Source organism: Camelina sativa, chromosome 4 (genome assembly GCF_030686135.1).
Source record: "Camelina sativa cultivar CO46 ecotype springtype chromosome 4, ASM3068613v1".
NCBI classification, from domain to species: Eukaryota; Viridiplantae; Streptophyta; class Magnoliopsida; order Brassicales; family Brassicaceae; genus Camelina; species Camelina sativa.
The window spans coordinates 20,540,849-20,610,222 of record NC_141883.1 but is presented as its reverse complement, the minus strand read 5'-3'; the positions used below and the strand labels follow the sequence as shown (position 1 = coordinate 20,610,222).

Genomic DNA, 69,374 nt, shown 5'->3' with positions numbered 1-69,374 from the left:
ACATTGCTAACTGGATGCCATTTATCAAATAAATCAGTCAAATATTTCATAAATATCGAAAGAAATCTAATCTGGGGTCGCTAGGACATTAAAATGGTAAAGGACACCAACAAGTCTAATCATACAAAAGTTCAAGAGGTATGGTGATTTTCACGGAATCATACATAACATAAAAGCGAGAAAGAGAAGAGTGCAAGGAAGATTTGAAAGCAAAGAAACAAGGAGGAGAAGAAGAAGTCAATTATCCAAAAACAGCAAAAACAACAATGTCACAGATTGGATCTTGACTTGAGAATTTAAGCAGTCTTTTTTCTTCTGGCCATTTTCCCCGCCTAATAAATCACTCACTGCCTTCACGAACCTGAGAAAAAAAAACAATTTATAAATCATGGTTTCTTTGGTCTTTAGCCTATAACTTGGCATATTTCCCGAAAACTATGCTAAAATGCAGCTTATTTTTTATACCTTGGGAGGAAATTTTGATGGGGACCTGGACCTTGACCTGGACTTAGATCTCGACTTTGCCCTAAATTGGAAAAAAAACCACACTTAATCACAGGAGAAATAAAAGAAAGAACAAAAAAAATACCAACACGGTGAAGGAGCAAACACCAAAAAACAAATGGAGAGAACTTGCCTGGGGGGACTCTTTTTCCTGTCAGGAGATGGTGATCTAGATTTTGATATCGACCTGGAATGGGATCGTCTTGGTGATTTACTGCGATAAAGATTCATAAACACAATTTTCCAGCTTTTAGTTGTTGAAAATGGGAGATATATATAAGGTTCAGTGATAACAAACATAGCACCTCAAATCCTTCCTTGGGCTCTTGCTACCGCTAAGGCTGCGGCTACCACCGCTGCCGCTACGGCTATGGCCACGGCCACGACTTCGGCTTCTGCTCCTGCTTCTACTTGGGCTTCTTGATTGGGAGCTTTCATATTTCCTAACCTGAATATGAGCAGAAAACACAGACATAACATGAATATTAACTTGTGAAATCATGTTCAAGTGAGTGAGCTAACATCGATTTTGCCTAAATTCACAAGATATTTCATAAATGGGATGGGAGAGAATGAAGCATCTACCATGATATACTGTTGAGAGACTTGCGATACCTAAAACCCTAAAAACATAAATTCTACTTTTCATCTTTTCCATCTAGTTAAAAGTATCTCTCCATTTTTCATTACTCATTTCAATATAGAAGCATATTTACTACCACACATCACTCTATGTCAAGTGTCGGATATAAGTAAAATGACAAAACAGAGCAAACTAAAAAAGACTGCAAAGAGAAATGGTACCCGGATATAAGCTTTAGCCCAGGGGTTTCTGAACTCTGTGTCATCAAGTTTCCTTATCTGAAATCACAACTTCGAATCTCAGAAACAACATAAATCATAGTGTGCTATTCAGCAAGAGAGAAGAACATAGTTCAACTTACAGCATACTTCATGTCATCATAATTGGTGTAGTCGACAACACCATAAGTTCCTGATCATATATAAAAAAAGACACAACTATAATATATCTCAAACAAAAATGCTGCTTCAAGCTGAAAAACGTAAGATATTGCTAAGAAAGTATGCCATTTATATATTTAATTGGGCATAAGAAACTGTAAACGCACCATTACTGTCTCGAGTGACCTCAGCACAGCACACATCACCAGCTTTCCGCATATGCTCCTGAAATAATGGGTTTATACGAAAACTAAGACTAGGGAGTAGAAGCCAATATGGTTCAGTAAAACATGAAGTGTCATCATACCTTCAAATCTTGCCATGAAGCAGATGATGGAAGCCCACGTACGATAACTGTATAATAAGACATCCAAGAATCAGAAAAAGCAAATATTAATTAAACCAAACTCTTAATCCATACCATCTTCTCATAGGAAATTACACAAACCTCCGAATTCTGAGTGTCGTGAGACGCCAAACCGAGCAGATCCACCACCACCCCCACCTCCACCACCATAGCCACCACGACGATCACTTGAAGACTGTCCTCGGCCACCATGGGCAAGCTCAACCTGCATAAGTTCTGATTATAAACTATGGACTAATGGATAAAAACACCAATCCACTCCTGTCAGCTGAAAGATAGCAAGGATGTAATGAATGTCTGATTACCCTCAAGCGACAGCCATCAAAGTTATAGCCATCACGGCCCTTGATTGCATCTTCAGCATCCCGAGAATGCTCAAACTACAAAACGTTCAACAAAGCTTGGTTTAGTGAAACTATATCTTGTAAATTTAGTTAGGAACATGTAAGTTAAGGGAATAAACTTACCTCAACAAAGCAATAACATGGAGGACGAGGTGGAACCTTCAGTTCAATATCCACTATGCGGCCATACTGCAAACACGAGCATTAAGGTAAACACAAAAGATGCTCCAGAATCTTCATTTTATCTTATAGGGATAATATAATATCCATAATTGAGTCAAACAAATAACTAAAAACTGACCTTGTAAAACAGATCGTCAATCTCATGTTCTCTAATGTCGCCAGGCAAGTTACCAACATAGATTGACCGAGAAAATCGCCCACTCATTGTTTGCAAAGGTTACTGCACATGTGAATAAAAAGGAAACAGATAAGTAAAGGACGAAAGTTATACTGCTATAGACAAAGAATCTCCACTCAGACAGCTTTCAATATAGCCTTAGCATCAAGATGAGATGATGATAAAAAAAAAAAAAAAAAAACGTGGTAAGACCAAAAAATATATGAAGCAAACCAAGTGAGAGCAATCCTTGGTCAGAGCAGTTGCTCCACAAGCTCCAAATGCTTATTTGCTCTCCAATGTGCTCCAAAAGCTATTATAAAATTTGAAATATATATTCTCTCCAGAACGTCCCATGATGACTAAAGTGGTTCCCAAAGAGAGCAAGAAGAATCTCCAATAACAATAAAAAAACAAAAAGAAACAACTCCACACTGATCTCCCCATCCCCTCTCTATATCCCTAGGAACCATTGCAATGCTCATGTTCCAAGCGCTTGCCATCTATCATAAAGAAAGCATGTGTCATGACATCATGTAACATAGACTCATGCATCTACCTTGTTCAGCTCCCTAACTCAAAACATTCATACCGCACAAACACACAGCACAAAATACTACTGTTTACTTTAACTTTAACAACGAAAGTTAAACTCTTTCCTCCTCAAGATATAGAAACACCAATGTAGAAGATAGAAAAACTCCCAATTCAAAGTTAATGCGGAGTTAACTAAGAACAATTTCGTAACTGAAACAATTCCAAAATCGTTCTAAGAATTATGATCAAAAGAATGTGCGAAGTAAGAAGATAAACATCTCTTGGCATAACGAAGACGCCTCAACTGAATCAAATCACTTTAAACAACTCAAGAACTTTAAAGAGATAAGCTTTAAATACAAGAGTGAAGAAGAACATGTACACAGACCAAACCAGAAATTCTCAACAAAATTGAACATCTACAAGTCCAAATCCCAGATTGTTCTGTATCCATACAAGTGCGACGAAAACAAGAAAGAGAAAAGCAGAACACACGGAAACGAAATTGAGATAGAGATAGAGACGAAGATAACGAGAGAGAGGAGAGAGAGGTGAATGACTTCGTACCGGAGAATCGTCGCTATAGCGCCGGAGAAGATTTTGGTCACAACTCTGAAGCCAACAAGACTCGGAGGTCGGCCGTGAAAGTTTAAACTAGGGTTTGTTCATTTTATCTTTTTATTGTCGTCTTTCAACATATATGAATTACCGAAAATACCCTTATGTCGATCCATTCAATTCTTTTGTTATTTATTTTTCGGTCCTTCTTTAAGCAATTTGTTTACCAATAGAACCTCTAAGTTTTTGTTTCTTTTTTTTTGGTCAAACAAATCACTAAATTATATACATAAAACAAATAACCTAAGTTATTTATTGAAAGTGAGTTGTTGCACAAAAATGTTATAAAAGAACTAAAAAAACGCCAACCGACCATTTTAAATATTTGATTGTAACAAATATTATAATAGTATTTTTGCAACAGTTTTTGCTCAAAAATCGATTTTAGAAAGTTTTTACATTTAATGCATTGACTTTAATATTAGTTACCAAAAATTTCAAAATTTATTATAAGTAAGATTTTAAAAAATAAGGAAATCTTTCTATCTCATTCAACATAAATATATTATTCATTTTCATTTTTATTTGAATTTATATTTAAATTATCTTGAATTATTCTATAATACATTTAGTTAATAAAAATTGTGATTTTTTCTTGCATATGATGTAACACAAATTTTTAAAAACGGACATATATTACTCAATTTACGGATACAATATCCCACATCGCCTAAAAAAATTGGGCAATGATTCAGAGTCATACTATAAAAGACACCAAAATGATTCAAAATACAAAAAGCTTGATTTATCAGGCATTCAAACTATCAAAAAAATTATTTGGTTTATACCAGTTCTTTATTAAAGATTTTTATAAAAAATATTATAAATATTAAAATTTTTAGAAAGTTATACTTTCTAAAATGTTAAATATTAATAATATTTAAACGTTTATGAAGTTCAAATTTATAAAGTTTAAATATTATAAATATCATAAAGTTTAAATATTATAAATATTTCAACTTTTAAAAAAGTTAGAAGACTTTTAAAATACTAATAATATATTTAAACTTTTACGAAACTTCAAATATGAGAAATACTCAACCGTTTTAAGAATTCTAAGTATTATAAATATTTAAACTTTTTACGAAGCGTCAATCTTATAAAATGTAAATGGTTACAATCTTAATAAATAACGTATCAACTCAAGCTTATATTTATAATACAAAACAATAAATATTAAAAATTAAGATGATATAGTGAGAGTTAAATATCTCGGGATGGAGTTATATAGCGGGACAGGTTTGTCGATATTTATATAAATTTAAAATATCATTAATTTGGTGTTACACATGTAAAACATCATTTCATTATTTTGTTAACACTATCGGTATAAGAGAATAGACATATCTAATTAAATTGATTAAATAAATATTATGTAAAAAACAAATTATATTGCGGTATTATATGGTTTAAACTTTAAACCATAAAGTTAACAATTATTATATAATTATAACATATTTAACCAACAAATACAATTTATAATTTAAATGTTTCAGTCATAAGTAATTTTTTCTGCGGTGTACCGCGGATTCTAATCTTGTTATTTTTAAATGGGCGGTGAATAGAAAAAAGTTGTCAAGTTTAAAAATCAGTAAAAATTGGATAATCGGATCGGATTTAGTAGTTTATTTTTTATTTTTGCGATGTTGTTAGTTTTTTAAATTAAAAATAACATCAGTTACTTTAAACAAACAACACAAAAAAATTAATAAGATATTTGTAGTACTACCGGATGAAAGTGGATGAAAGTACAACATGTGGATTCTATAAGACTCTAGAAGAACAAGTGGTCTAAAATGATAGTATCCACTCCCCTCTCCATCCTCAGCCGATTGAGAATTTCCAAACCCATAACTTTTGAGGGATTCACCAGCAAGGGACTCTACTTTGTGGAACCATGGTGACAAGTTTATTGTAAAACCCACATAATTGTCTATTGTTAGACAATTATGAACACATTTTGTACTTCTTTTGTGGATATATATTTTCCTACAAGTGTCTAAGTTATAGATGCATAGTTGACCGCTACATACAAACATTGACATTACCTACACACACACAATACATTTGAAATACAAAATCTCTGTATATTTATTTAAGCAATGTTGTTAAAGTTTAACTCTACTACCATGTGGCATATTACAAAAAAAAGCTATTACATTTTAATTAATTTAATAACTAACAAAAAACTTATATTTACAAAATTATTTAATAAAATTATTTAACATATCCTATTTATTATTTCCGAAATCTTAGGAAACAGAAACAAACGATTTAAAAACAATTATAAACTTCGTTTTCTAAAGTTTTATTTATAAAAATAAGATTGAATATTTGCATATCTTTTGAGGGATATATTTTAAATCGTTTAATAATGACAGATATATTTTAAAAATAAGATACAACATTGCTTATATTTTAAAAATATCTCAATATCCTTATTTAAGCAATGTTGTTAGAACTTTAACCAGCTTTGATGCTATTGCATTTTAATTAATCCAATAACTAACAAAAGAAAAGTTTATCTTTGTTTACAAAATAATAAAAAAATATTCTCAAAATTATTTAATGAAATTATTTAACATATTCTATTTATTTGTTTCAGAAATCTTAGTAAACAATAACAAACTATTTAATTTGTTAAAACTTATTTTTTATACATGATATTCACTATATAAACAATACTAACTGTATAATGTTGTCAATATACATATACATAATTAATTGTAATTTTCACATATAAATTTAATATAAACTAACATTTTATACCAATAACTCCAATGGTGTTAATATTAACATCAAACACTATTGTAAATTTGGTATATTAAGATATATAAACATGATCACATCGATTTGTAATACCAGATCATGGGTCAATACATGTTTTGTTGGTTTTTCTTAAAACTTTACCAAATTTATAATTAAAGAATTTGATATTGCACACAAACAAATTTAGTATTACCGACTACGGATCAAAATCGGAGTATGAAATTAAGTAAATTAAATATATAATTTTATAAAATGTATAAAACAAATAAAATTTCTACTATTATTTTGTAACAAACAAACCTAAATTTACGTAAATATTTTTCCACGCTGTACCGCGTGGGTCACTATCTAGTTAAAAGGCATTACAAGTAAAATCACAAAAAAAAAAAATATAAAAAAAATCAAAGATGGAGAAAACTCACTTTATTAACCTCCCATTATGTTTCCTTATTGTAGTATCATATAACAATTCTTTCATCATTCTCAATTCTTTGACATATCACATCACACAAGTTTATGTTATGTACATGTCAAGATCAACCTCTCCAACCTTGCTGTTTGTTTTTTGTTAAGTTGGATTTGTTATATATACAAAAATCGATAAGATAATATTTTTTACAATCTATGTGTAAAAATATGGTCGAGTTAATATTATAAATTGATAATCATATAAATTTACATACATATATAAATCAAATACTAACAAGACCATGAATAGTTATTGGTTTTAAATAGTTTTTAGATAAAGAATTTTGAAATTTAGATTTTGGGTTTTTGTTTTTAGATTTTGCAAAAATAAGAATTAATATATAAATAAAAAGTTTTACTTAAAAAATTTGTTGAAGAAGAGTGAAAAATGGTTTCTAGATTCTCGATTATAATTATTAAAATCTTCCAAAACCCAATTGTTTGTGGTGAATGAGTTTAAAAAATGATTTCTGAAAAACAAAAACCAAAAGTTCCATTATACAAAACTATTTATATTCAAGTAGAAAATATTTACATATTTTTGCTAAATATTATTTGGGACTAAATCTTGAGTTTAAAATATGAAGTCTTTAGTTTTATATTTTTTTATACTCTTAAATCATAACTAAGTGTGTCTAATAAGTCAACATATATGTATAAATATAAATAATAATATTTGTAAAATAATTACATAATTCGTTAACATGATTGAAAATAGGATAATCAAAGTTTTAAATATAAATCTGATGTGTGTTCAATTCTAATTGATTAATATGACATTTTTAAAAATACCATTTTTCTATGTCACTTTTCAAAAATACTTTTTTTCTCTATGTCATTTTTCTTGTGTTTGAAATATCACAGATACTATTAGCAAGATTAGAGAGGAAGCTTCTTTGTGGTTTCTAGCTCAGCAAGTGGAACAAGAGGAAGATTCGAGTGAGTTATCTGCTCCTAAGATTTCCAGAAACTCGTGGAGACCTCCGAATAAACCTTGGCTGAAATGTACTTTAGCAGCATCGTGGGATGGAGAGAAAAAAATGGGAGGTGCAGCCTGGGTGCTCAGAAATTCAGAAGGTATAGTGTTCTCCTTCATAGTAGGAGAGCCTTTTCCCTTGTGGTGTCAAAAAAGGATGAAGAGTTGAAATGTTGGCTTTGGGCCATTGAAAGCATGAAAAAGTCTCAAAATCAGAAGAGTCATTTTTGCTTTGGAATCAAAAGATCTCTTGGAGGCGGACAAGAGACGGACCTATGGCTTGGACAATCATACGTAGCCGTCGGTTACCCCTCGTGGTTGCATGAAGTGTTCACTGAAGAGATGTACGTTACTTAATATGTAATGTTTTTGTTTTCTCTTGAGGTGACTGTCTTTGATCCTTACTAATTTTTTGGTAGTCAGATTGTAAAAAACCCGATGGATATTTTGAATTATTCAGTCGAATAAAAAAAACACATGTAAAACAACAAGAATTATTGCTATTGGAGCTTTACATATATATGCAAACTATATATTGTAATGTTTTCTCATCTCGTGAGAATTATCCATTATGTAATGCGTAATGGTTGGTTTATACAATGAGTTTTTTCTACTGTAATTTTCTTTAGGGCCTGACTGGTTCAAACGCCGCGGTTGCGGTTGCGGTTGTGGGAGATTGCGGAAGCGGGCGATTGCGGTTTCAAGCGTTACTAAGCGTTTTGAACGATTGGTTTAACGGTTTAAAATTGGTGCGTTTGCGGGAGGTTTACGACTGGTTGACCAGCGGGTGCAATAGCGGTTGGAACATAATAAATGTGATATCTAATATATAAATGTTTAAAAACACCAAATTTTTTATTAAACTTTATTTATAACTAAAATTTATTAAAAGAATAATTATTCAAAAAAAATCATATTGAAATACATATTCCTTTATGCATTTGGCTTTTCACCAAAAATTTATTCAAGTAATTTGATAAATGACAAAACATATGCTTTAGATCGTAAATCTTTTCTCTTTTCTCTTAGATCGTAGGTCAGTAGTTGCATCGGTAGGAATGATCAAGTGAGAATTGAGAAGCGTCACTGGTGATTTGTTTTAATATTTTTCAAAAATAATCTTATTTTTTAAAATTTTAGATGAAATATTATATTTATTTAGATTTTTTTGAACTTATGTGCGATGTGCCATTAAATTATATCAAGTTTTCCGGGTTATTGTTAATTGAAATATTATTTTCTTCTAATTGTTTATTTTATATCTCTGCAATCGTATCCGTACTTCATTTTCTCCCATCCTTAATGAGTAAAATGGTTAGATAGAAAATATAACAAAAAAAAAATTCAAAATCATTGATTTGTTTTAAGTTTTTTTTACAAAAATAAATAAATAAAAAATTTTAACCGCAATCGCCCGCAACCGCAAACGCTTGCGGGAAGCAGCTTTTGAAATTCAGTAGTTTGGAGCGGTGGGAGCGATTAGGAGTGATTGGGAGCGGTTTGTGTGATTGGTTCCAATCGCTAGCAACCGCTACCACCCGCAAACGCTGCGTTTGCGGGAGAACCAGTCAACACCTTAATTAGTTTCAAAAATTTGATATGTAACCTACAACTAATTTTTTTCTGGGAAAACCAAAAAAAAAAAACAGAGTTCCATTTTAAACATTTAGCTGCAATTTGCAACCAATTGAATTGATGGAGCTGAGGCCTGGTGAGGTCTCAGTTCTGGACGAAGAAGATTCATAAGAACAATGCCTACTTCACCTGAAACATCACAAAAGAAACAACAACAAAAGTACTGTTAAAATTACCAATCCCACTAGATTACACCAAAATGCTCAAAGATGAGAATCCACAAGATTGCGTTTTTCGTTGTCAATTTTTTGATCAAGTTATGGATAAAGGACAAGAAACAGTACCTGTGGTGTGAACTGATGATCTTTCGTTTTTACTCATCAGTCGTCGTCATCATTGTCTTCTTCTTCTTCATCATTATTATCATCAATGGAATACATTCCTTCAGATTCTTCCTCGTATATCTGAAACTCTCCATCACTCCCATCATCAACTGCAAGGTCCCCATATAAACCAGGTTCACTGGTTGGGAAACTATCAAATAAACCTTGAAGGTACGTCCTGGAGCTGTTCTCACTATCAAGATCTTTTAATAGTTAAGGAAAATCTAAGGAAATAGAGAGTCAAAACGGTGTTAGAACCAAACACAGAGCTTTAATTGATTGGTCTTAATTCCCAAAACTCAAGAAAAGGATAAACTTTGAAGGATACATCCATGGGAATCAAAAGATTTCTCATTGTCTCCTGCAGCCTGCAAAAGAATAGGAACATAGAAACGGTGAATCCTACCGGATGAAGAAACAACAAAAAGTTCATTTACAGTAATATTACCATATCGAGTTCTTCTTCCTCTTCTTCGTCTTGCAGGTTTTCATCATATCCATCCTCATTAACATTAGCATCCACATCTTCGTTTACACTTTTACACTTTTCCATGTCTTCAGCACCTGCAAATTAAAATAATGTTCAGTAGCTGTTACTTCAGAGTCATCAAGGAAAACATGTTCCATGACTAAAGACAATAAGCATAACATGCGGAATGTGTCAAAACTAGTTTAGAACTTTAACTAATTACAGAATTCTTGTTACACAATATTCTGTTTGTGTAAGCACATACTCGTAGAGAAGTAGGATCAACCAGTTTTTGCTGTCAAATTTACTTTTTGAGGCCACTAAATTTCTATAAGATTTGATAGACTCCCAAAAAATAGTGTCTAGAAACGCGAAGGTAGAAGGGTCTAATACAGTAAGGAATCCGGTGAACGTACACCACACAAACTTCCTATAACGTTCAAAGAAATGAAACACATAATGTTACTGATGAGCTTACCTTTAGTAGCCTCCTGGTGCTTCACTAGAGATGGTTTAAGTGTCTCTTTCTGAATTTGTATCTTCTCTGACCTCTCAAACTCCTCTTGAATATATTTAAATACATCTTCGAACCCTGGCTCAGGAAACACAGACACAAACCTCACAGCTACGCGGAGTCTCAAAGTATCAAGCATGGCTTCAGAGAACCATCCTGTTTTATGCTGCAAACAAAAAACAAATCAGATCATAAACTTTAGAACTTGCCAAAGTTTATCTATTGGTGCAGATGCATCAGCTTGTGTGCGTTTAATCTTTCACCTAACGGGCAAAAGACCATGATTAATAATGGGTATTGACTTCATGAACAAAAGCTCAGCTGAGAACTCACGCTACAAGTAGTCTTCTTAGGAGGCTTTCTTATCTCTCGCTGGATGTACTCGTCGTCAAGTTCAAATAATTGCAGAAAGGTTTGACATTTAAAAGGAAATATCTTAAAAGCACAAATGTCGCTCCAGCTTGGCTTTGAGCTGTAGCAAAGAGAAAATAACATATAATCAAACTTTCCTCTTCATTAATCAAATGGTTCAGTTGCAAATTTCCCAACAAATCACGCTAAATCTAGGATACAATCCTACAACAATTATCTTAGAATGCTATGGAGAGTATTCAGGTGGAACCCTGAATAAAAAAAGACTTACTTGTTAGTTGCATTGGCATCGCAATAACTTCGTAATTCAGGTGGAACCCTGAATTCCATTCTCTGATATCTGATACACAATTGTTCAATGGAGATACATGTCAAAATTAATCATTACGCCCCCATTTGTGTGTATCACCATTTTACCTAACATGTCCCAAACCATGCAGCAAGAATACATTAATCAATTTCTTAAGATATTAACTCACACACGAGACTCAGGATCACTCCGTGGGTCATAGCCTCTTTTAATCCAGAACCTAAGAAACGGACCATTGGAGAAATAATAAGCAGCCCTGAGAAGAAACCTACAAGAGTTCACGCCAAGTTAATGAATGTAGTACTAAAAACACCCTGAGTATACGCAACCTGCATTAAAAAGCTGTCTCACCTGTTTAACATATGATGTGTACATTTCAGACCTTTATCAAGTAGTCGTTGAACTACGGAATCCCTTGTCCATATAGGCCGTTCGTCAAACAATGCAGACACACATATTTGCCATTGCCAGTGGAAGGAGCTGGGAGAAACAAAGTCTTCCCAATTTAGTTTCTTTGGAATCTGTATGAAGAAAGCTAAGGACAGACCAAGCAAACACGGCTCTACTACTCGCCTCATCCACAAGAGAAAGTGTCAAAAAAAGAATTGAAAGAAGTAGCATACAAAAAAAGGATATCTTTAACGCTGAAATCAATTGCAAATACTGGGCCAACATCAATCTGCATCATAAAAGAACATACCATGATAAAGATCAATTAGCTAATAGCAACACGAAATAAACTACAAGGAAATTTTCACGGCATTATCAATATCGAAAATGGAGCAGAACGAATCATGTATGCTTGATGGTTCATAAGAGTATTTTACATGCTTCAAATCTATAACTACTGCATTAGCAGGATTGAGGATTCAGATATATTTTTTTGTGAATTAACGACTATTATGACAATTCTTTAGTAGAAATTAATCCACCTATTTCTTCGCACCCGAAATCCAATTGTAAATTTGGTTTTAAAATGCCAACCCATCAAGGCAATCCCAGTACTTCCTCATCAGTAAATTAAGACTCTCAACTAGACAATTAGTTACAGCTAGACAACAGTGGTATGTCCCTATCGATGAAGATCAGATGATAGAAGTCGAATTTGTTCCCAAACAGTCTACTTTTTATTTTATGGTGCAACTAACAGCCAGCGTTTAGTTTATTTAGAAAATTCGGATTTTTCCATTTCCTCATCTTACCTCATAATAGTTCTGAGTCTCTGCATCATCTTTCTTTTTGGGACCATTTGTTGCCGGAGGTTTCAACCTGAAATCACACAGGAAAACTAAAATTAGCACAATAACTGAAGTCAGTTCAATCATTTATGTTTTTATTCATCTTTCAACCATAACTAACATATTCCAAAACTAAGTGAACGGCTTAAGCCACCTAATAAGAAAGGAGAAAATTGAAAGAATTAGAAAAAGGCAGTGGAATCTTACGCTACGTTGTCTGGTATATCTTTGGGTGCGAAGAACTGTGGCAATAACATCATTACATCTTCATCAGCCAAGCCCATCAAATCAGTATTGCCTGCATGAATGCAATATGATTGGGGAGTGATCACACCAGATATTTGGAATAAATAGAAAAGGAAAAACTAAAATGCAAGTGTCACCTGCAAGGGAATCCACCTCCATCCACTTTCTCTTTTTCTGCTGCGCAACATCCGCATGAACAGGAATAACATGCTGATAGTCAGCCATGCCTAGAAAATGAATAATAGGAGAAAATATTGAAACACTAAGATATCAAGTCAACTCTAATGTAGAAGAAAAATTTCAGATGCATAAGAACCAAAAAAAACAAGAGCAGGTAAGTTGTTACCATCAAAGTGAAACGATTCAGACACATGAGCTACAATATCTGCACACAAAGCTGGACTAGCTTCCTCTAAAGATCCATCACTAGTGGCAAGAACAGGTTGGCTTTCAGGTTTTTTAGTATCCTGCTTAGAAATTCTCAACAAAAAACCATTGCAAGGACGTTGTTCACCCAATGCAGGATGTGCATAAGGATCTTCAGGCCGGAAACGCAGCTCAAGTTTGTTTGTAATCGATTCCCTTGCCTACCAAATTATACAAAGACTCAAAAACTGAATAAATAGTGCAACATTTTAACAAAAGCTTGATACTAAACCAAGAAAAATATGAAATTTTGTGTTGATTAGAGCTATATGGATGCATATACCAAAGACTGTAACAGCATATAGACTCTAATAACTAGCAGATGGTAACAATTTCAGTAAAAAAAGGAAGAGTCTTTAAAGAAAAAGCTAAGAGATTTACTTGTGTAATTCCTTGGATTCCTCCAAGGGTTTCAATGGCTTTGGAAACAGAAGATGGGTAGCCAGGGAAGTGTACAACAAACGCCTCCTTGCTTGGCAAGGTACCTGAGATTGTTCCTTGTTCTATGATTCCCATTGTTTTTACCCCTATCTACTCTTTCCTAATACAAAAAAAAAAAAAAAAAAAAAAACAAACAAACAAACTCATAAATACGACGCCAATGCAATTGGAAGAGTACAAGTTTTATATATACTCCTATTAATCTTCACTAATGTGTGCTTCATTGTGCTGCCTTCACCGCCAGAGAATTTGGATAACGACTATTGAATCAAAAAGAAATTTGAAAACTTTATGATTCGGTAAGTTCAGACTCACCGGGAAAAGACTCGTCGAGTTGTACTAGATTGCTTCAGTTTCTTCTGTTTCCCGACATCGGCGACGGCGAATATTTTTCCCTGGCGGCTTCAAAACCCTTAATTTTTCTAAGTTTTTACATATTTGGGCCTATGTCGCTAAACGACACCGTATTAGTTTATTTTTTTCGTCGTCACTGCGGTTCGAACTGATGTCTCCGTTTTAGTTTAGTGGACTCAAATAATTTGGGCTAAGCCCAGATTGTTAACCGACGTCGTTTTAACATCTCTAGAGAACACGTTGACTTTTTAAAATAAAAATCTCTGAAAGAAATTATAAAAAAAAATATAGAGGGATCACATCTGCGTCACTGCGATTCGAACTAGGGTTTCCGTACTTGAATCCAGTTTTGTTGTCAAAGCTAAGCTATAAGCAAAGCTTTGTTTCCCTCCAAAATTCAGTTCCGTCGAATTTGAATGGCGTCGCGGTTCCAGGAAGCTTCATTGGTTACTTCACCATCGTATCCTAACGCCGTGGCTTGGTCATCGGAAAATCTGATCGCCGTCGCTGCTGGTCACCTCGTTATTATCATTGTACGTATCTTCTGCTTCGTTCTTTGAGGTTAAAGTTTGAGTCTTTTTTTTATAAGATAAGAGACTTGTTTAATTTTGTTCAGAATCCGGCTTTGCCTGCTGGACCTCGTGGATTGATCAATATCCCTGATGCTGAGCCTTATCAGATTGGCCGTGTTCGTTCTCAAGGTTTGTGTTTTTTTCAGTGCTCATTGTTACATAACAGAAGCTCAATTATGAAATGTCTAATTTACAGAATCAAGTGGTGACAGATTCTTTAAAATTGCAGAATTTTGATGTATTGTGTTATGAAAATTCAGATCAGATTCCAAAATCCTGCCTTTATTATGTGCCAAATCAGATTTGCAGATAAAAATTCAATATTTTGCAATTGTTCAGTGTTCAGGAAGCTGTGTTTTGCAGATCAAATCTCTATTTGTTTCTGTGTTTTCGATCAAAGCTGAGTTGACTTCGTATGTGCCAATTCAGATTTGCAGATAAAAAAAAATTCAATATTTTGCCTGTGTTCAGTGTTCAGGAAGACATTTGTTTTTTTGTGTTTTAGATCATTCAGAGTTTGGGATAAACAATTTAAGTGATAATGTGTTTGTAGATTTGCTGACTGGTGGACTCTTGCCTTCGAGTTTAAAACGGGAAAGACATCCCTGTGCTCGATCTCTCTCATGGTCTGATATAGGAATGTCTCCAAACTACGGGTATTATACTTAATCTTTATAGTTTCTTGTAACATGTTCAGTTTTTGTTTAGTCTCTATTCCCCTAAATTGTTGATTTTAAATAAATCTGCTCAGGTGTTTACTGGCTGTTTGTACAGCGGAAGGAAGGGTTAAGCTATACCGACCTCCATATTCTGACTTCTGTGCTGAGTGGATTGAGGTAGGTTGTAAAATTTCTTTTGCGTTTTATAATAACTTATGCATTACAGTTGCTTTCTTCTCTTTCGCAGATTGTTGATGTATCTAAAATGCTTTATGAGAATCTATCAAGCATGAGCTTTGGAGAGTCCAACAGTCATTCTACTTCATCATCTAAGGTAACGAGTATCTCCGAACTAACCACTTTTCAGTAAAAAAATTATCACCGCGAAGGACAGTTTACTACTCCCACGAACTATATTTGTCTATAAGGGATACGTAGATAGTTTTACTTCGTACTCTCACCTTTACATTTAGGTAAGGACTCATGTTAACATCGTTTGTTATCAGTTATTAATGGACAACTCTTTTATCACAGGATCAACATCACCATGAAGAGGATGAAAGGATTTCAAGTCTGAAGACACGTAAGCGGAGAAAAACAAGCGCAAACAACATGTAAAGAGCATTTTTTTTTTCACTCGTAAATTTCCTCAGATGCATACTAGGTTTGAGAAACAAAAAAAAAAAATAATCTTCTTTTTTTCTGTTTTGATCACTTTACTAACTTACTTTCATCTGTGACTTCGTTCTAGCAACTTGCAAGAAAAGAATTATACAGATCGTGCATCATGTTCCAAGCAAGACACTCAAGCACAGCATAATGTATATTGCTCATATCTCTTCACTAATTTCTTTCTGCTGTAGTGTATTTCTATGGAAATTTTTTTATCATTACTCCTCCAACTTATTTATGTTACCTTTTTGGTGTTTTCTGAAACAATTTTCAGATTCTTACTCTGTTCCTGCAGATTGTATCTTATCCTTGTCTCTTGTGGAAACTCGTTTTTGCTAGGATTAGTAATTAATAGGGAACAATGTCATTCCATCATGTAAATTATTATATTGTTTATATTTTGTAACTCCCTCCAATATTCTTTTAGAAGAACATGTGTGCGTGTTTTTCTATGCATTTCGAATCTTGTCATGCTTTTGAATACCACCTGAATCCTTTAAGGTTTCTTAGAAGTTTTGACACTCTTACTCCCAAGTGTCATCTAGTAAGAATCAAATTGTTGCATTGTACTCATATCTAACTCGATTCGTTATGTTCCCAGGTACTTGAGATTGAAGTATATAAACAGGCAAGCAATTGCCAAAATTGTCATTCTTTGCCTAAAGCTCCGAAAAATTTCAGTGAAGAGATAAGTCCAGAAACATATGTTTCTCGTGAGGCATTATTATCCTCCCTTTCCGTCGCCTGGTCATCTCTACTAAGATTTTCATCAGGAAGTTCTTGTGAGAATATGTTAAGATTCTCTCTTTTGGCAATTGGTTCAAAGTCCGGTAGCGTTTCCATATGGAAAGTTCATGCACCTGAATGCTATCACATTGAACGTAGCGATGTATCTCCCGTCGTGGAACTTACTGCTATAATTCAAGCCCATAGCTCATGGGTTTCAACTATGAGTTGGGGAATTTCTGGCTGTGATTCTTCGAATCCGCAAGTGGTGTTGGTTACTGGAAGTTGCGATGGTAGGTAAGTTAGTGTTATATTACAAGAAATAAAAGAATATTTGTAAACCATAACAAAACTTTGTCGTCAGTGATTGGATAAGTGTTAGAAATTCTTTGAGCTTCCCACTCTTGGAAATAAGCCATTTTAATGTCCATTCGTTTGCATATGCTTCTCAATGGAATCTTTTTTTTTATTTTAACACTTTTTAGTCCATTTGTTTCCACACTTTCTGCAGTGTAAAAATTTGGGTGAGCAACACAGAAGACTTGCAAAAATCTGGGGAGGTCTATGAATCTTCATTCTTTCTATTGAAACAGGTAATACTTTTTATTTCTTCCTTATGTGTTCTACTTTGTCTCTGATTAGAACAGATTTGAGTATAGCATCTGAGTTGATTGTGATTGAGACCATCCTGAATTTGATCCGTTTTGTAGTTTTTTTCTGTAAGTAAAGTTTGATTTATATAGCGTTTTGTGTCTGTAGATCCTTGTGTTTTTGACTCCATATGTATCTATTTCCTTGTTTGTGAAACTATGAGGTTCAGTCCGTTTTTTCGCTTTAACTGCATTCTATTCGAGTGTATAGGCTGTTTTCATCGAGCGAACACTAAAGGTTTTGTGTTTTGATATTTTCCGGCCTATTTATAGGTTGTAGCGGTGAATCCTGTTCAGGTTTCAACGCTTTCTTTTGTTCTAAGCAACCATTATAATGTAATGCACTTGGCAATCGGCAAAGGATCTGGTTCTTTCGAAGTATGGAAGTGTGAACTATCTACAAGAAAGATTAAACAAATTATTTCAACTAATGCTCATAACCATGTGGTAAGTCATTATTCTGTTACTATGACCTTTTTAATTTTTTATAAGATACAATAGAAGTGTTCCATTTTTTGATACATATGTCTCTCTTTTAGGTTACAGGTCTAGCTTGGTCATATGATGGACGTTGTTTGTACAGTTGCAGTCAGGTATTATATTTCTTCTCTGTAAACACAGCTTTTGTACTGCTTGTTTTATGAGAGACAAACAACCATGAGTTTTTGACCCAAAAAACCTAAGCTAGGAGCTACATTGTGATCTATCAATTACTCTCATATTCTTCTTAGCTATAACTTGCTACTCTTTTGTAATATGCAGGATAATTATGTCCGGAACTGGATATTATGTGAGAATACCATCTCTGAAGTGCCAATTCCTGCAAACACTCCTGGTCTCAGTAGCACGACTGATGTACGTCACTATGTAATTTTTTAAATATTGTCTCTTTGTTTATCTTTAGTTTATCTTGACAAACAATGAAAAAATACTTAGCAGTTTCCTGATGATTTCCTATCATGCCTTGGTGTGGCATTGTCCCCTGGAAACCTTGCTGTTGCTTTGGTATGATCTTCCCAGAAATCTGTTTATCTGTGACTATAGCTAGAACGGTTTTCAGAATTAGAAAACAACATTTCTCTTGAAATTTTGCAGGTCCGCAGCTTTAACGTTGAACTCTTGAATCCGATGTACCAAGCCAGGTGATTTTCATTCATTAAGTAGCGTTTCTGTGTCCTGCTCGTTACAAAACTTGAGTGTACATTCTTTCTTGACTTCAGGTCGCAGAAGGCTGCTGTAGAATTCCTCTGGAATGGTGCACAACAATCTGGTGAGTCCGAAGATTCTTCAGAGATGGTAACCGAAGCTATTCTGGGTTTCTCAAAGAATGAATTTGCTTATTGGGAGACTAATTTTCTCTGGTCATTGAAAGAATTCAAAGATTTAAATAAGCCTCTAGTTCTTTGGGATATGATAGCTGCAATGCTGGCGTTCAAACAATCAATGCCAGAGTTTGTTGAATTGGTATTAACCAAATGGCTCTCTGTGTCATACCTTGGATTCCATGCTGATATCCCCATGGAAGATCTGGTGCCAAAGATTTCCAAACGCTTCTCTGCTGTTCCTTCCAGGCTGTTACATATTCTCAATGTAATCTCCAGACGTGTAATGTTATCAGAGCTCAAAACGGAGGAAGTCAACAGAAAACTGCAAGGTCAGAGAACGAACAATGAAGAGGAGATTGACCTGTGGCTCAAACTGCTTGAAGAAAGCGAACGAGAACTCCGGGAAAGACTGATTGGTCTCAGTTTCTCGGCTTATCTAATAGCAAAGTCATCTCAGGGTACTGTTTCACCTTCCACTTGGAATTGGCGTCCAGCTGGATTGGCTCAGTTCCAACAATGGGTTGAGATCAATCATGATATTGTCCCTAGTCAGCTACAAACCCTTTCCTCAGAAGTGAAATCTAGCCTAATTAGGTAATTATCTTACATACCTTCTTCTTCTTCTAGTAATAATAGATACTAGAATGTTTCAAATTCATATCATCTATGTATCTAATTCATCACAGATCAAGCAATAGCAGAGAAACTAGATTAGAGGAAGAGAAATGTCCTTATTGCAAAGCGCCAGTCAATTTCCACTCACCAGAGGAAGCCTTTTGCGAATCTTCACACCAAAACAAGAAGAAGAGCAAAGACAAAGAGAGACATGATCAAAGCCACAAGCTTGAGAGGTGTTGTGTCTCAATGCAAGTATGTCCACCAGCACCTTTATGGTTCTGCAAATGCTGCAACCGAAAGACTTTAAACCTCGCTCCAGAGACCTTATTTGCATTGCCTTCGTTCCCGAGTGATCTTAAATCGCTTCCAGAATCTTCCTTTAGCAAAGTTGCCTCGAAACCGTTCTGCCTCCTCTGTGGAATTCTCTTGCAGAGAAAGCAGCCTGAGTTTCTGCTGTCTGCTTCACCTGTGTGATAATAACTTATAAGGAAAAATAGGATTAAGTAGATAAAACTGTATTTTATTATTAGAGAAATACTTAGGTTCACTCCTAGGGTGAACCTTCTTGTTCACTTCTTTCTTTTCAACCAATCAGAATCTTTTATACATTATCTTGTTTTAAAAAAAAATCAAAATCAAATTCAAAAGCAATACATATTAAGAAAACAAATTCTGTATAATTTTTTTAAGAAAAGTTAAATATTGGCTTGGTTTAGATTTTACAATTATAATAAAATGATGTATTGGTTTGGGTTTACAAATAATGTGATTAGGGTTTAGATTTTACAATTCAAACAAAATTATAAGTCGGTTTGGGTTTACAAATGAAGTGGTTAGGGTTTTTACAATTAAAACGAAATTATATGTCGGTTTGGGTTTACAAATGAAATGGTTAGGGTTTTAGATTTTACAATTAAAACAAAATTATATGTCGGTTTGGGTTTACAAATGAGATGGTTAGGGTTTAGATTTTATAAGTAGAACGAAATTATATGTCGGTTTGGGTTTACAAATGAGATGGTTAGGGTTTAAATTTTACAATTAGAAGGAAATTATATGTCGGTTTGGGTTTACAAATGAGATGGTTAGGGTTTAGATTTTACAATTAGAATGAAATTATATATCGGTTTGGGTTTATAAATAAGCGGTTTAAGTTTTAATTTTATAATAACGTATACAGATTTTGTTTCTTTATTTTATAAGGATGTGAATAAATAGGTTCTTAAATGTATTATTAGATGTCATATTCTTATTGGCTAAATTAAGGAGAAGTGAACAAAGGGGTTCACTTTAGGAGTGAACCCAAGAATTGTTCTTTTTACCACGATAACTAAAAAAAATTAAGGATTCAAACAAATTTTTACGAATAAATAAATTCAAACAATTGATTAATTCTTAGACCAAATTTATTGTAGCATTTTATTTACTTAATTTAATTAGTTTGACATTTACCCATATAATATAGTTATCATATTATAAGTTATTTTCTTTCATCGTCATGATTTTTCTAGGGTAGTGGTGGTCGTACAGGATGACCCCAACCATTTATTCTTTGTTCATCAGGGGTGGCGGTGTTCACACAAAACGACCCCAACCGCTTATTGTTTGCTTGTGGTTTGAGTTTGGTCTTGTTTCTAAATAGTCTATTATTTTTGAAATACCTACTTTACTTTATTGGTGTGGTGACAAATTTCATAATAATTATCATATATGTATTTTGAAATGAATGAAAAAATAGATTACCAATCAAAGATAATTAAAAATGCATTTTAGTTAATGATATTAATTAGCGTATTTACTAAATATTAGACGGTGTGAGGAACACCATCTCCATGGCACTCTCCAAACTCCAAAAGAGAAAAGGTGAATTCAATAAACAACCATATTAGTAGATTATAAGTGTAAAATATGTAAAAAGTAGACAAGATCTTTAATATTGAAAATGTAAACTATCTAACTAGATGATTAAAAAAATTCTCTTATTAGTTGAAGAACACAATGGAAGAATGAGCAAAAATGACATGAAAACCACCATCTTTGTGACCTCCCCTGGTCAGCTCTCGTAGTAGGCTAGCTCTATGTACACTCCAGGCCCAAGGGTCCACCCATATCCAACAGCCAATTTGTGACTTTAAAGTCTTGTCTACTAACCCTAAAAGTCAACATATGATCTTTTTTGGTGTGTTTTCCTCACCTGCACTATTCTAACAATCACTTTCTGGAAGGTCACCAGTCTTGAAATTACTCCAACATAAGCTAATTGTGGAGTTCTCTTAAGACATGTGACTAAAAAGATAAGTGCGTTTTGGCGACATAGGTGGTCAAATCAAATCTTTTAAACATCTCCGCAAACCAGAGTGTCAAAATTACCACTAATAACAGATCGTGACGTCCTTGTTGCGTACTAAGACTGTCACCCCGATGATGTAAGCCTTCTTGACTCCACTCGTCTGAGTTCGCCTCTGATACCACTTGTAACACCCATAATGTCAACTCACTTAGTAGGCTCAATGTCTACTCCCAATCTTAGGCCCACCTCTATTGGTGGACCCTACATCCACTCCTGGCCCGTGGACCCACCCATATCTGATGACGGGATTGTTACATCCAAGGCCCACCCATATATGATCCTATGAATCACCACATGATCTTCTCTGTGTGTTATCCTTACTTGCACAGTTTCGGCGGTCATTTTACAAAAAGCCACCCATCTTGAAACTACTTCAACGTACTTGCTTAACCGTGGAGTTCTCTCATGACTTTTGACAGAGAAGATAAGTGGACTTTGGTGACATATGTGGCCAAATCAAATATTTTAAAGTTCTCCGTAAACCGGGGTTTCAATCGCCATCTTTGTAAGCATTTTTTTTTGAAAATACAAGGTAACACATGCTTATATATTGAAATAAATTATATTATTTTAAAAAGTTTGTCAATTAAAGTAGTTCATTTATATATTGAAAATAAATGATCTTTTTTAAAAAGTTTATCCTCAAAAAGTATCATTTATATATTGAAAATAAAGGATCTAGATAAAGTATAGATGGACAACTTTTTCTAAAAAGATCAGTTATTTTTAATTTTCCCAATTAACATGTATTACATATTTATTACAATTTAAAGTAAATGTTTTGATCAAAGATTTTATTTTCAAACAATTAACATATTTACAATTAGCCATCAAAATGTTAATTAGACAGTGACCAATAGTGAATCATTAAGTTGTAATTTTTTTTTTGTCAACCATTGGGCCACAATTGGTCGGCCCATTAGCCAAATCCCTACATTTGTAGGGAGTGAGACTCGATCCCGGGTGTGATGTTGTCTTGTGCATTAAAGACTTACCATTGGCCACTGCACTAAGGTCACTTCACTGTAATTTTTTATTTGAACTCGAAATCATTAAGTTGTAAATATGTCAACATTTTAATGACTAATGGCATATTTTGCATAGCTAATCTAATGGCTTATGTAATCAATTTGCCAACATATTTTTCTTACCAATGGATAACTACGAAACTGTGTATATATATAGAGAAGCATGCATTACTCTTCCATAAAACAAAACAAAAAAATACTCAAAAGAAATATGCTTTCAAAGATGAAACTAGTAGTTCTCATACCGTTCTTGCTCTTTTCATTGTGTACTTCATATAATTTGAAAATATTTTAAATCATCTAATTAGATAGTTTTACATTTTTAATATCAAATATCTAGTTTGATTTTTACCGATTTTACACATCTAATGCAATAGTAGTGTTTTAATTGAAATCATCAAGTGCTACCACTGCCACCGAAAATAAACTATATGAATCATTATGTGCCACCACTGCCACCGCAGATGAACTCTAAAAATCATCAGGTACGACCACCGCCACCACAGATGAACTCTAAAAATCATCAGGTGCCACCACTCCCACTGAAGATCAACTCTAAAAATCATCAAGTGCCACCACTGCCACCGAATATCAACTCTAAGAATCATTAGGTGCCACTGCTGCCACCGAATATCAACTCTAAAAATCATCAAGTGCCACCACTACCACCAAAGATCAACTCTAAGAATCATCATGTGCCACCACTGCCACCGAAAATCAACTCTAAAAATCATCAAGTTCCACCACTGCCACTGATTATCAACTCTAAGAATCATCAGGTGCCACCACTGCCACCGAAGATCTACTCTAAAAATCATCAAGTGCCATCACTGCCACCGAAGATCAACTCTAAGAATCATTAGGTGCCATCATTGCCACTACAAATGAACTTAAAGAATCATTAGACAATAAACGGTTGAAGTCGTCCTGTTCGACATTCTCCACTGCAAATGAACTATAAAAAATCATGATAAGGAAATAAAGATGTAAAAGTATGATAACTATATGATATGTGTAATTGTCAAACTTGTCAAATTAAGTAAATAAAAAGCTATAATTAATTTGGTCAAAATAATTTACATTGTTGGGATCTTTATTTTTGATAAAAATTTCTTTGGATGCTTGATTCTTTTTTTTTTTTTTAAATATCAAGAAAAGAAATTTATTGACCCAACAAATTTTAAACAATTTAAACTTTTAAAAAGTTTCAAAATATATTATAAATATTTAAGAAAATAAATATTAGAAAAATTTATAGGGTTTGAAGGGTGATGGCTTTTGGGGTGGCAAGTCCGTCAGCGACTTAGTCCGCTGTATTTTTAGGGAGGACAATAAATCGCCATAGACCAACTCTATTTGAACGTAAAAACCGTTCTAAGTTGGTTTACAGTGGTTGTATTCTATTTTTTTAGACTGAACGACTATGGACTATACTTGATGAATGGTAAATAAAAAACGATTTAGTATGCAGATAAATTTATTCCGTCCCGACCGCAATCACCATTCAACCCATACTTTATAAGAAGTTTAAATATTATAGCTGAAACAACCCTTCCCATTTTTTTTTAATATTAATTCACTAGTGGTCCCATACCCACTAACACCGTAGCACAATCAACAACAGCGGATAAGAAAACAGTTCCATTAAACCAATAAGAATTCCAACAATAACAATCCAATAACCAACAATGCAATAATCCAAAACTAACAATGAAATAACCAAGTTCCAACATCCTACAATATTCTATCAACTCAATACTAGCAACCTAACAATAGCTAGACCACAATCAATCAAGCCTCTAGAACATCCTCCTCCTCATCGCCTTGATTCCACGATCACACTTTGCCTTTACCTCTTTTGCAGGAGAATCTGACTCAAAAACAGCTATCACACACTCCTAGCAAGCTTCTGATGCAATCCCAGCAACAAATCTTCCCATAAACCACCACAATCTCTCCAAAACTCAAGAACACTCACAAGTCTCCTTTTTCTCTCTGAAACACTTAAGCGGCGACAAAAAGAAAAATTTCTTAACCCTTTTTCATCGACCCACCTCTTAAATATGTCGGTTTAGAGATTTCTAATTAAACCAAACCGAACCAGCCAACAATCAAAACAAACCGGTCGAAACCGGAATTGATGGTGTTGATCGACACACCCATGGTGTCGATCGACACTCATACCATAAAATGCAAATTCTGGTTCGCGGATGTTACAATTCTCCCCCACCAATAAGGATTCGTCCTCGAATCCCGCAGCACCGTCCATTCGTCAAGGACCTCCGTGCCACTGTCATCACGGCCCGCCCGTCCTCCAACTGGACTGAATACCGTCAGCCAAGGTTTCCCGTGCAACTGTCGCAACAGCCCGCACACCTCTGACTAAACCCCGAGGTCCCCCTCTAGCCGATATACTCACATCCAAAACGCTATTTGCTCACAACACAGTGCTTCCCCCGTTCGTGGTCGCAACCAACGAATCATGTCGGCTCGCTATCAGTCCAACCGCCTCAAGCTACGACATCCAGGAAGTCACTCACACACACTCCCTTCGCTCTCGAGTCGCAACCCTCGAGACATACCGGCTCACTGCCAAGCCGCGGCTCACAGCTACGGTATCCAGGGAGTCTCAAATATCCCGCTCTTGGGTCGTCACCCTAAAGCGCGCTCTCGGATCGTCATCCGAAGCAACATACCACTCCCACTCTCTGGCCACAAAGTCCATCGAGCTATCAGTATCACATGAGTTGGGCCCCCACGGCCTTGAGCAAACAAATCTGATGCTATCGAGTATCTCCCGACTAGATCTACCTCAACACTTTCCACAAAAAAGTTCCTCTTTTAGAACTTCCTAGCTCTGAAAACTTCCTTTTTGTGGAAATTTCTATTTATGGAAACTTTCCAAAAATAGAAACCCGAGCTATTTCTCCTTTTCCCATGACAACAACAATCAAACATAAAGAAAAATACTCATCTTATTAATCTCAAAAATGTCATAATCGTTACAACCTCAACGAAAATACATAAGAAAAATAAGATACAACAATCCAAGCCATCAACCCGCATCCCGAACACCACCTCATCTTGGTACTTAGTCGCACAACCAACCACTCCTAAGCGACCAAGTATCAAGAGAGATGGGCTGGAATACTCCGTACCTGCTCCAGCCACGAATTAGAACTTGGACCCGGCTAGACAAGCTCAAGTCGCGGCCTGCTTCTCGAACCACTTCTTAAACCTTGCCTTCAACCTCGCCTCGGGCTCCTAAGTCTGCTCCTCTAGTCCACCACAGTCCCACAAGACTATCATCAAAGGAATCTTCTTCTTCCAAAGTTCTTTGACTCTCCTCTCGAGCACCCTCAACGGTCTCGCCTCCAAGGTCATGTTGGGCTGAAGATCCTCAGGAATCTTAGCCAACAACTGATCACTCTCGTGAAGACACTTCCTTAGCATCAACACATGAAATACCTTGTGGAACGCACGCATAACCTCAGGCAACTCCAGCCGGTATGCCACTGGTCCCACCCGCTCGACTACTCTGAACGGACCCATGTACCTCGGACTTAGCTTAGTCTCTGTCAATGACCTGTACGGACCCCGCAACATGGCCATCTTGAGATACACTCTATCACCGACCTGAAACTCAAGATCTTTTCTCCTCTTATCAGCATAGCTCTTCTGCCGATCCTGAGCCTCCTTTATGTTCAGCCTCAGAACCCGAATCTTCTCCGAGGTCTCCTGAACAAAGTCCGCACCATAAATGCTCCTCTCCCCCACCTGAGTCCAGCATAACGGTGTATGGCACGACCTCCCATACAATGTCTCTTAAGGAGCCATCCCAATACTCGCTTGGTAGCTGTTGTTATAAGCAAACTCCACCAAGCTCAAATGATCTGCCCAATGTCCACCCCAATCCAACACGCACATCCTCAGTAAATTCTCTAAAGTCTGGATCGTCCTCTCCGACTGACCGTCCGTCTGAGGATGGAAGGCTGTACTTATATGCACCTTCGTGCCTATCTCTGCTTGAAAAGCCCTCCAAAACACCGAGGTGAACTTGGAATCTCTATTAGACACAATACTAGCAGGCACACCATGCAATCTGAGTATCTCTCTCACGTACTTCCTGGCCAAAAACGCTGCTCCATCAGCTTTCTTGATGGCCACAAAGTGCGCAGACTTAGTCGAACGGTCCACAATGACCCAAATCGCATCAAACGTCCTCAACACAGGCAATCCCACCACGAAGTCCATCGTTATCATATCCCACTTCCACTCTGGAATGGGCAAGTATCACACTTCGTAACCCAGTCGGCTACATCCTTCTTCATCCCGACCCAGTGATAATACCGCTTAAGGTCACGGTACATCTTGGTCGCTCCTGGATGAATAGAGAACTTGCTCGAATGAACCTCTCTCAGTATCTCCTTCCTCAAATCCTCACCCTTGGGCACACAAACCCATCCATGCACAAGGATAGTCCCATTAGTAGAGACCTGATACTCCGAACCCGCAGCCTTAGAGGCATTCACCAGCCCCTCATCACTCTCCTGAGCTATCCGTACCCTGCTCAACAAATCCGCTCGATCAGCTGCCTCCAAACACAAAGGTTCCTGTGAGATAGCACACAACCTCAATGCACTAATCTCACCTACCAACGCCTCCATATCCTGCTCCTGAGCCGAAGTCGCCCGCTTCCGACTCAAGGCATCTGCAACCAGATTAGCTTTACCAGGATGGTAAGCTATGTCCAGATCATAATCTGCTACTAACTCCATCCAACGCCTCTGCCTCAAATTCAGCTCAGGCTGAGTAAAAATATACTTCAAACTCTTGTGATCCGTGTATACTTGTACCTTCCCGCCATACAGATAAGACCTCCAAATCTTCAGAGCAAATACTACTGCTGCCATCTCCAAATCATGAGTAGGATAATTAGCCTCGTGCTTCCGCAACTGCCATGAAGCGTAGGCTATAACCTTCCCCTGCTGCATAAGCACACAATCGAACCCCACTCCAGAAGCATCTGTATACACAACGTAAGGTTCGTTCTGCTCAGGCAGTGCTAACACCGGTGTGGTAGTCAACATCTGCTTGAGACTTGCAAAACTCGCCTCACACTCTGGTGACCACACAAATGGAACCTCCTTCCCTGTAAGCTTAGTCATCAGTTGTGCCATACTCGCAAAACCCGGAACAAACCTCTTGTAGTAACCCGCTAACCCCAGAAAACTCTGGATCTCAGTGGCACTCTGCGGCCTCGGCCACTCCCTGATGGCCTGAATCTTCTCAGGATCCACTGAAACTCCCTCTGCTGAAACAATGTGGCCTAAGAATCATCTCACGCTACCAGAAACTGCACTTACTCAGCTTGGCAAACAACTTCTGCTCCCGCAGCTTCTCTAGAACTGCTCTCAGATGTACTGCATGCTCCTCAGGACTCTTGGAAAATACCAGGATGTCGTCGATGAAAATGATGACTGACACGTCCAGAAACTCTTGGAACACGCTGTTCATCAATCTCATAAACGCAGCTGGCGCGTTTGTCAAACCGAATGGCATCACCACAAACTCATAATGCTTGTATCTCGTCCTGAAGGTAATCTTCCTCACATCTGCCTCATGTATTGGAATCTGATGGTAACCCGATGCTAAGTCAATCTTGGAGAACCTAGTAGCACCCCTCAACTGATCCAACAACTCATCAATCCTCGGGAGAGGGTACTTGTTCTTCACAGTGACCCGGTTCAAACCCCGGTAGTCGATACACATCCGGAAACTCCCATCCTTCTTCTTAACAAACAGCACCGGTGCTCCCCACGGTGAACAACTAGGACGGATAAAACCCTTACTCAAAAAATCCTCCAGCTGCTTCTTCAGCTCTGCCATCTTTGCTGGAGCCATCCTGTAGGGCGCCATAGACAACAGCGTTGTCCTCGGTTCCAACTCTATCGTGAAGGGATCAGACCGAGATGGTGGTAACCCTTGCAACGACTGGAACACATCCTCAATCTCCTCAACAACCCGAATACCTTCAACAGAAGACTGCCCCACTGACTCTGGCATCGAAATTGTAACCAAGTAGGCCTCACGCCCCATCTCGGTCATCTTACCAACCTGCACAGCCGAGATCACGAGACTCCCCGAGGTTTGTCTCACTCTCTTAAAAACCAACTTCCATTATGGACGCTCAAAGAACACTCTGCCTCTATAACAGTCCAAATGCACCCCATGACGATGCAACCAATCCATACCCAAAATCACATCATACAACTCCACTGGACTGATAATCAAATTTGCCGGCCTTGACTCCTCCGCAATGTGAATCTCTACATCTCTCACTCGACCGAAGACTCTCAGGAACTTCCCTCCTGCAACCCTGACAACATCCGTGCTCTCACCAGAATCTCCGTTGATACTAGCGCTCTCTGCGCACTCCGGAGTAATGAAGCAATGAGTTGCTCCAGAGTCAAACAGAACGTGGGACATAAACCTGCCCACCGACAAGGTCCCTGTGATCGCTCCTGCACTGGTGCCACCGGTCTCCACAGTCGAGTACACCCGCGATGGCGGCTCGATCCAACCCACCGGCTGCACACCCTGCTGCACGCCTAGCTGATCTCCAACAAGAACCTCCGCACCTGAGCCGACTCTGGCTCCAAAGCCCGGCCTGCATACCCCATAAGCCGACTGAACTCTGTATCTAGCTCCCGCACTGTACGGTCCCCCTGAGTCAACCCCAAGAACCGTGCCTCCATGCGATCAACAACCTCCAGTGGAAAATACTTGGAGTTAAACTCCCTCACAAAGTCCACCCAAGTCATATCCCGCTGCACCCTCTGAGCTGTCACCGACCTCCACCACACACCTGCATCACCTGACAAGTAGTACACTGCCAAATCCACCCTAAACTGGTCGGGACACCGAAGCGACCGGAAAAGATCCTCCATCCGCTCTCTCCACTCATCCGCTACACTAGGATCCGTACCTCCCGAGAAATACCCCGCTCCCACTCGCTGCAGCTGCACCATCATCTGCACATACTGAGCATCTACTATCTCGGCCCCTGACTGCACACCTGCCTGCAAACCCGCCACAGGCTGCACCATTGGGCCCTGCCCACCAACCACTGGCGGCACCACTGGAACCTGCCCACCAACCCCTGGCGGCACTACTAGAACCTGCCCACCAGCCACTGGCGGCACTTCTGCTGGAAGCCGCGCCAAAACCTGAGCTAGCAAGCCCATCAAGACATCCTCCCTGCCTGGAGCATCCTCCGCTGCAACCCTCACACCTGGGGCAACACCATGACCGACACTGGGCCCATCCGCCCTGCCGTCACCCAAACCAGCCTGGTCTCCAGACACACTAGGATGAACCTGTGACTTTGCTACCTCCTCACTAGCCATGCTCTAGGTCACACTCTCACCGGCCTCGGGAACCTGACCCCGTCCCCAACCACGACCACGACCACGTCCACGACCACGACTACGACCGCGACCAATAGCACCCCCACCTCTAACCATCTGTATCACCAAGAATAGAAGGCTAAGCAACAAATAAATCTAATAACAAAAGAACACAACTCACCGTGGAATCACAAAGCAGGCTCGAAGATGATGTTCTAGGACATCATGCCACACACAATTGACTAATTCACATAATCAACTCTAGCATGAAATCCTAAACACAAACAGCAAAAGCAACAGTGAACCCTAGACCTAGAACCGTAAAGGCTCTAATACCAAAATGAAATAACCCTTCCCGTTTTTTTTTAATATTAATTCACTAGTGATCCCATATCCACTAACACCCTAGCACAATCAACAACAGCGGATAACAAAACAATTCCATTAAACCAATAAGAATTCCAACAATAACAATCTAATAACCAGCAATGCAATAATCCAAAACTAACAATGAAATAACCAAGTTCCAACATCCTACAATGTTCTATCAACTCAATACTAGCAACCTAACAATAGCTAGACCACAATCAATCAAGCCTCTAGAACATCCTCCTCCTCATCGCCTTGATTCCACGATCACACTTTGCCTTTACCTCTTTTGCAGGAGAATCTGACTCAAAAACAGCTATCACACACTCCTAGCAAGCTTCTGATGCAATCCCAGCAACAGATCTTCCCAGAAACCACCACAATCTCTCCAAAACTCAAGAACACTCACAAGTCTCCTTTTTCTCTCTGAAACACTTAAGCGGCGACAAAAATAAACTTTTCTTAACCCTTTTTCGTCGACCCACCTCTTAAATATGTCGGTTTAGGGATTTCTAATTAAACCAAACCGAACCAGCCAACAATCAAAACAAACCGGTCGAAACCGTAAAATGCAAATTCTGGTTCGCGGATGTTACAATAAGTATTTCAATTTTTTTTAAAAACTAAACTTTTATAAAACGTTTAAGATATTAATAATATTTAAACTTTTATGAAGTTTCAAATTTATAAATATTTAAACTTTATAAAAGATTTAGATATTAAAAATATTTCAACTTTTATAAAGGTTAAACTTTATAAAACGTTTGCAATATTAATAATATTAAACATTTAAACTTTATAATAATTCTAATATTATAAATATTTAAATTTTATAAGAAGCGGCAATCTTATAATATATTATATTCAATTGTTACAATTTTAATAAATACCATACTAACTGAATCTTATCCTTTTAATAAAAAAACAATAAATATTAAAAATTTAGATGATATTTATATTTTTAAAGATGATATTAATAAAGAAAAAAAGTTTCTCTTTTACTAAGTTAAAATATTACGGAACCGAGTTATATGAAAAGAAGAGGAAGAGTTTAGGTTGATAATAATATAAATTAAAATATCATTAATCCATGGTACATATGTATATAATTTTTTTTTCATTATATTGTTAACACATATCAATATTAGAGTAATAGATATATATATATATATATATATAATTAAATTGATTAAATCAATATTATGTGTGAAAAAATTGTTATGTAGTATCCCATGAGTTAAATCATAGAGTTAAAAATCAAAATACAACTAATACAATTTTAAATACTAATCAAAATAAACAAATTAAACAAACAAAGACAATCCCCTATATAATAAAACGGAAGTACACAATTTTGTAGACTATATAATTTTAATAAGTTGGTTACAAATATGTTATATATTAAGTTTTATATTATTTGTATAGTCTGGATTTATTGTTTCCAAAAATCTTAAAGAGAATATTCTAAAGAATGATTTGATATCATCTAACTTACTATATTAATTTCCTTTATTAAATTATTCATCAAATAAAATCCTTTGATATCTAACTTAATATATTAATTTGCTAATTATTATTATAATTCACCTCTCATTTTTTTAATATATGAGTCTATTTTGTGAAACAAATAAATTATCTTATTATTTATTATAATTAAAAAATATTTGTATTTATGGATATACCATAAGTTGACTTTTTAAAAATAAATATGAATGATTCAATCTATAAAATATTCAATTTTTATTAATATTATTCTTTAAAAATAATATCTATTGAATTAAAAGTTTTCTGGGTATGAGGTCAAAATTTGAATATTTAAATTCAATTTCATACTTTTTGTTGAATTTTATAATTTTATATAAATATAACAATATATTAAATTACTCATAATATAATAACTTGCTTTTTAGAAACCAAATTCATAAAATTATGTCTTATAATGACATTCAAATCATGAGGTAGAATATACATTATTGAAATAATATCACGTACATAAACTAATACAATATATTAAAATTTTGTTTTAAAATAGAAAATATACAAAATTTTGTATAAAATAAAATTTAACTAGTGTTATAGCAGAAGTACTTATCTAGAATCATTAACAATATAAAACTTACAAAATAAATATCTTTTTCAAGTCATCATATTTAGCATATGATTTTATTGCATAATATTTTATCCAAAAAAAGTTTTAAAAATAATCATATAAATTATATTTTATAAAAAATTACAATATAAATAAAATAAATTTCAATCTGTGCATGGATCTTAATCTAGTTTAAATTTTATAGTTACAAATAACTTCGGCCGCGTTACAGATACAATCAAAATCTAGTAATACAAAATATGTAGGTTAGTGATTTGTGTTAGTATCATTGTTATATCGGAGAGAGAAATTCACCAACTTTGAACAAAAATTTAAAATTCTCTAAAATTATAAGATTTGACTATGCGTAAAGGTGAATATAGAGTTACATACCCTATCAAACAATCAGCATCACTAACCATACATGTAAAATGCCAAATGCAAACCATTACATTTCTTCGTTCTGATTGTTTCTTTTCTATTTCTCAAAAAAAAAAAAAAAAAAAGACTGAAAATCACAAAAAAGAATTAGGAATTACGAGCACAGGAGTGGAACATGATCAGAGGTTAAGAGGATCAACTACCGAGTTTCGCTCCTTCATGGGACTCCAATCTTCTGCCTCTGCAACAAACACAAAGAGCTAAAGTAAGACATTACCCTTTACCACAAACAAACAATTTTTTTCATTTTTTGTTACACTCTTCAGAGTTATGAATTATATATGTATGTAAGACAGTAAGACAACAAAAAAGGACTCACTTGGCTTTTCGGAGATGACCATAAGCCGCCGTTGTAATATGGAGGCTACAAAGAGAAAGATTGAGCACATACCAAACATGATTGTGATCGGAAATGCGTCCACCTGAGCAACCACCAGATAAAAAAAACAAAATTTCCAGATTAGCTTTTGTTTTCTTTTTTTCACTTTCTGTAATGTTTAAAGAGGACGGAGACATGAGATTTATTACATTGTACAAGACGATGCAGACAAAGATGTTGAGCGGAACACGGAAGAAATTCATTATGGTGCTTCGTGCTTCTTCAGGTATATACTGTGATCTCATCTTCATTATCGAAGGCCAAAATATTCCTACACAAGCCTCAAAAACACAGAAACCAAGTAGCTGAATGGAGCTAGTTAACGACAAGCGTTCGTCTTTCACCTTTGATGGCGTCACCAGGACCTGTTCCACAAATTATTTATAGGATCAATGTGCGTATAAAAAAGATAGTATAAACTTGACCGTAGTAATGAAGCCATAGACAGACATACACTTGTTGTAATGGGTAGAAGAAGTGATGCAGCGGAGACTAGAAAGACAATTTGCATATAGTTTTCGACTCTGAGAGATGAGCGAGACATGAGACGAGATGCAAGTGAGCTTCCCAACATTGAGGCCAACATGAAGGTTGCAAAGACGAAGCCATGTGGGATTTCTTCGTCGTTTGGGCTAAGAGCTGGTGTCCAGAGGAAAACAAAGGTGTACATTGAGGCTTCAAATAGAGACTGAATAGCACCCAGCAATGCAATCTTTTCATCTGGGAAATCATCCTAGACTGTGTTAGAGATAATCAGAAAACATAGCTTGCAAATTCCATGCAGGATTGGATGCACTGAAGCCTCTCAATCAACAATTTTAACGCTAAATTTGAACCTGCCTGAAGCAATTGCTATGGCAGCAACTTTGAACTGAGTCAGCAAGTCTTTGCTATCAGATGGATCTCCGAAATTCTCAGACCATGTTGCCAGTATGATAGCCATTCCAATTGCAAGAAAGCACGCAGCTGCGTCAAAGGGAGCGACAGGACCAAAGGAAAAAGTGTCAACAAGAAGATTGCCGAACAATCCCGAGAGAATAGCGACCAGACCGTTCCCAAGGAAAACAGCCTTAGAGAATGTCAGTGACAGCCACTGTTGCTCAAAGTTCCTCTGCATAGTTGTTTAGAGAAGAGAAAACAGATCAGGTCATGGCTCCAACGAAGTGAATCCTCTAAAAGGTTATAAGTCTTTACTTTCTTCATTATCCACAATGCTAAGATTGCAAGTGAACTTTGGCATGTTCTAGACACTTAACGTGAGGTCTATAAATGATAGTTTTTAGTTACTATAAATTTACAGTCATCAAGAACTAATAATCTTAACTGTGGCATTCATCAAGCTAAGGAATGGTATGTTTCTATGAAACCAGTAAAAAAGCATGTAAAGAAATTCTTGTACGAACCAAACTTAAAAACACAAATGAAATACCTAGACAGACTATGTATAAAAGCTACGGCTGACCTTATTGTGCTCTGCAATTAGCCAAGATTCGAATGCTGAAAACAAGAGAGATGTAGCAATACCACCCAAGATACGGCCAACCATCAAAACTCTGTACTGCGGAGAGTGTTTGGTGACGCAGCTTAGAATGTAAACTATGCAGTATGTAACACATGCCCTCTTTCGACCCCTGAATCCAACACACACACACAAGGATATTAGTTACCTAAACATAGCTCTCCACTGATAACACAGATTCGAAGTTAAAAAGGAAGAAAGTCTCACTGTTTGTCAGCAAGAGATCCAACAATGGTTCCAAACAACATCGATGAACCAAAACCAGCAATGAATAGCTGACCGATATCTCCTTTTCCAAAACCATAAGTGCTGTAAAGGTAATACACATAAGGACCTTGAAGCCAGTCCCCAGCTACAACAACATAATCATATATATAACCACAAACATATCAGCACTGAAATTGATACATAAATGCATTCAACAAAATACTACCATCATCTTCCTCATCGAAATCTCTGATCTACAACACATTTAATCAAAACTACCAGGATCACATAAGATTATAGTCAACCACTGATACCAGATTCGGGAAGAAGCAAAGCGTCGTCTTAATAACAAAACTCAAATCGAAGGCCAGATTTCGTCTGAGCTACAACAACAAATCTAAACAATCGTATCTGTTTCTGGACTCGATCTAGCACAAAAGTGGATGAGAAGAGCTAGAGAATTGAACTCTCACACACACACAGAGAATAGCTTTAATCAGATCCGTGACAATCGAAATTGTAGTTGGCGATGAATCAATCAATCAATCAATCACAGAGCTGATTCCGCTAATGAATGAATTCTAAGAGAGCGATAATAGGCGGAGAGACGTACCCATCATAATAGAGAAAACGAGGAGGTAATTGTTCTTGAAAGAATTGAAGGAAGACGAAGTGTTGATCCGATCCTTGTTTGTCTTGCTCAGTTCCAGCACCGCCACTACGGCAGTCATAGTTCCGAACACCAAGTAGTAAAAAACCTCCATTGTTGCGCTTCTCTATCTCGCTCTCTCTCACTCTCAGAGTTAAAGAGCCACCGAGAAGAAGAAGGAAAATGTCACGGAGTGGAATGCGCGATTGTACCATACCAACTAAACTAATCCTCTACGACGCGGTTACCGTACACGTAAGCTTCATCAGTCGGTGAGTCTCACTATTTCCTTTTTCTTTTTTTACTTTTTACTTCAATAAATAGTAATTGTAATGAAATAAAAATCACATAACCCTTAATTTTTCGGCAAGAGATTTCGAAACCCTAGACGTTCTAACCAACTCTGCGTATCTCTCTCTCTCTCAGGTTATAGAAAGAGTCGTTCTTGAATGATGAAGAAAGCTACGAAGGAGGAAGCTGTGGCTGTAACATCTGTGTTTTGGGACATCAAACGGTTTCCGGTTCCTCCTGGCTTTGATGCTCGTCGGATCCGTCCGTGCATTAAACAATTGTTGGAGAAAAAAGGCTACTGTGGTCCTCTCATAATCAACGTCGTTGGCATACTAACAAACGTCCATCCTGACATCCTTGAAGCTCTTTCTTCCACTGGAATCAATCTTTATTACGCCCCCTTTGGTTAGTATCTATATATCTTTTCATCTCATGCCATTAATGGATATCGTGAATAGAGAGTTTGTGTATGCTTGGAGATACTCATGAGTTTATGCCTGCTGGAGATACTCATGAGTTTTTTATGTCTTTTGTGTATGCTTTGAACCTTGCTGAGGAAAGAAAAGAGTTGTGGTCTGATCTCAAGTACCATCATGATTCTCCACTTTTCTCCAATAAACCATGGCTCGTTATTGGTGATTTTAATGAGACTCTTGATTATTCTGAGCACTCTAACCATGAGGACTCCCCCTTTGTTACGTGTGATATTCGGGATTTTCAAGAGCTGGTTCGACATTGTTCTTTCTCGGACATGCTCTGTTATGGTCCTCTGTTTACATGGGGAAATAAGAGGGATGCAGGGTCTGTTTGCAAAAATTGGATCGTGTTTTGGTCAGTGAGGCTTGGAGCCATAGCTTTGCTGACACTTATGGTGTTTTTGACTCTGGAGGCTGTTCTGATCACCCTCGGTGCAGATTTATTGTCGGTACACATGTTATTAAACCAAGGAGGCCATTTAAATTCTCTAATGTCCTTATGTCTTTCCCTGATTTTCAACCCACAGTACAAGCTTTTTGGGATAGCACTGATCGCCTGTTCCACTCCACATCTGCTATGTACCGGTTTGCCAAGAAGCTCAAGGCTCTCAAGCCCATTCTGCGTGCATTAAGTCGACAAAAATTATGCAAGCTTTCAGAGCAGGTGGAGGAGGCTCATCGGGTTCTCTGTGATCGGCAACACACCACTCTCTCTAATCCTTCTCCGGTTGCTATTGCGGCGGAAGTTGAGGCTTTCCAGCGCTGGGACCATGTCTCTGATCTTGAGGAGAGTTTTTTGCATCAGCGCTCTAAGATGCATTGGATGTTAGTTGGGGATAAAAACAACAAGTTTTTCCATTCTACAATCCGTTCCAGGTAAGCTCTCAATGCCATTAGGGAGATTACATGCTCGGATGATACTATTGTGAAAACTCAGTCTGAGATTAAAACAGAGGCTGTGAGGTTTTTCCAGGATTTTCTCACACAAACTCCTTCCGATTACAGTGGTATTGAAGTTACTCAACTGGAGCAGTTGATACCTTTTCGTTGTTCTGATGTCAATCATGTTGGTCTTCTCAAAATGGTCTCTGCGGAGGAAATATGCACCACTCTTTTTAAGATGGCAGGGGTGTAAGGCTCCTGGGCCTGATGGGTACACTGTTGACTTCTTCAAGCAAACTTGGCCAATATTGGGGGATGATTTTGTTGTTGCTGTTCAGTCTTTCTTCCTCAAGGATTTTCTCCCTAAAGGGGTTAATTCAACAATCTTAGCTCTCATACCTAAGAAGTCTGATTCCAAGGAAATGAGGGACTATCGTCCAATTTGCTTCTGCCAATCGTCTGAAGTCTATTCTGCCATCGTTCATCGCTCCTAACCAGTCGACCTTTATCAAGGATAGACTTATGATGGAGAATTTGCTGCTTGCTTCAGAACTGGTGAAAGATTACCATAAAGAGTCAATCTCTTCCCGTTGTATGATGAAGATTGACATCTCCAAGGCATTTGATTCAGTCCAGTGGCCTTTTTTGCTCAACATCCTCCAGGCTATCAATCTGCCTGCTGTTTTTATCCATTGGATTGAGCTCTGCATCAGTTCGGCTTCTTTCTCAGTTCAGGTAAATGGAGAGCTAGCTGGTTATTTCCAGAGTACAAGAGGGCTCCGCCAAGGGTGCTCTCTCTCTCCATACCTCTTTGTCGTTTGCATGAATGTCTTATCTCTTATGCTGGACAAAGCTGCTGTTGATCGTCGCATCGGTTACCACCCTCGCTGTAAGTCCCTTAGTCTTACCCACCTCTGTTTTGCCGACGACATTCTAGTCTTCACGGATGGGAATTCTTGCTCTGTTGCCGAAACTCTGGTTGTGTTTGAACAGTTTGCTGCCGCCCCTGGTCTTAAAATCAGTTTAGAGAAGTCTATTCTTTTCATGGCTGGAACCACGCCTCAACAGCAACAAGATATCCTTCAACACTTTCCGTTTGCGGTGGGTTCTCTTCCTGTCCGCTATTTGGGTCTTCCTCTCCTTACCAGGTCGATGACTGCGTCTGATTACTTACCTCTTCTTGAGCGTATTCGCCAACACATCACCTCTTGGACGGGTCGTTTCCTCTCCTTTGCGGGTCGGCTCCAACTCATCAAATCTTTGCTCTCTAGCCTTACCAATTTTTGGCTATCTGCTTTCTGCTTACCAAAGAAGTGTCTGCAGGAGATCGACAGTTTGTTCTCGGCTTTCTTGTGGTCAGGTCCGGATCTCAACTCGAAAAAAGCAAAGGTTTCCTGGGTTGATGTGTGTAAGCCTACGGCTGAAGGAGGGTTGGGGCTTCGCCGTTTGCATGATACAAACACGGTTAGCATTCTCAAACTTACTTGGCGGCTTCTCTCTGCACGTTCCTCTCTGTGGGTCCGTTGGGTTCGCAGCAATCTGCTCTGTACTAACTCTTTCTGGTATGTTAATGCTACGAGTGTGAGTGGTTCCTGGATGTGGAAAAAGATATTGAAATACCGCAACTTAGCCATGACTTTTACAAAGTGGAGGTCATCTCTGGGCGTGACACTTCCTTTTGGTTCGACAATTGGAACTCCCTCGGGCAATTGTTTGCTCTGTTTGGGTCTCGCGGTTGCATTGACATGGGGATTTCTAAACAGAGTACAGTGGCGGAGGCACTTACTCTGCACCGCAGGCGTCGGCATCGTACAAAGCTCTTGCTCCAGCTTGAGGACGTGCTTCAGTCCTTACGTCCTTTATGGCAGCCTCTTGGCTGTGATCGACCTCTTTGGCAGCGGCAGAATGCCTCCTACAAATCCACTTTCTCCACATCTGATACTTGGCATTTGATTCGACAACAACACCCATCTTGTGCTTGGTCTAGAGGGGTTTGGTTCACTCACTCTACGCCAAGATACTCCTTTATTACTTGGCTCGCTTTTCACAATCGACTCTCGACGGGTGATAAGCTAGTTCAGTGGAATGTTGATGCTAATGGTGCATGTGTGCTTTGCCAAGGTCATCAGGAAACCCGCAACCATCTCTTCTTCGCTTGTTCGTACTCCTCTCAAGTATGGTCCACTCTGACTAGTACTATGCTGGGGACTAAGTACACTCTTGTTTGGGATCAGTTGGCTACTCTGCTTCTTGACACCTCCCTCCCTCGGCTCCACTTGTTTGATCTTCGTTACGTTTTCCAGACTCTGATCCACAGTCTTTGACGTGAACACAACGCAAGACAACATGGTGAAACTCCATCTCCCCCCTCTAGTCTCTGTCGATTCATTGACAAGAGTGTCTGTAACAGGTAGCTCGCTTTGACGACGGTTTCCGGCTATGAGCTTGGTCTCCAGCTCTGGTTTCAAACCCACCCCATCTAATATATAGTCTATCACCTTTTCTTTTGCTCCTCTGTTTCTAGTTTCAGCTACAATGTTGCATAAAACAGTTTTTTTTGGTGAATATAATTTAACATTCATACAAAAAAAAAGAATAGAGTTTGAAGTTTTAGTTTCGTCTGAAACAGGTTGCTCAAGCCTCTCGTTTTACATGCGTCAGTGGATGCGTAATAATCCACCCCCAGGTAATATTTTGGCCATATGCGATCGGAGGATAGCCTTGCCTCGCCCTAAGAGTGGATACAACCTTTTTGGGCCGTTTTCATATTCTTCTTCTCAACAAGACGCCATCAGCTGGATGAGCTTAATTCTGGCAGAATCAGGAGCACTTGAGGACGAGGATACGTGCAGTGAAACGGATGAGTCTGCCAGCTGGCTTTGCTCAATATGCAAACATCTTTTTCCTGGCATTGAAACTGGCCAAGGCTTTGAAAGTTTAAATAGTCATCTCTCCTCTGTAGAACATCTACAAGCGGTAATTAAGCACATCTTAGACAAAGCAGAAACTTGTTATGTCAATACTCTTTTGTCATTAACTACTTCTCACTGATGTGCATTTTTTTCCAAGCAGAGGTTAGCTTACCTTCCTTCCCAATCATCTAAATTTAGAGACATATCCAGGGAGGAGGATGAGAATCCTCCATACCATGGTGAGGAAGCAACCAGAGATGGCTACTCCTGAGGAGGCTGTCGTTGTAACATCTGTCTTTTGGGACATCAATAGGTTTCCGGTTCCCCTGGCTTTGATTTTCGTCGGGTCAGTCTGTGCATTAAACGGTTTTTGAAGCAATATGGCTACTCTGGTCCTCTCACCATCACTGTCGTTGGTCATCTATCACGCATACCTGAATGCATCTTTCAAGCGCTCTCTTCCAGTGGAATTACTCTTCGCCATGTCCCCCAAGATTCCAAACACATCATGTCGCTTATGTCTCGGTGGATTTCTAAGAATTCGCCCCCAGCTAATATTTTGGGCATATGCGATCTGAGAGGCTTCCCTCGACCTCAGAGTGGATACAACCTTTTCCGGCCGTTTTCATATTCTTCTCCTCAACAAGACACCATCCTCTGGGAAAGCTTAATTCTTGCAGATTTAGGGGCACTTGATCAGGAGGATACATGCTGTGAAGCTGGTGAATCTGCCAGCTGATTTTGCCTATTATGCAATCATCTTCGTACTTGGCCTATGGTGTTGTTTTTCTCTTAAGGCATTTCGTATGGTGGGATAACTAAATTACCTATGCTTACTTTCATGTCTCTTATTGGTCACTTCTCATTTCCCAACAGAAATTACTACATATCTTATTATATAAAGCTTGATGTCAAAATTACTCATTAACGAGATCGTGACACGTGTCAATTGTATCATTCAGATGTTGACACATGTCAATTCTAAATTTATTAAAAATTTTAAAAATAAAAATGTCAAAAATTCAAAACGTAAAAATTCAAAATCTACCATAAACAAGTTTTATATAAAAGTAAAATAGAGAAAATAAAACTTAATTTTATTGTAAATCTTTTAAAGAAAAAAAACTTTGTAAACTTCCAAATGTAAAACAAAAATTTTGTTGCGTTTTTGTAACTGTAAAAATGTTAAAGTGAAGAAACAAATAATAGGTTATTTAATGTGTTTATAAAGACAATTTTTTGGTTGTAATAAAGACTAAATAGTATATTCTAACAGTAAAATATATTTGTGTGTACAAATATACTTTTAGTGTTAATGTAGATAGTAGATTTATAAATGAATATACATTAGTGTATTATAGCAAAAAACAACAACTATTTTCTATAACTAAAAGTTTATCTCTTTACTTTTATATATTATTTTTACTTACGAAAAGAATTATATATATATATATTTTGTTAAATTTAATTTTATTTTGACTTTGAACTCATCTACAACTATTCTTTAACTAAAAGTGTATCTATTTACTTTTTTTTTTAACCAAACAATAAACTAAAAGTAATTCCTCTGTTAGTTGTCCAAGGTGGAGGGAAGGGGTTTACAAAAGAAATTTCAGATAAGAGAACACGAAGCACGGACAAGATAATCTACCTTAGTATTTGACGCACATGAGATCCAAGAGATGGAGAATAGTGGGAAGGACTCCAGCGAGTTAAACTCATCGAGCAGGTTAGAGAAGAACGACCAATTTTCAAGAGATTGCACCATAGTGAGTAACTCAGTACAATCAGTCTCGAAATGTTGACAAGCGATCCATGTAGCACGTATTTGCTCCATGACCTACGACAACGCTTCTAACTTCGAATTTAGGGGGAGGGGTTCCGTCTTAGACACTTGGCTCCCAACAACAAGGTTCGCTCCTCACCAACGCAACACTACCAACCCAATCTTGAATGCACATTGGTTGCTTTCCAAGAACTATCAATCTAACAACCAGGTGAAGAAATCTGGACATCCGAAGACGGAGATGGAGCTGACATGACCGCCATAAAAGAGAGGGCCTCTTCTCATGCTAACTTATCACATAAAGTCTGAGCAATTATATTATTTGCCTCAATCTTTAAACCTTAGAAAAACTCTTTTATTTATGGTTTTCCAAATTGCTCATAAAATCTATGGTAATTGAACAAGGTGATCAAGATCACCCTGTTGAGAGGCATTCCTGAAGAAAACAAAATCCAAATTAATTTGAGTATACTGACTCATATGGAAACCCTCTGACGAGGACATTCAAATAAAACATGATTAATAGTCTCCGCATAGTTGCACTTTTTACACAAAATATCAGGTTGGACACCTCGGTGTGTCTATTTACTTTTATATATAATTTTTTACTTACTAAAAATATTTACTTTATATTCTTTGTTAAATTTAATTTAATTTAAAAAACTCTAAACCCGCATATGGAGCCGGTCCTAATCTAGTATATATATAGAAAACAAACAAATGAATACGAAAACTGTTTTTCATGATTTAGTGACTTGGCCACTTAGAGGACCCATTTCAATCCAAAGAACTGATCTTTGGTTATGCATAGACTCTCTAACCCATCAAAGAGGCTCTTGCCATTGCTAAGGCACCTTCATATGTCCGGTTTGCACCAATGAAACCACTCATGTGCACAAAAACACATCCCGGAATTGAACTTTCCTCCGAGAGCTTCTCCTTTTCTAGACCCCTCCATGATAAGGGCAACGCTTTACGGCTCTCAAACCTGTCCCGTGCAACCGAAACCGCTTGGATTCTCCAATTTTCACTTCTGTCATCCTGCACAAACCCAGATATACACTCATTGGCTTAAGAGATATCATGTTTACAACATAATATGATCATTGCATAAAGCCCGGTGGTACCTGGTAAAGAACATATTTTATGGGAGGATCAGTCTTCATTTCTTCCTCGAGCTCGAAAATATGGAGTTTCCACTGTCGATTTCACAAGACTTATAACTTTGAAAACTAATCCCATCATTTTCTCAATTCTAATACCTCTAGGAAATTATAACCCCAAACCACGACATGGATGATATATGTTAAGGAGCTCATTAGAACTTACTGGGCATTGTTTACTGAGCTTCATAATTTCTCCAGTGGAGTCTATGTCATACCGTTTTGCAAGACACTCCATTACAATTGACCGAGCTGGTAACCACGATTTCGCGTGAAAATGAACACACTGTCAAAAGGTAGAAACACTGGTAGCTTTAGATCGTTCTGGCTGTATTCTCGATTTATACTCAAATAGGCAGGAGGCAGGGAAACATATTCTTATACCGATCAGTTCTTATAAAACAATGGAAATGAAAAATTGCCATTTATTTATCAGACATAGACAACATTTGTTGTAAAAACTAAAAGCATCTCATTAGGTTGATTCATTCAAGTAATTACCAAACTAGTTTTGGTTTGGGTACTGCCATTTTTCACTAGTTGCACCTCTTTTCCAAGAAGAATAAGAACCAAATGACCTATGTAAGTGAACGAGATATAGAACTTTAGAAGAAGAGAAAACCTCCAAAAATTCAGAGCCAGCAAGTTCCATTGCCCGATGAAATGCTTCATCTTCTTTCGCACTGGACTGATCAGGTTCAATCCAGTCTAAGTTCAACCTTCCAATCCTATGCCCCAGGCTAGTATTGTTTACATATCTTGGAGGCTGGTCAGTATCATACTGATGGATGCCGTTGTCTATAGCATCTACTGCCTGTAAATGTATACAGCAAGAGGTTACCTTAGAACCATGTAAAAATAACACAGTATATGAAAGTTCAAGAACTGGGACTATTTCTAACAACAAAATTAAAATCTCCTTCTCTGTTAGCATCCTCAAATTGAAAAAAAAGAAAAATGTCAGACAGAGCCACGACTTATTGGTGACATCCGAAGTACAGGGCAACAAAGTTCATCTAGGAAATAGAATACTATTGGCGATATTTCCCAATTAGACAACAGAATCAGTAACTTGTTCCTTTCAAACACTAAACTTTCAAAGCCATAGCCAACAACAACTCAGATTGTTTGGTGCTGCGCATGGATCAGATAGTTTACTCAATACATACCAAAGAATGTAGCAGCTAAAGAAGAAACCTTTATAGAGCTACCTACCTCAATGAAGTTTTTGTACACAGCTAGAAACAATCGATACACATCAGGATGTCTCTGATCAAGTTGAAGCTCCTTAGCAATTATTTCCAGTCCATAATGCTAGAATACAAAAAAAGCATCAGTATACAATCCACAAAATTCTCAAATTAACCACCAAACACACAAGAAAAGTATCTTCATTTTACCTTATAGACAAGGCCAGCACTACTGAGTTTAGTGTTAAACCCGTGCCCAAACACTTCAGTGAATCCTTTCTGGTGATGGTCATAACGTTCACTCTGAGGATCATACACACCTCCAACATCAAGTGCCGCATCAAGCTTCTCCAAAACCTTGTAACCAAATCATATCAATTACTGGAAAAATCAAAAAAAAAATATAGAATTGAAGAAAAATTCAAGAACTTTACATAAAACCTCAAGCTAAAATAACCATTTTCTCGGAAATTTCGAAAAAAAAATATATAAAACTGGATCCAAAGATTCAAATTTCAAACATAGGTAGGGTCAGATACATTGTGAATTGAAGAAATAGAGTACCTGGTGATCTCTGGTTCGTACGATTTGAGCATCGGAGAATCTATTTGAAAGACGAAGGATGAAACAAGCTAAGGTTTCGTCGCAGTGGAATGTTCCATTATGCGTCCCGACCCGTTTCTGCTTAGAAACTACGGAATTGGTCGATAAACTAGCTCGGAAGCTCCCAGAACGTTTCAGAAACAGAGAACGATTCCAGATTCTGCTACAGCAGCCGAGACCTCTCGACCCAAACATGGCTGATGAGAAAAAGATACTAAACCCTTGACCTCGCGGGTTTAAGCTTAACTAAAACGTCGCCGTTTTCTGGAATTTGGGATTTGATGCAACGACGCCGTTTGAATTTTACAAATTTTCACACTTTTTGAGTTCTGAATTCTTTTTCTTGGGATTATTCTTTTTTCTTTTAATTAGAGTTGATGATCTTTGGTAAACCTACCAATATGGTTGATTACCACACTCACATTTATGGTTATCAAATTTGTTTGTTTGTTAATTTAATTTATATACCAAATGTATTGTTTTAATCATGGGACCCTTTAAATATATACAAACACTTGAAGAATCATACATATAAAACGATCATGATTAAAATCCAAATGACAATACAACAAATCATCAATGTAATATAATCATAATTGCGCAAAAATTTGTATTATACGTGAACACTCTCACGATCTGGATAAGTTTGTTCGTAACAAATAATTTAACTAACATGACAAAAATAGTATATATTAAAGAAAAAATGCAACCAAATTTACTTTGGAAAGACTTCAAACCAAAGGGAATTGAGAAAATGTGGTCTATAAGCAATAACATTATTGCCTTCAACCAAATCACACCAAACATATATATTTTTCATGAATCATATATTCATTCTTCTTCTCACTATAATCACAAAACAACGATTACTATTAGATGTCAACATCATAAGATAGAAGGTTAACAACTACGTTTTGGAACGTATTCGTTACATTCTATAGAGAGAAAGAAAATGTATAAATATGATATAACCAATTAGCTTTCTCTTGACTCTTGAGCATATCCTCCAAATAAACCTTATGAGCAAATGGCTTATGTTCACCTACTCATCTCTCTTCTCATCTTCATTACCTTCAAACCTTCAATCTCTGTCGTCCCTGATCCACCAACACAAAACCTAATCAACAGAATATGCAAACAAACAATCGATTTCAAATTCTGCAACCAAGCAATTACGTCTCAGCTAATCAGAAGACAAACCTCGATCAAAACAATCGCGAAGCTAACCGCGGCTAAAGCTTGGATCAACGCGATACAAACGCTAGATAACATCGAAGGTACGCTTCTTCCGAAAGCGAAAGATCGTAGAGACAAAACAGAGTTTGATGCTTGTAGGAAAGCTTATAAGTTGGTGGATGCTCATTTAGACAACGCGTTGAAGTATTTGTATTTACGAGACTATAGGTTCATGAGAGCGTATCAAGCTCTTGCGCTTGTGAACATTTCCATGTGTAGGACGAGTTTTTTTCATCCGACGCCTATGGTTTATGCGAATTGGAACATGAAGATGTTGACGGATATAGCGATTTATGCTGGCAAGATTCTTGCTCCTCCTCCTCCTCTTAGGAAGAAGAACAAGACGCCATGAAAGCCATCATTTTTTAAACCCATTAGCTTTTAATTTGTTCGCTTTTTATTATTCAATCGAATAGTATTTTTCTGATTTATTTCAAAAAAAAATCCAAAGTTTTTTATACAACAGTGTTTTTTTTTTTTTGTTAATTAGAGGGGAAATAGGGTGAGTCAACGTTATTTGTACTTCTTTCTTTTCTCTGTTACATATTTTTTGATTAAAAAAAACTGGAGCGCGTCTTATTATTTTCATCTTTATTTATACGCAAACAAACTATAATATAAATAACTTTTGGCATGGATGAGATGCAAGTTTGGCCACACAGCACAAACAAGTAATCAGCCATGTATTATATATATGGTCTTCTAAAAATTTATAAGGCTTCTATGTTTATTGAATCTGAATCTGGTTGAACCAATTATCAAAGCTCTCCAAGCCAATACTGAAATATCTAACACTCAAACTACTTAATCAAATTTCGTGAAAACGTTGTAACTTCTTGTACGTAAGTAACTTCAGGTTGCATGGCTACCAACCATTCCATTTAGGAACTAGACGTGGATCGGCGATGCTCTTGCGGGTGTTTAGAGTAAAACACTACAAGAAAATAAGCCTTTTGCGAAGACAAATTGCGACGGAGTACAGCTCTCGCAAATTTGCGGTAGATTTGCGAGGGATTTACGAGTAATAAAAAAATCCTAGCATATCCTTCGCAAAATTGCGAGGAACACAGTCATCATAAATCCGCTGCTCAATTGCGAGACATTTACGACAAATTCGCTGGGAAGGTCCCTTCCCTCGCAAATCCATCGCAACATTGCGACGATTTTGAGAAAACATATTCCATAGCAAATTTGCTATGGAATTGCGAGTGAATTGTGAAAGCCATAGCAAATCCATTGCAAAGTTAGGTAAATAATTTTTTATAAATATTACAAAACTTAATATAATTATTCTGAAATACATTTGAATGTGTTCATAAGTTGAATTTACTAACTTTGAACATTATTTTGATGGTTTTTACAAATTAGATATTCAACGTTTGCGACATATTGGCGACTGATTTGCTAAACCCATAGCAAATTCGTCGCATATCCATCGCAAATTACTCAAAACATAGCAATTCCCTCGCAAATAAACCCTTAACCCTAAACCCTAAACCCTAAAGACTAATTACATTATTATTAATGATTAAAAAGATGAATCCAAGACTTATAATCAAAGATAGCAGTGCAACACAAAATTGTTGGAGAATTGGACAATTTGGCAAATATTTGTCTCAATGTAATGAACATATATGTGATATAGTGTATAAGAATATCATGTTTAGAGTAAGATGCAAAATTGGACAATTTTGGAAAGTTTGATGATAGAAAAGAGTATGATGACACCATTGGACCTTATAATATACTTGAAAGTTTATTTGACTATTTTTTTAAAATTATTTTGATGGTTTTTACAAATTAGATATTCAAGGTTTGCGACAATTTTGCAATTGATTTGCTAGACCCATAGCAAATTCGTCGCAAATCACTCGCAAAATACTCAGAACATAGCAATTCCCTCGCAAATAAAAACTTTTAACCCTTGAACCTAAACCCTAAACCCTAAAGACTAATTACATTATAATTACTGATTAAAAATATGAATCCAAGACTTATAATCAAATATAGCAGTGCAACACAAAAGTGTTGGAGAATTGGACAATTTGGCAAATATTTGTCTCAATGTAATGAACATATATGTGATATAGTGTAGAATATCATCATGTTTGGAATAAGATGCAAAATTGGACAATTTTGGAAAGTTTGATGATAGAAAAGAGTATCATGGCACCATTGGACCTTATAATATACTTGAAAGTTTATTTGACTAACCTTTTTAAATTATTTTGATGGTTTTTACAAATTAGATATTCAAGATTTGCGACAAATTTGCGATTGATTTGCTAGATCCATAGCAAATTCATCGCAAATCAATCGCAAAATACTCAGAACATAGCAATTCCCTCGCAAATAAAAACTTTAAACCCTTGAACCTAAACCCTTAAGACTAATTACATTACTATTAATGATTAATATGATATCATTCAAGATTTATAATCAAAGATAGGGCACTAATAACAATTGCAAATCCTAAACCCTAAAGACTTTGCGAGGGATTTGCTACATTCCCTCGCAATTTGCTCGCAAAAACTCTAAATATGAAAATTTATATTAATTAATGTTTGCGATGCTTTTGCGAGGGACTCTAGTAAATCCCTAGCAAGTTTTGCGTTGGAATTGCGACGCCGTTAATTTCCTATATAAGTAAAAAAACCTAGTTTGAGCGAAGCCCAAACCCAACACTCGCAGCCGACAAACCCTAAACAGTCTTCTTCTTCTTTGTTTCTTCTTCTTCCGATTTCTTTCTTCTCCGGTTACTCGACTCCTTCTCTTTCTTCTCCAGTTGTTCTCTTCTCCGGCTAATCTCCTCCTCCTCTCTCTCTTCTCCGGTTACTCGACTCCTCCTCTCTCTTCTACTCTGCAACTCCTCGTCCTCGGTTAGTGTACTCCTCCTCTCTCTTCTCCGGCAAATCTCCTCCTCCTCTCTCTTCTTCTGTCGTTCAATTTCAGGTTAGGGTTCTTATTAGATCGATCTGTTTATGGTTTCGATTTCAATTCATTTTTAGGGTTTTGATAATTAATTCAGGTTTAGGGTTTCTATTTCAATTCAGGTTTAGGGTTCTTATTAGATCGATCTGTTTAGGGTTTCGATTTAGGTTTTTTAATTTTAGGGTTTCGAATTCGATTTTGGTTTTCGAATTCGATTTAGGGTTTTATTTCAATTTTAGGGTTTCGAATTCGATTTTGGTTTTCGAATTCGATTTAGGGTTTTTATGTAATTCAAATTGAGGGTTTTAATTTAGTTTTTTTGGACTTGTTTTTTAGATGTCTTCACAAGAGAACCAAAATCATTCTGGGAGCCAAAACGTTTACAAAATATTTATATTTTCTCAAGGGTTATCTCCTCCCATCCCTTCTCGAAGGTTACCTTCTTCTGCCTCTGCTCAAAGGGTAGCCTCTCCCGCCTCCTCGCAAGGTACCTCACTGGTGATCCAAGATAATCGTCAAGGAACTTCACCGGCGGTGGAAGATGATCTTCCACCACAGCAATCGACTTCCCGTGTCAACGATGTGTCTCCTCAGACCTCTTTTTTTACTTTCGAAGAGCTATTTGCAAGTTCCGGTCGTGCTAGCTTAAAGAAACTGGACCCTAAGCGCCCTCCGGGTACTCTATGGTAAGAATGTAGTTAGGGTTGTCTAATTTTTTAAATCTATTTTCATTGATCCTCATTCCCTTTTTTCTTGTGTTTTGTAGGTTTGACCAGGATCCTTCGGTTGCTGCTTCTGTTCGGGCCATCTTTGAAAGAGATTTCAAAGATGTTCATGCCAATTGGACCCAAACACCAGGTGCGGTTGTAAACCGGTGGTTTGAAATGTTTGTGGTAAGTTAAATGTTTGTTGATGTGTTTAAATTACAGATTTTGTTTTTACTTACTTGATTCTAATTATGATTCTGATTCATGTTATGTTTTTACAAGCAAACATATAACTAGGACAGTCCATAAATGGGAGAGTTCCAGCCGATTTCGAGCCGAGTTTGAAAGCAAGTTGAAGACCCTGATGACTAATCAAGTGTCTCGGTGGAAGTCTAAGTGGAGAGTAAAAGGTGATGATGCAATGCCGCGGTGGCTTGATCCTAAAGTATGGGAAGGCTTGGTCAAGTTTTGGTGTGAACCAAAATCTGAGGAAAAGAGTATCAACAGTTGAAATGCTCGATACAGTGATCCTGATGGCACTGGAATGCATAAACACCGGTCTGGTCAGACGTCCTTTAATGCCCGTGCACGAAAACATGTAAGTATGTTAAGTTAGTTATTTAGTACAATTACTTATAAATTCTTGTTTTAGTCTAATACTTTGTTGTTTCATATCTTTGTTTAGTCGGAGATGACTGGTGAGGCATTTCCTGATTTCTTGAAAGCCCTAGAAGATACTCATAGGAAACCTGATGGGTCGTTTGTGGATGGAGTATCTGAGAAGGTAGACAATGAAGTGTCATCGAGGATAAATGAGGCTAAAACTGGGCTATGCTCAGGGGATAATATAGAGAGTAGTGCTTCTGACGGATTGTCTGTTAGTATAAAGAACCGAATTTTTGCTGAGGTAAATTGTTGAACTTTACATTATGTTTTGGTTTTCACTTGTTTCATATCTTTGAACTTTACATTGTGTCTCTGTTTTTTGTTGTTTGCAGGTTGCTCCCAAGAGGAAAAACAGGATATGTGGAGTCGGTAATAAGCAAACTGAAGCATCTTCAGCTCATGTTGTTCTCAAGCCTACTCCGACTGAAGATCCAGTCAATTTAGCTGAGAAGCTTTCTCAGGCCGAAGTTGTTCTTGCGAGTCAGTCTACTCAGTTAGAAGATTATGCATTGAAGTTGCAACAAAGTACTCAGAAGATGCATTGCTACGATGCCTACTTCGATTATCTATCTGAGAAGGACCCTGAATTTGCTGAAAGATTTCCCCGACCTGAGACTGATGCCACCTTTGATACCGGAGCAGGAGATACCAGACATGAGACCGGAGCAGGAGATATCACGAGACCAGCGTAGGGTCTCTTGTTCTTCAATTTTACTTGTGTTTGATGGTCTCTTGTTCTTGTGTTTGAACTTGTACTTGTGTTTGAATTTATGTTTTAAACTTATGTTATTATGTTTATATAATTTTAACAACATTTTGTAATTTACAAGTTTAATTTCAGTTTTAATTAAAAGTTTCTTTTGGCTAATTTATGAATTTTAGTTTGCATAATTAGACATTAATTATAATTAATTTGCATAATTAAAAAATAATCATAATTACAAAATGAATAATTCATCATTCAAACCTCAACTGTTGCGACGGAAATAAAGTTGCAAAGCCATCGCAAATTTTGCGAGGGATTTGCTTGAACTAGATTGCAATTGCAAAGAATCTGCTATTGATATTGTCTCTCGCAATTTGCGATGTTTTTGCGAGGATATCTTTTTCCTCGCAAAAGTTGCGAAGGATTTGCGACGTTGACCAATTTGCGAGAAGCGATTTGCGAGGGAAGTATGTTCCTCGCAATTTCGTCGTTTTTGCTTATTTGCGAGGAATTTGTATGAATTCTTACATCGCAAAAGGCGTGTTTTCTTGTAGTGAAACAATAAATTACTATTTTCGAAATAATGTTTACTTGTTCTGGCGAAGACTTTATATTCGTTACACCAGTGATATACATGCTTCCACCAACATAACTTTCAAAATACATTTATAAACGAAAAATTGGAAAGTCCAAAATATATCATGCGACTGCAAAAGGCCAATTATTGATAGGGTAAATTACATAGTAGAGCCATAGGGTGAGTTTTTTATTCAGTTTAAGTCAACGCGAAAAACACTTTTCATGTTTTAGCCACCTCCATAAATCTGGACAACTAAATCCTTGTAGCAAATAAACCAAACACTTGTAGTTACTTAAATCAGTTATGAATGTTTCCTTTTGAGTGACGAAATGAATAAAAAAATTATATTAGTCGGTTGTTACAGGACTCCTACAAAACAATAAAAAAAAATATTAAAAACAATTATCTTATTTTAGTTTCTATTTCTTTTTGTTTTCATCTTTTTCTCTTTTCACTTTTCTAATTATTTTTTAGTTTTAACTTTGAATTATAATTCTTTTTTATTTATTTTTAAGATCCATTTTACTATATTAATTTTTTATTTTGACTTATTATTCTATTTTTTTAACTTTGAATCTTATTATGTTATTGAAGACAATTTCATATTATTATTACTATGTACATGGTAATACATTGTGTTTTTATGTGTACGTACACATTTGAAATAATTTCTATGCATATAAAATCTTATTTGCAGCATGTATGTTACAAATATACCATCAAAAAATTTTCAATAATACATTTATGAATTAAATCATCATTGTATTGAATATACCTTATTTACGCCTATCGCTAAGTTATATATGGGCCATGTTCTTTTCACGATCGCTGCCACACCTCCGGCGGCCAAAAAATTACACTAACTTTCTCTTTCCAGTCGCTGGTTTCTTTCTCATTCTTTGCTTCTCTATTTTTATTTGTTCATTTAATTTGTTGTCACTGGTGTCGTTAGTGTCGCACGTTTTTTCAGCGACTGTTGGAAAACCTAAAAAGTGTCACTGCAACTGCTTTTACGGTATTACCAGTGTACCCCCTCTAACTTGGAATTTAAGTTACTTGTATTTTTTAGTTGCTGACCGCTAATCTAGCGAGCGTGAAAAGAACATGCACTACTAACTGTGTTTATAAGGAATTATCTGAAAGAGAATCATTTACGTACACGATCACAAAAAGTATGGTATAGGTGAAGTGAATAGTTTAGGGTAAGGTTTGGAGGGTCATCAAGGAGGTTTTACCTGTAAAATAAAGTTCTTAGAAAAGTTAAGATAAAACATAGGTAAAGTGTGGTTTCACGTCAAGAAAATGATTCAACAACATGTGGTTTCACTTGATATAAAAGTGGATTTGACTTGTAACAAGTGATACAGATTCGAAGTCAATGCCATTCACTATTGCCTAACTGGTATGTAGTTAATCTAAAGGTTGCTAGGTTTAGGCTAGCTAGTTAAGTGTGAAAATATTAAAAATAGTATAATGTATTATACAAAAAATTTAATCAAATTAGTTTATATAAAAAATATTATACGCCCTAGATATATTAGAGAGTATATATACACCTTTTAAAGAAACAAGATGGAGAACATGTACGTTTAAATCCAATATGATCGTGTAAATATACAGTTTATGGTTTAATTTTTAGTGGTTATGTACTTTTAAGTCAGATGATCGTGTAACGTGTAGGGTTAATTTATATATAAGTTTTGTGTACATTTAAGTCAATATGAACATGTGCATAAACAGTTAGATTTAAATGTAAATTTAAAATTTTTACCTAAATAATGAAAAATAAAGATGCGTACATGAGTGACTATAAGTGAAGGTTACAACATCACATTTTCTCTCCACACTCTCATGATACATGCTATGGTGGTTTGGTTTTATTTGATTTAAGACTTTAAGTCAATATGACTGTGTATGTTATATCGTTTAGTGTGTTTTTTATTTATTTATTTAGAGGTTGTATACATTTTAATCAATATGATCGTTTACATATATGATGTACCTAATTTCTAGGGGTTGTTTATGTTTAAGTCAATATGTTCGTTTAGGTATACGGTTTACGATTTTATTTTAGGGTTTATTTAGGGGTTGTATACATTCAATTCAATATCATATATGTTTATGGTTTAATTTTAGGATTTGTTTAGGGGTTATGCCCGGGAGTTACAGAAAATTAGAAAAAGTGTTAGAGAATGTTCTTGAGAGATTTTTGGAGATTCTTGGTTTGTGTGGTGAGATCTTTCCTTGAAGAGTGGAGATCTAGTGGTAGGAACGAAGGAGAAGCCTTCTAAGGTGTTGGATTCGTAATTTTGGGGTCAAAAACTTCCTGCAAAAGAGACGAGTGCATGACCATGGCTGATCTAAGCCTGAGAATCTTTTGTTTTGCTTGTTTTGTAGTTGCTTCAAATATTATCACTACCATGTACGTACATAGTAATAATTTGTGTCTTTATATATACATATATATATATACATACACACATATATATATGTATATATATAAATAATTTGTATTCATATTAAACAATTTTTGTAACATGCTTGTTTAGAGTTTGTATATGATTATATACATTTAAGTCAATTTTGTGTGCGCATATGATTTAAGGTTTATTTCTAGAAGTTGTGTACATTTGAGTCAATATGATCGTGATAATTAACATGTGAGCTAAGAAGATGACACTAGTGGGTTTATGGTGCTGGTAATCGTCTTATTAAACCCACCAATGAACGCAATAGAGATGTAGAAATTAACAACTTAGAAACCTTTAAAAATGTTTTAGAGTTTATTATTTATGTTTATGTAAACATTGTGTACGTTTAAGTCAGTATCGTGTACGTACACGGTTTAGGGTTTAATGTTTAGGGGTTGTTGTACATATAAGTCAATACAAAGATTTTGTATGCATTTTTTTTGTCAAAGAGCTATGACTGTGTACGTATTTAGTCTAGGGTTTTATGTAGGCGTTGTGGACGTAATTATTCTTATTATGAATTGTGTCTTTAGATACGATTTCAAATAGTAATATAACCATGTATGTACATAATAATAATTTGTATGTTTTGTGTACATACATATTTAAATACTTTTCTTCATTTTAATCCATTTTTGATGTAACATACAAGAAAAAACATTTAAAACATGTGTACATCAGATAATATGGACGTGAGGGACAAGATATCGATCATGATAGGAAAAGTGATTCATTAAATCTTGTGTGCGGCCAATTAGAGAGGTTAGTCAAACAATTATACATAAACATATATGTACACTAGTGAGTAGTGGCTATAAGTGAAGGTTATGTACGTTAGAATATATATCTTATTATATAAAGTTGGATTTTCAAAATTAGCCATTAACAAGATCATGACACGTGTCAATTAAATCTACATAAAATTTACATGTTCATATCTTAAAAAAGTTCTTAAATCAAAAAGGAAAATTAACAAAACTAATCTATTTTCCATTGTAGGCTAATTATGTTATACATTTTTCTCAGTTAGATTTTGACATGTATAAACAAAAAAAATAATTCATTAAGCATGTATATTATTGTTAATCAATAAATAGTGAATAACAAATTTAAAAAGACTTAACATAAGTTATGTCAAAAAAATTATTATTTTTGAAACGTAATAAGACAGCTAATTAAGAAATAACATTATTTCTACAAAAAAAATATGTTTGTGAAATGACCTTAGTAGTGGTCATTGGTAAGTTCAATTGTATAAGGCACCATTACACTAGAGATCGAGTCCCGTTCTCTACAAATGTAGGGATTTGGCTAATGGATCGGCCTGTTGTGGCCCAAATGTTGACAAAAAAGTATTATATGTTTATAACAAAAGCTTTGATCTTTGATTTTTTTTCGATACAATTTTGCCAATTTATTGTGTGGGTTTTTGTTTCGTGAGGGTTCTAGAGTGGAAGCTATCAGATGCAATGAAATGGAATCGAAGTATATAAATCCCGCTAATTTAATCGAGAATGTAAATACTGATGGAGGTTCCAAAAGTGATTCTACAGTTTGTAGCAGTTTGGAAGATTAGTCGGTGAATGATGTTTCTGGTCAAAATCTAGAGTTTTCTCTTCTGAATAATGTTGATGATTTCGATACTGAAACAAGAGCTGCTTGATCGAGTAATTGAAAAGTGATTTTCAAATTTTGAAAGTTGGAATGGTAAACCGTTTTAAAATTGGTTTCAAACCGGATTTATGTAGTTTTTGGTTTGTAAATCATTTAAACCCATGTATATCGAGAATTATATGAGAACTTTTGATTCGAGTAGAAATAAGTTGAGAATTTATGATTAGAGAATATTTGAGACGAGGTCATAGTTTTAAGTAGTTTTGGTACAATACGATACTTATAAAGAGTAATTAGGTCATTGATCTTTAACGTAATTACGACATATGTTATGTTTTGGATTGTTTATAAAGTTTCTTTTTTGTATATTTGAATTATCTAAGACTTATATATACCATCGTGATTATAATTTTCAAATTTTAATTTTTATTATGTTATATTAACTTTTTCTCAGTTTCTCAAATTTTATTAGGTTGGTCATAAAATCATTGTAATAGAGTAGATAATTTTCACATGTTGTTCATCCAAAATATCTTTGGAGTAAAAAATTCATGGTTAATGAAATTATGTCACAAAACAATTTTAGTAATTATAAGAACTATAATTATGTCAAAATGAAAGTAAAGCAACATATAATTTTTTTAAAATTGATAAATAGCATACTTTAACAATAACATAATTTGGGGTATTTTCAAAAATACCCCTTTTTCTATGTCATTTTTCAAAAATACCCTTTGATGTGTCCATTTTCAAAAATACCCCTTTTTAATATATAAAATGACAAAATTATAAACCCTAAACTCAAAATACTAAACCCTATCCCTTAAAAACTATACCCTAAATGTAAATTGGGAACCCAAACCTAAAAAACAAATTCTAAAAATTAATTTAAAATAGGGTAATTGTGTAAAAGAGGGCAAAAATGAAAAAGTTTAAAAAAATGGGCATTTTTAAAAAGGGGTATGCCAACAAGGGCATTTTTGAAAAGGGGTATGCCAACAAGGGCATTTCTAACAAATTCTCAAATAATTTTGAGTGTAAGAACATATTTTTAATAGTAAAAAATAGAGTAAAATTGTACATGCTTACTAACTAGATGTTGCTTTGATGAACTCTTTGCATGTAAGATATTTTGTGAATAAGTTGTGTAACATTTTAAAAATTTGACAATAATAATATTCGTAATGATGAGTATTTGGCAAAAGTTTTGGTGGGATATAATTTAGCTTTGAATTATTGTAATAATTGTTATAATATATTAAAATATATAAATATAAATAAGTGTATGAAAAAAATACAAAAATGATTTTTTCTGTAACTAAAATGATTTATATATTTAATTCAGGAAATAAAATTTCTTTATATATCTTAAAACAATTGTTTAAGATTTAAGATTTATTTTCTTCAACAATTTTAAACCCGCACATAGTGCGGGCCCTTATCTAGTATATATATAATTGATAATTCAAAGTAGTACTTATATTTTATATAATTTGTTTGGGTTCACATGATAGTCTGAAATTGAGTTAACAATAAAATATTTGTCGACAATGAAATAAACAACGAAAAAAGAAGATATTTATGAATATGAGCAATTCCAATTTTTGTATCATCATCACCAATTTCATGTTAACATATCATATTCTTTCGTAGGAGTAGGCATGGGTAAAATATTTAAACCCCATGATCCGATCTGAACCTGAATCTATAATTTTAAAATCTTAAACGGATTCAAAATCTCTAGTTCAAAAACTCAAACCCGAATCCAATCTATAACTTAAGTTTCTATTGTATATACATAGCATTGTAGAAATTATAACATATGTACACAACAACAAATACAATTACACAAAATAATTGGTGTACTAAATTTCCAATTTATCACCACATAATAAATCCAAAAGACAAATGTAAGCAACTAAGGTTAATTTTACTTTTTGTTCAGCCACAGATGTCTTACAAAAATCATCAAGTTCTTAAACCTTTGGTGGAAACTTGGTTTTCCATTGATAATTGCTACAACAGTACATCCCTATGGTGTCGATCAACACTCTAAACCAGAAACTTGTTCACATGCGTAACATCTAGGAAGATGACATTGGTAGGTTCGTTGTGCATTTAACATTCCTATAAACTATGGTTACATCGTACAAAATATTATAATCTATATACATATATATAGGTAATATAAAACGACAAGATATTTAACGTCTTTATTTTGCAAAACTTGGTATGAATGTGCACGTTTAAATCAATATGATCATGTACGTATATGATGTATAGTTCGTTTTTTGTTGTTCTATGTACGTTTAAGTCAATCTAGTCATATACATACATAATGTTTTTTGTGTACGTCCATAAGTCTACGACGAATGAAAGGTATAATTGTAATTTTCCAGTCATCTTCAACCTAAGTTCTCTCTTCTGCAACCCTAATTTTGCTGCCGTCATTTTCAGTTTTTCATAATCCGTTGTTTTCTTTATCTTTTAATGTTTTTTACATAAAAATCATGTAAATCTAGCATATTTTAACATTTTTTAAGTTTGATAAGCTTATAATTCTAAGTTTTTTGTTAATTATTAGGATGTTTAAGTCAGTAACATAGGTCTTAATATGAATGAGTTTTAACACTCTGACTAGAACTCTACTCGCCATGAACAATTTCTGGTTTCCACTTCTCTCTATGATGAAGAACAATTGGTTTTTGTTTTCTCTCCTCATTTTTTTTATTTGTTTATATATAATTTAAAAAAACTCAGCTAAAGTAAAGTCACATTACATTTGGAAGAGAAAGCAAACTAATATAGTTTGGTTATATGGACATTATTGTCAAAAAATGACCTTGTGGCTATTCTATGAAAAGTAGAATTGACTTTGTCAAACCATGAAAGAAAATGTTGACTTGGAGTGGTCAGTGAAATTTTTTTTTTTTTTTTGATAAGGGTATTTGTCAGTACTCTGAACAAACTCATCTACATGATATATAAAAGGATATCAAGCAAGTGGATAAAAAGCAAGTTTGGCCAGACCACACGCTCCTTCAGGCGAATCAACGTCTCTCTTGATTCTCAGTAACCATTTTCTCCCCAATCTTCTCCCCATGAGTTCTTTAACAACCAATACTTAATCCCTTCTTCACTCATCCCGTAACCAACGATGGTAACTGCATGAGTCAGGTTCGTCCCGCAGTCCTCTCCATCGAATATCCCGCCGTCATATTGCATAAACGCAGCTCCTGACCCATTTATCGCAACGGAAATAGGTTGTTGAGACACCGCTTTAAGCAATGCTTCCTCATCATTTTGGGTAACCGTCTTGTAATCGCTGATTGTTGAAGCAGTAGAAAGAGGTTAGTCACAGGTAAGGATAGCTATCCTCTGTGTGGTGATTCCTTGGTTGTTTATAATGTAGCTGAAAGCACTCGACATGATCCCTCCGTTACATCCGTTGTTCTCTGTGTTGCAATCAACCAGTTGTTGCTCTGACAAGGATACGAGCTCTCCTTTCGCAATCTTCGTAATGCCTTCCAGTGCTGCCACTGCCGAGAAAGCCCAACAACATCCTGTGTTCCATTACAGTAATTTATATCATGGATGTATCATCGGTGATATTTACAATCAAAATAATGTCATTGCCTAGCAATAAAGGAAAATCCATATCAGAGATGGAAAATTGTAAGGTTTGTAATGTAACTGATGGATCATAGTCTTTTAAATTCAAAAACAGTAAGTCAAACAAAAAAATCAAATTAAACTGAAAGGAAAATAACAGATTAATTAACTCGGTATTGGTTGTATGTCTTGTAGAGCTTTCACTGTTATGCTCATTCATATATTTGTAATCTTTCATTAAAATTAATAAAGAAAAGGCAAAAAAACAATGAGAATAATAAACAAATAAGTGATGATAATTATATAAATTACCACATGGGTTTTGGTTCTTAACTGGTGTAACGGCCGCTTCCTGTCTCCAATCCATGCTCTCACCGGTTTCACTGACATTTTCATGTCTAAATGACACGGTTTTGTGGGAGTCCAGTGATGAAGTACCTTCTGGCACCACCAGCCCCATGTACCTCGCCTGGAATTCCTCGTCGGTGAGGTGGGAGAACTTGTTGACATCCAACTTGTAGGTCTTGTTCGTTTTCATGTTGAAGCTCTCAACGAACTTTAAGTTCTTCTTAAAATCTGAAACCTACTCGCTTTCTCAGCCTCGTGTGAGTAAACGCTATGGAACCGAGACATCCATTGCTCATGTTTTTCAACGGCAGAAGCTTCAAAGACCACGAGATGTGCTTGAACTCAAAAGAATGGCAAAAATAAAGAAAAAGATCGAAGCCATTCTACTAGAGAGCTAGCTAGAGAAAACGTTTCTGAAATGTTTTGATATAAACCTTTCCTTTATATTGTATATGACTTGGTTGCAAAGAAAGGAGCATGAGAAGGTACTGTTATATAGAGACTGCGACGTCCGACGTGCATGGTGGCGTATTTTCTCTTTGAATATTCTAACGAGCGATCTTGTTGCCAATTTCTACACGCTACTAAGTCAAGTAAATGGCCAATCATATTACGTAAGTTTTCTATTCTGAGAAGAATCCTACAATAATCGATATTCATGATAACGAGGGTAAGCTTGGATTTTTTATATAGAAAATTTACATATACCTTCTTTATAAACGTCATGATAACGACGCTGCATAAAATATGTAGTCTGATTAGCTGAAACTTTTATTCTAAACATTGTTGTAGCTAATGTCTTGCGGAATTTGAGAATTGAATTACATGATCAAATATTCCCTCTTTGTGAATAAAAATAATGTTTTTTTTCTTCAAATAATAGTATATTATGTTGTCATATGTTCATACCCAAAACTTAACTTAGTTGTGCATATATGAAATCAATAATAAGTTTCCATATTTTTGGAGAAATTCTTAGCATTCCTTGCTAATCAAAATATTTCTCTTTGCCTTGTTGATTGAGAAAAACAAAAAACCATTTTTTTTTGGTGGTATTAGTTAAAGGGACATGACGGAGGTGACAAACAAGAAACAATACTATGTTTAAAATATAGGTGGATTGAGTTTAGAACAGTTGTGTGGCTGATATTGTTGCATGTGTGAAGAGCGCATAACGAAGATTTCATCAAGAGAATTGACCTGACAGAATGAGATTATTTTTATTTTATTTTTAAATTTTATTTTTAATTAGCACCGGAATGGATGTGAGCTGATGAGCATGTTATTTGGTTGGGAGTTGCACGCAATCTCAGTATACCACCATGTGTAAATGAACTCATTGACTCGCTTTCCACTTCAAAACTCATAGAGGCAAGATATAGAGTCAGCTGTGTCAATGAGAAGGCAAGGATATGCAGGTCTGGTTTGATCAATGGCATGACCCGATGCAATAACAAAAAAAAAGTTCAATTTTTTAACAAACAATCAGGTTAAATGGAGAAAAACTCATCTAAAAGGCCTCAGATTATATTTAAGTTTTATTTTAAAGCCCAAAACTAATACACAAATAAATAGGCCAAATAAAAATAAGAAATTAAATATTTAAATAACGTAAACTTTTAAAAAATTGGATCTTAAATTTATTGATCCCTGTACAAATGCACTTGCCCATCGCCGGAGCTGGATATGGGGGTTACAACAAGAAAGAGAACAATATAATATTATAAAAAACAAATTTACACTGATGAAAAATTTAGTTATTAGATTCGAGGATATTCCAATAGAATCCAGATAATGACAAATAGTGAAACTATAGTATTTTGCTAATTTTGAATAGTAAACTAACTAGTGTACTAATAATATGTCATTGACCTCACAAATCTTATCAATAGAATCCAAGAATAAACTGGTTGAGACTTTGAAAAGAATCAAATCCCCACAGGATATATGAATTGTCAAACCAAATTTTTTAGCCAGTCCACTGATACTGTACATCAGTACAGATATATATAACTATAACCGCCGAAAAAAAACGAAACGTTTCACTAGTATATAATTGTAGCATTGTATATGGTTGATGTACTTGCATGAATATAAGTACCTTTTAAATAACGATATCATATATTTTTTTTGTCAACTCATGTTATTAATAAATTTGGTTCTAATCAAGCTAGGATACAAGGTACAATACTACACCCAAAAGAGGGGAGGCTTAAGCCGGCGTACTACAAGAATGTCCCCGAAGACTAAGGCCGGAGGAAAACAAGATTTCCCCGGAAACTATGTAGAACCAAACATAACAGTAGCTTTTGATAACAAAAACGAAAGGAAACAACAACCTTAATCTAAAAGCACAAGCAACCGGCCAAAAGACCTTAAAGGAAACAAAAGAACCAAGAGAGCAAAGAACCTATTCTTCTACCGCACAAACGAATGAGATTTACCAAGGATGCCCACGGCCAACTCAAGAATAACATCAATCACCTCCTAACATGATGAGAGCCAATCTCTCGTAACCAAGGACTAGGGACTTCATAACACGGCAAGCAAGACCACTCACTTCCGGAAGTGACGACGACGTTGATACGCCCAAGAACGTCAAACTAGAAGTCTTCAGAACGCGAGGAGTGAGGCTTAACTTCTCGAAGAAACACCAATCTCATAAACAAAACCGACGAAAAAGGAGAAAGCTATCACCCACTTAGCACAACAAGAAGAAAAATGAACTCTGCAAACTTAAGATTCTACCATCATATTTAAACAAAACGAAACTTCTGCCTAGAAAGGAGTTGAGACATCCCAATCGAAAGCTACTAAATTTGCTCGATACTACTAAGGAACACCGTAAAACTACCACTACCAACAACCAACTAAAACGATTCCATCTAACTCTAGCAACGCGTCGAAGAAGAACGGCCAGAAGACCGGCTTACCAAACAACAAAAACAGAGGAGACCATGGCCATGGATTCACGAAGAACCAAACCTCGAGATCCGCCAACAAGAACAGAGCATCCGCCAGATCTACAGATCTCAGACACCCAACAACAATCCTCTCTGGAGAAGCTGACCACCGACAGAGCCAAACACCCTCGCCGTGAAGATCTACCATTTCCACCAAAGTAAGCTTTTCTCCAATGAAATACAAGAGAAAGATGAAAAACAGAACCAAAAAACAAAAGTACAAAACGAAAGGGGAAACCACTCACGGCGTCGGCGAGAAGCGCCAACCACCGGAGTGACTTCCCGGTCACAGATCTGAGAAAAGACTAGGGTTTACTTTTGAGAGAAGAGAGCGGTGCTCGAGGAATTTGCTCCACGATATAGTTCTAATATAAATAACGATATCATTCTAAGCATTTTTTAATAAATTAATGACAAAGAAAACACTTTAGAAGTCTACGACAAAACAGTAGTTATTAACCACAAACCTTTTCTTTTTGTAGTGTTCAATAAATTCAGTGAGAAATGAAGACATAGTTACGTACTTACGTTCCCTGTTTGCTGGAAGTACTATGGTATATTTTGAGCATCCTGATACAGCTCGGGTCGTTGTTGTTTGGGATCCTTGTGGTGGTGCATAACTGCATAAGGCTTATGTTCAATTTGTTACTTTCGGAGTTCTTCTTCAATCAAAAACTTTATATTAGCTACACCAACGTACATTATTTTTTTGGTTCAAAGCTTAAACGTACATTTATAAATGAAAATTTGCAAAACATATAATGCGGCTGCCGAATACCACTTGATATGCTCAAATTTATCTTAAAACTACTCTCTTAAATTAAGAGATCACTATAGTATTTAGGGATCATATCTACAAAGACTCTAGACATACAATAGATTAATAGTCTTCTAATTCTGCTAAACAGATATATTGTAATTAAATTGCAAGGTGAAAACAAAAAATAAAAGAGTTGTAAATCAATGAGAATAAACGCTAGACCTAAGTAAATTCTTAGGAAATTATGGAAAATCATATCAATCAATTAAGCAAGCATGATTCAAAAATTAAGCATCGTTCTTAAACTCTAACCACAATTGTAAAATAAATCAGTTCTCACTGCTAATATTATCTAAGTTTAAAATCCAAAAATCCAATCACTTTGCAAAATCCAAGTTACAAACCAGCTTTGAAAACAAATTAATTTTGTTCACAAAATTACTAAATCAAATCTATTTCTAAAAAATAATTTTGCTCACCCCAAAGGTTTATATTAGGAAAATCAATTCAATTCTCATATCAATCAATAATCCTAAGATTTAAATCCAGATAACTAATCAAAGATCTAGCTTTAAGAACAACCTATGGTGAAGAACAAGAAAGATAATGAATCCAAACAATAAATCAATCTAAAAATCCATGAAATCTCTAATGAGAATCCTGAACCTAACAAGCATATCTACTCAGACATAATCAATGAAGCACAAATCATATTCTGAATAAATTGCATTAAAAAATTAAAAAAGTTCTAAATCTCTCTGAAAGAGTCTTGATTCTTCTTTCCAAAAGCTTTCTAAAAATAAAGGCCCACAAATAATCGCTAAGATGATGAAACAAGTGATGCACCTATGAAAGACTTCCTGAATTGAATCTCGTTCACGATCTTCTTCTTCTCTCTGCATTGAATCTCATTCTCGTATTTATAAACCTTAGCTTCTTTGTCTTCTATCTCAATGATGATGATCTTCGATCGGTTGAGACTTCCTGAATTCTGGGTTGTTTTAGGTTGAATTCTGGGTTGTTTTAGGTTGAATTCTGGGTTTTTACAATATGCATTGTGGAGATCTGACTCCTATGGCCACATATCCTTGATTTGATTTAAAAAGTAGAATTTTTATTATCATTTGATCAAACAAGATCCTTATGTTTTCTGTTCACGTTCAATTATTAATTAGCATCCCTTAGTTAATAATTGTTCTTCATTGATGAACCCTCGAGAATCCGTTTTTGGTATTGGTTCATGAGTTGTGTGAATTTTGTTAAGTAATGTTTGTGTATTATACATGTGTGCAGCATTTTTTTTTTGGGTGGCGTTGAGACATCATCACCACGTTCTAGCTGAATTTTATGTGGGTTTGTTTCCATTCACAGCAACCTTCTTCAATGTACGAGGAAAGAGAAGAAGAACCAAAGAAGAGAGAAAAAGAGAAAGAGGATTATATATTCAATTGTTATACACTATATCAAAATAATTGTTGTGTCATAGTGGTTAAGGAGAGGATAATAGAATTAAGCATTTAGGTTTGAAACCTAGCTTGCTTTTTTTTTACACGACTAAAACGACGTCGTTTCACTCTGTCTACATATGTGGATTCGGAATAATGGCAGTACTAGGCATTCGGAATAAACCGAACCGAAAAAACCGAAAAATTTGGTTATCAGCGCCGATTGTGATAAGGGAATCAAACCGATCGGCAAAATAATTTTGACAATTCGGTTATCGGTTCGGTTCGGTTCGGCAGACGATAGCTGATCGGTTTTCTCGGTTAATAGGTGCACCATATAAAATGAAAAAAAAAACCTAATTCTATGTTTTTCTAGCCTCTTCTTTTTCCTCTTACGAGAGAAGAACTCTCTGTCTCCTTCTTCTATGTTCCCTTTTCTCATTCAACTATGTTCTTAGCTTCATCTTCCCCACCTTTTTGTATCTTCTTCTTCTCCTCCGTCACGACATCATTTCTCACCTGTAACGCCCGCAAACCAAAACTCTGTCGACACCAAAGTTTTCTGGTTCGACCAGAATGTTGTAATCGTCAATTTGGTTCGGTTTGGTTTTGGGAAACCATTGAACCGGGTTACTTAAGTGTTTGTCGACGAAAGGAAGGGTTTTTGGTTTGTCTTTGTCGCTGTTTAACGTTTTTGAGAGACAAAGGGAGAAAACTTTGTTCTTGAGCTTTTGAGAGAGATTTGTGAGATTCCTTGCTGTCATTTTCATGTCTAAATGACACCGGTTTCACTGACATTTTCATGTCTAAATGACACCGTTTTGTAAGAATCCAGTGATGAAGTAGCTTCGGGCACCACCAACCCCATGTACCTCGCTTCAAATTCCTCGTCTGTGAGGTCAGAGAACTTGTTGACATCCAACTTGTAGGCCTTGTTCGTATTCCTGTTGAAGCTCTGGACGAACTTTAAGTTCTTCTTAAAGATCTCAAACCTACTCGCTTTCTCAGCGTTGTGTGAGTAAACGCGATGGAATCGAGACATCCATTGCTCATGCTTCTCAATGGCAGAAGCTTCAAAGAGCCCACCCCCACGAGATGTGGCTCCCGAAGTTCTTGAGCTCAAAATAATGGCCAGAGTAAAGAAAATGATCGAAGCCATTCTACTAGAGAGAAAATGTATCTGGAATGTTTTGTTTTGGTATACAAGCGTTTAGGTTTATATGACTTTGATGCCAAGAAACAAGTCTGAGAAGGTGGTGTTTTATAGAGATTCTGAAGCGCGTAACATGTTTTCTGTTTGAATAGACGTAACGACGTTTTAATTTTGATAATTTTCTAACACGCTATGAAGTCAAGTAAATGGTCAGTCATCTTACGCCATTTTCTTAAACACCTAATTTTGTTAGGTCCGTTAGCGCAATCTGCAAACGTAATCTTGGGTGTAGAAATTTTTGCGCTTTTAACTAAAAAAATTATGAAATGGAGTAATGGACAAAGAATCATTGTGATGTAACCATACTACAAGTCTACAACTCTACCTTCTTAAAATTATATAAATAAAATTTAAACTGAATTTTAATGAAAAATATGAATTAAATATAATAAAAAAATTAAACTGAATTTCAGTGAAAAATATGAATTAAATATTAAATAAGTTCTAAACTGAATTTCAATGAAAAAAAATATGAAAAAAAAAGATTATCAATAAAGACAGTTTTAAATTTATTTTAAAATGAACAAACTTGCATCATTAGTTAATAATTTTAAATGGTAATAATGGAGCACGTTTTTTTTCATCTTTATTCATAAACAAACTATAGATAATTTTTGGCATGCATGAGAGTTTGGCCCACAGAACAAACATGTAATTATCAGCCATGGATTCGGCGTACTCTAAATATTTTTTAAATTTGTATGGCTGGTGGATTTATTCAATTTGAATCTGGTTGAACCAAGTGTCAACCCCGAGCCAATACAGAGGGAATAGAGTGTCAAAGCTCCACATTTTAGAAAGGTCAAAACTAAACTTCTTGTACGTAATAAGTAACTTTCGGCTGCATGGCTACCAACCAAGGAGTCAAGAATAGAGTAGTACTAGACAAGATATGGAAGTAAAATTACTATTTTCGAATAATGTTTTCTCGTTTGGCGAATATCAAATTACCATAAAAATAAAACTTTATAAGTTATTTGTTACACCAATGTATGTCATGCTTCCACCAATAAGCAATAACATAACTAGCAAAATACATTTAATTTGTAAAAAAGAAAATTTTCAAAACATATAATGGGGCTGCAAAAGGCCAATTATTGATATGGGTATTTGTCAGCATTCTGAACAAACACATCAACCAAGTGGATAGAAAGCAAGTTTGGCCAAACCAAAAGCTCCTTCAGGTGCATCTACGTCTCTCTTGATTCTCATGTAACCATTTTCTCCCCAATCTTCAGTGGCGGAGGTAGGGTGTAACTATGTGGATCAATTGACCCTGGTGAATTTTTTAAATTAGATGAAGTTTTAGGAAAAAAATAAATTAATCCTTATAAAATAGCAAAATTGACCTTTGTAAAAAAATTAAATAACATAATTGACCCTAATAACACGCTACGAAGTCAAGTAAATGGGTCAGTCATCTTACGTCATTTTCATAAACACCTAATTTTGTTATTTCATAAACACGCAATCTGCAAACGTAATCTTGGGTCTAGGTATTTATCGGAGAGTAAGCCTACATAACACATTTTGCTAAACATTGTTGATAGATTTTTTAGGAAGGGATAATGTACATGATCACATGCATTAACAAATTTTAATGGGGTTGTGAAAATAACTTTTGTTTTATAAATAATGGTATCTCATGAAACAAACTTAGTTTTGCATATTTGGAAGCAATTGAAAGTTTCCATAATGTTTGGAGAAAATATTGTAAGGATTATTACTAATCAAGAATTCAAGATAGTTCTCTTTCCTCGTTGATAAAAAAACAAGCTTTAGTAGCCAGAGGCAACCACGTTAAGAAGACAAAATAATAGGTGGAGATTTTAGATATTTTCAGATTTTTGGCTTTAAGTTTTTGATTTTTATAGTTTTTGATTTTTGGTGTACTTTTTAGGTTTTGCAAAATCTTCAATGGTAACTTGATTAATTTATGGGTTTTTATATAATTATATTTTTTTAATTAAGTTATTATATTTTAAGTTTTAGTTATTGTTTTTAAGATTAAATTTTATATAAAAATGTCACTAAAACCTTTTAAGAAAGTCATAAAATTTGGTTTTTGGATCCTATGAACAAATAACCAAAATTTCTTAAAATCAGGTTTTCCTAATTTTTAGGAAATCTACCTTTCTTAGAATCATGAATGGCTAATTGACTAGTTTTTGCTTAATCAAATGCCTAAAATTGGTTCAAAATATCTTGACATTCAAGGCCTTGGTTCATTAGTTTCTTTGATAAAGTTTTCCAGACTCTTCTTGAAACTGGTTTTTCAGACTCTTTGGTTCTCGATCCAAGATAACATTTTCTCCTACCCTGAATGTTATTGAATATCTAAATTTTGTACCACTGAAGCCTTGAATGTCATCTGATTTTGCATCAGTTTTTAGTTTTTGATTCGACAAATTCCAGTTTTTTAGTTATTCACGATTATTAAAAAAAAAAAAGGTTTCCTAAAAATTAGAAAAACTAGATTTTGATGAATTTTGGCAATTCCTTCATAATATCCAGGAACCACATTTTGTTGGTTTTTCAATATAACTTTTTTTCCTTTTTCTTTTTACTTTTTTCCTCATATATTTATATATAAATAAAAAATAATCAAACTACCATTCAAAATTTTGCAAAAACTAAAATCTCCAAAAATCAGAAAGTAAAACTTATTTAAAAACCAAAAACCAAAATGTAAAACTCATTTGAAAACCAACAATCATTCATGGTCTAAATATTTTTGTTGAATATCTAAATCTTGTACCATTGAATATCTAAGATTACATAGGCAGAGGTAGGCACGTATATATGGAAATCTATATAATTAACCGTTTTGTTTACAGCAAAAGAGATTAGTGGTCCGTTTTCAAAGAATCAAAGAACCGGAGATTAAAACTTGAGATTAGTGGTCGGTCGGTTTCCACTTTGAAACAAAATTAATCTAGTTTT

The 69,374-nt window shown here is 35.6% G+C and overlaps 9 protein-coding genes, 1 long non-coding RNA gene and 1 pseudogene across 12 annotated transcripts; 4 read left to right on the top strand and 7 right to left on the bottom strand.

Annotated features, from left to right (window-relative positions):
* Window positions 1-20: 20 nt before the first annotated feature.
* On the bottom strand, window positions 21-3,751 carry LOC104780765 (serine/arginine-rich splicing factor SR34A). 2 transcript variants are annotated; one of them, XM_010505299.3, is made up of 14 exons: window positions 3,623-3,727; window positions 2,753-3,021; window positions 2,480-2,581; window positions 2,302-2,367; window positions 2,140-2,214; window positions 1,916-2,039; window positions 1,775-1,821; window positions 1,635-1,692; window positions 1,449-1,498; window positions 1,309-1,365; window positions 810-952; window positions 638-718; window positions 466-526; window positions 21-361 (listed from the first exon to the last, which is right to left on the bottom strand). In XM_010505299.3, the coding sequence occupies exons 3-14, from the start codon at window positions 2,564-2,566 to the stop codon at window positions 341-343; spliced, it is 870 nt and encodes a 289-aa protein (XP_010503601.1). In that variant the 5' UTR covers window positions 2,567-2,581; window positions 2,753-3,021; window positions 3,623-3,727; the 3' UTR covers window positions 21-340. The 2 variants fall into 2 exon arrangements, with proteins under 2 accessions (XP_010503601.1, XP_010503600.1); XM_010505298.3 differs by lacking the exon at window positions 2,753-3,021 and having other exon boundaries at window positions 3,623-3,751.
* Window positions 3,752-9,215: 5,464 nt separating this feature from the next.
* Window positions 9,216-14,294, bottom strand: LOC104780764 (uncharacterized). Its single transcript, XM_010505296.3, has 16 exons — window positions 14,176-14,294; window positions 13,801-13,960; window positions 13,340-13,580; window positions 13,131-13,220; window positions 12,955-13,045; window positions 12,712-12,778; window positions 12,146-12,188; window positions 11,861-12,032; window positions 11,679-11,777; window positions 11,471-11,539; window positions 11,161-11,299; window positions 10,792-10,993; window positions 10,293-10,408; window positions 10,173-10,212; window positions 9,806-10,047; window positions 9,216-9,650 (listed from the first exon to the last, which is right to left on the bottom strand). The coding sequence occupies exons 2-15, from the start codon at window positions 13,933-13,935 to the stop codon at window positions 9,842-9,844; spliced, it is 1,710 nt and encodes a 569-aa protein (XP_010503598.1). The 5' UTR covers window positions 13,936-13,960; window positions 14,176-14,294; the 3' UTR covers window positions 9,216-9,650; window positions 9,806-9,841.
* A 170-nt stretch (window positions 14,295-14,464) lies between these two features.
* On the top strand, window positions 14,465-20,106 carry LOC104780763 (uncharacterized). Its single transcript, XM_010505295.2, has 16 exons — window positions 14,465-14,747; window positions 14,831-14,915; window positions 15,340-15,442; window positions 15,538-15,622; window positions 15,693-15,779; window positions 15,980-16,059; window positions 16,197-16,266; window positions 16,719-17,140; window positions 17,355-17,436; window positions 17,767-17,940; window positions 18,033-18,086; window positions 18,256-18,348; window positions 18,433-18,498; window positions 18,589-18,635; window positions 18,714-19,412; window positions 19,505-20,106. The coding sequence occupies exons 1-16, from the start codon at window positions 14,631-14,633 to the stop codon at window positions 19,908-19,910; spliced, it is 2,670 nt and encodes an 889-aa protein (XP_010503597.1). The 5' UTR covers window positions 14,465-14,630; the 3' UTR covers window positions 19,911-20,106.
* Window positions 20,107-27,749: 7,643 nt separating this feature from the next.
* LOC147946028 (uncharacterized) lies at window positions 27,750-29,923 on the bottom strand. The gene is made up of 4 exons (XM_087509460.1): window positions 29,562-29,923; window positions 29,115-29,307; window positions 28,810-28,931; window positions 27,750-27,840 (listed from the first exon to the last, which is right to left on the bottom strand). Exons 1-4 carry the CDS (start codon window positions 29,921-29,923, stop codon window positions 27,750-27,752), a joined length of 768 nt encoding a protein of 255 aa, XP_087365586.1.
* A 3,077-nt stretch (window positions 29,924-33,000) lies between these two features.
* On the bottom strand, window positions 33,001-36,201 carry LOC104711437 (uncharacterized). Of its 2 annotated transcripts, none has more exons than XR_015596932.1 (8): window positions 35,841-36,078; window positions 35,228-35,372; window positions 34,964-35,132; window positions 34,338-34,612; window positions 33,956-34,221; window positions 33,651-33,866; window positions 33,442-33,544; window positions 33,001-33,303 (listed from the first exon to the last, which is right to left on the bottom strand). XR_015596932.1 is itself a non-coding variant. In XM_087510440.1 (8 exons), exons 1-8 carry the CDS (start codon window positions 35,989-35,991, stop codon window positions 33,242-33,244), a joined length of 1,383 nt encoding a protein of 460 aa, XP_087366566.1. In that variant the 5' UTR covers window positions 35,992-36,201; the 3' UTR covers window positions 33,001-33,241. The 2 variants fall into 2 exon arrangements, 1 of the variants encoding a protein (XP_087366566.1); XM_087510440.1 differs by having other exon boundaries at window positions 34,342-34,612; window positions 35,841-36,201.
* A 124-nt stretch (window positions 36,202-36,325) lies between these two features.
* LOC147946027 (uncharacterized) lies at window positions 36,326-41,233 on the top strand (annotated as a pseudogene).
* Window positions 41,234-42,849: 1,616 nt separating this feature from the next.
* On the bottom strand, window positions 42,850-45,605 carry LOC104780762 (uncharacterized). Its single transcript, XM_010505293.2, has 7 exons — window positions 45,141-45,605; window positions 44,787-44,933; window positions 44,602-44,700; window positions 44,009-44,200; window positions 43,553-43,672; window positions 43,351-43,422; window positions 42,850-43,264 (listed from the first exon to the last, which is right to left on the bottom strand). Exons 1-7 carry the CDS (start codon window positions 45,372-45,374, stop codon window positions 43,040-43,042), a joined length of 1,089 nt encoding a protein of 362 aa, XP_010503595.1. The 5' UTR covers window positions 45,375-45,605; the 3' UTR covers window positions 42,850-43,039.
* Window positions 45,606-46,048: 443 nt separating this feature from the next.
* On the top strand, window positions 46,049-46,891 carry LOC104780761 (uncharacterized). Its single transcript, XM_010505292.2, has one exon. The coding sequence runs from the start codon at window positions 46,207-46,209 to the stop codon at window positions 46,765-46,767; it is 561 nt and encodes a 186-aa protein (XP_010503594.1). The 5' UTR covers window positions 46,049-46,206; the 3' UTR covers window positions 46,768-46,891.
* Window positions 46,892-58,999: 12,108 nt separating this feature from the next.
* LOC104780760 (senescence-specific cysteine protease SAG12) lies at window positions 59,000-60,476 on the bottom strand. The gene is given in 4 exon segments (XM_010505291.3): window positions 59,000-59,653; window positions 60,015-60,278; window positions 60,281-60,372; window positions 60,374-60,476. Coding segments are annotated over 4 exon segments (627 nt in total). The 5' UTR covers window positions 60,433-60,476; the 3' UTR covers window positions 59,000-59,441.
* On the top strand, window positions 59,129-59,927 carry LOC147946026 (uncharacterized). The gene is made up of 3 exons (XR_015596930.1): window positions 59,129-59,267; window positions 59,354-59,451; window positions 59,565-59,927. It is a non-coding gene; the product is annotated as an uncharacterized LOC147946026 (long non-coding RNA).
* Window positions 60,477-65,656: 5,180 nt separating the features above from the next.
* LOC104783949 (senescence-specific cysteine protease SAG39-like) lies at window positions 65,657-66,377 on the bottom strand. Its single transcript, XM_010509043.1, has 2 exons — window positions 66,015-66,377; window positions 65,657-65,737 (listed from the first exon to the last, which is right to left on the bottom strand). The coding sequence occupies exons 1-2, from the start codon at window positions 66,375-66,377 to the stop codon at window positions 65,657-65,659; spliced, it is 444 nt and encodes a 147-aa protein (XP_010507345.1).
* Between the last annotated feature and the right edge of the window lie 2,997 nt (window positions 66,378-69,374).

Excerpts from the sequence above, each read along its gene's own strand:
- LOC147946028 (XM_087509460.1), bottom strand. The coding sequence starts at position 29,923 with ATGGTGCAGCCTGTGGCGGGTTTGCAGGCAGGTGTGCAGTCAGGGGCC. Across the intron at positions 28,932-29,114 it reads TTGCGGAGGAGTCAAGGCCG|GTTGGTAAGATGACCGAGAT; the intron begins GCAAATTTGATT and ends TCGGCTGTGCAG. Across the intron at positions 27,841-28,809 it reads GAGATTGAGGATGTGTTCCA|ATGCTTCTGGAGTGGGGTTC; the intron begins GTCGTTGCAAGG and ends TTGTGTATACAG.
- LOC104783949 (XM_010509043.1), bottom strand. The coding sequence starts at position 66,377 with ATGGCTTCGATCATTTTCTTTACTCTGGCCATTATTTTGAGCTCAAGA. Across the intron at positions 65,738-66,014 it reads TGTCATTTAGACATGAAAAT|GTGAGAAATGATGTCGTGAC; the intron begins GTCAGTGAAACC and ends CGGGCGTTACAG.
- LOC104780764 (XM_010505296.3), bottom strand. The coding sequence starts at position 13,935 with ATGGGAATCATAGAACAAGGAACAATCTCAGGTACCTTGCCAAGCAAG. Across the intron at positions 13,221-13,339 it reads TGAATCGTTTCACTTTGATG|GCATGGCTGACTATCAGCAT; the intron begins GTAACAACTTAC and ends TTCATTTTCTAG. Across the intron at positions 12,189-12,711 it reads AGACTCAGAACTATTATGAG|ATTGATGTTGGCCCAGTATT; the intron begins GTAAGATGAGGA and ends TTTATGATGCAG.
- LOC104780761 (XM_010505292.2), top strand. The coding sequence starts at position 46,207 with ATGGCTTATGTTCACCTACTCATCTCTCTTCTCATCTTCATTACCTTC.
- LOC104780763 (XM_010505295.2), top strand. The coding sequence starts at position 14,631 with ATGGCGTCGCGGTTCCAGGAAGCTTCATTGGTTACTTCACCATCGTAT. Across the intron at positions 14,916-15,339 it reads TGGCCGTGTTCGTTCTCAAG|ATTTGCTGACTGGTGGACTC; the intron begins GTTTGTGTTTTT and ends ATGTGTTTGTAG. Across the intron at positions 18,349-18,432 it reads GTCTCAGTAGCACGACTGAT|TTTCCTGATGATTTCCTATC; the intron begins GTACGTCACTAT and ends AATACTTAGCAG.
- LOC104711437 (XM_087510440.1), bottom strand. The coding sequence starts at position 35,991 with ATGGAGGTTTTTTACTACTTGGTGTTCGGAACTATGACTGCCGTAGTG. Across the intron at positions 35,133-35,227 it reads GGATCTCTTGCTGACAAACA|GGGTCGAAAGAGGGCATGTG; the intron begins GTGAGACTTTCT and ends TGTTGGATTCAG. Across the intron at positions 34,222-34,341 it reads TGCCATAGCAATTGCTTCAG|ATGAAAAGATTGCATTGCTG; the intron begins GCAGGTTCAAAT and ends ATGATTTCCCAG.
- LOC104780765 (XM_010505298.3), bottom strand. The coding sequence starts at position 2,566 with ATGAGTGGGCGATTTTCTCGGTCAATCTATGTTGGTAACTTGCCTGGC. Across the intron at positions 2,040-2,139 it reads TTGATGGCTGTCGCTTGAGG|GTTGAGCTTGCCCATGGTGG; the intron begins GTAATCAGACAT and ends GAACTTATGCAG. Across the intron at positions 719-809 it reads AGCCCAAGGAAGGATTTGAG|TAAATCACCAAGACGATCCC; the intron begins GTGCTATGTTTG and ends TCTTTATCGCAG.
- LOC104780762 (XM_010505293.2), bottom strand. The coding sequence starts at position 45,374 with ATGTTTGGGTCGAGAGGTCTCGGCTGCTGTAGCAGAATCTGGAATCGT. Across the intron at positions 43,673-44,008 it reads CTGGCTCTGAATTTTTGGAG|TGTGTTCATTTTCACGCGAA; the intron begins GTTTTCTCTTCT and ends ACCTTTTGACAG. Across the intron at positions 43,423-43,552 it reads AGCTCAGTAAACAATGCCCA|TGGAAACTCCATATTTTCGA; the intron begins GTAAGTTCTAAT and ends TGAAATCGACAG.